Raw genomic sequence first — 72,089 nt, forward strand, 5'->3', positions numbered from 1 at the left:
CTCCATCACAGGGACCTTCTCTCTAACACGTGTAGAGCAACCTGCTATTCAATCAGGAAGGATGTTTCTGTGTTGCAGCTCAGGTTTCTCCTGCATAACCACATGGGAGTGTGGCAACTCACCTCACCTTGCCCTGGAGATCCAGAGTGGATCTGTCACTCACCCTGTGAGCAAACCTTATCAGTGCCCTTCATCACACCCAGGATCAGGCCTAACTCAGCCTTTCTTAGCTGCCACTCTTGTCTCATCCACACTTCGCATTTATGCAGCAGTAACAGCTGTCAGCCACTGATGGCAGGATCCCAAGTCTCAACCAGGTCTATGGTTTCAGAGTTACACGAGCACTTGCCATATGGACAATCCTGCAGTAACGTGTCTCATAGACTATCGTGGGCTGAAGCTGGAAGTTCATATGGAAATATTTTCTGTGTGCACACTGGTTTTGCCAAACGTCCTGTTTTAATTATTCATCTCTCCTCACGAATAAATGAAAAGGGGAAACATCAAAAGTGGCCAAATACTCTGTGCTGGTCACAAACACTGAAGGTTTCTTTTGAATGTACAATCAGAAAGTTGGATTAAGATTCACTCCTTTGATATGCAGCTGATTATTTTTTTTATATCTAAAAAACCAGAGAGAAATTCCTGTTTCCTGCAATTAAACTGTATATGTTTTTTGAAGCGCAACAGGCATAGAGAAATCACATCTCTGTGGCGACTCCTTTCAAAGAAAACAATTAGCATCCATATCAAAAAGCTAATTCAGAGAAATTAAAAGGACACATACATCAGTAAAATAGAATATTTCCTCTTTAGCACATCTCATTGTGTACAGTGTGTCACTGTAAAATTGTTGGGCTTGGAGATAATGAAGAGTGACAGTTGAAGGGTTCAGGGCTTCATATAAGACTTTTGGGTATGTAAAGATTTTAATTGCACATAATTATGAATGTGGAAGTGGAACGATTTAATTTTTTAGCTTTCATGCTATTAGAAGGCTAATAGAACCAATATCAAACTGAGTTAGTTACAGCGGAATTACTAGAAGAAGCTATTTTTTTTTCATTCAGCGATTTAAATTCAATCAAAACAAAAAATATTAAAATAGCTCATATGATTCTTCTTTTACATTTATATAGTGGTAGCAAGATAAGTGGTGTATGCTAGAAACAGAGATAAAGGAAATAGTTCTAATAAGAATAATGGTAATGCATAGTGGGGGGAGCACAGAAGAAAAGGGACAATTGTAAATGGTGTGGGTAAAAGTAATCAGAGTGGCCTGTTAAGTTTGTGAGAGTCTGTTGTCTAAGGCAATTCTCTGCTCTTGCTATCAATGTCCTCACCTTGGACATATATGCTACTGGTGGTGAGCATAGTGAGGAATGAGCTCCTTTCTGTAGGTCTGTGGGGCTTGTGACTGCTGAAAACACACAAATAGCAGGGAAAAAATGTGCCAGATAGCCAGAGAGGCTTCTGAACAGTGCCTTGACTATGGGAGTCAGCTGTAATTCTCACTTTAGCAGTAAACATAAGGACAACGGCAGGGATTGTTCTCTCCCAGTGTCCTGGATGACTGTAAGCACTAGGACAACTTCCAGGAACGACCAAGTGGGACAAAACAAGATTTCCAGCACAGCCCATTTTCCTCAGTGTTCAGACCTTCCCATTAATATCATTCCCTGTCTGTTGCCAGAGCTAAGCAACCAGACCCCTCCTGCATCTCTCCCCTCTTCTCTTCATAGCACCTCAGCTTTGGGTTCACCTTCTCACTCCTGTATCCCCAATTCTACCGGGCATTTCTCGTACCCTGCCTAAAAGTCAGCCTTTCCCTGAGGCCTCACATCCTTGTCTGCTAAAGTACACTCAGGCTGGGGAGTCTGGAGTTCCCCCCCACTGCTTTTCATGCGAGTGCCTGTTCTTCTCTGTACAGCTGTAACACAGCCTGCCCTGCACAGGGGATGGAGGGCAGGAAGAACAGTTATCAGCAGAGAGGAGTGAGAGGAAATAGTGTCCAGACACTCGGCATTTTCAGTTCTGGGATCGCTTTTGCATTCCTCTTATTGTTCCTTGCAACAGAGCTAGAAAATGAATTTCTATCTACTGCTAAACCCCATTTTAAGTCCATCTTTCAGCAGTAATTAGAAGTCTGTTGATGTTAGGATCTCTTTGCAGATCTTGGACCTTTTCAATTAATTTTAATCAGGTTCATTAGCACTTTTTTAATGTGTAAGAAATGGGCAAATACATAACTGAAGAGCCACTTACCTTTTAATGAAGGTAACAAATATGCAATTAAAAAAGCTCTGTCTTTCAGCAACTTTCCAGTAAATTAACTTGTTTTGTCATTATTGTGCATGCAGAATGTCACTTACTCTGGAGTTTTGACATAAAATTCTTTATCCTTGGCAGAATTAGCAAGTAACGTGAAGACCTAGGAAATGACAATTAGTTTGTGAATTAGGTGGGATATACAATGTGTTAATTATTGAGGGACCAAACTTCATGCAATTAAAATTTAAAATCAAGATAAGAATAATGCATTATGAGGCATCTGAGTATTTAATGAATTTGCAAATGATTGCCAAATTTTATAATTTAATTCTAAGCTTCCTTGACTATTCTTAGAATATTTTGTGCCATGGGACTCAGAACAGGCTGCAGTTGTTTGTGAATAGAATAATAATACGGATCTCTGACATGCTATAGGAAGCTTTGCCTTTTATCAATTATACACGTTCCTGTGAGGATGTTTCTCAACTGCCTTGCTGCTAAAAGATGTTATACCAATACCATATATTTCTTCACCAAAATCTTAATTTCAAAGCTGAGTTTCACATCCAGCTGCCATACACAGGAGTTTGTTGCTTGTGCATCAGCAAGCTGTTGGAAGTTTGTTCTTCATTGCAAGTCGTAAAATCAACAGGCACCTTCCCAAGTGGGCCACATTCTGCTCATGCTACATGCATGTAAATACAGAGGACATGCGAACAGCAGCTGGCTTTTGACTGCAATGGGACCTGGATCACATCCATAACATTACAAGATACTTGGTCCTATGGCTTCAAGTTCAGATTGGTTAAAGCATGAAGTTGGACATGAAGGTTTTGCCCTTGCTGTGAACAGCCAGCCCTGTATCATCCCAATAAAGCAAACAGTACAGCAGCAGGCTCTCAAGAGGGGCCATATCCACAGGGCATCACACTGAGTCTCGGGTTGGATTTTGTAAGACGAGGCAGTTCTATGCTGCTGTTTGAGGGAAGTAAGGCCAACTGGTGATGAAACCAGCCAGGAAAGGGCTGAGGACTCCCATGCTAATCTCTCTAGCAATGACAACCATCTAATTCCAACAACATCTACAAAATTGAGTGTTTCTCTTGTAAAATCTCCCTTTGATTGTACAGCACTCCCCTCATGAGTTCAGTTCACATCTGCTCCACTAGCTGGGTGATCCCACAGCAGAGAAACCTTGAAAAACCTATAGTGATAAGAGATTTTGCTTAAAAGCTGTGGCCTATATTATTTCTGTTATAATGAATGGGAGCTTGTGATGGAGAGCTGTGTATCAGCAGCACCAGCACCCCTTGGGAGCTAACACTGCTCTGTGTCCTGTGATTGGTCCTGGAGACTCCTTACTGCTACAAACAAGGGTAATTTGAGTTAAGCACATGGAGTACAGATCAGAAGACAGCTGAAGAACAACCAGTGCATACAGAAGTGTTTCTGATGCTTTTAGCCTGTGTTAGTGTAGGTGACAGGTACCCACCAGGCCAAACATATTCATCAGTCCCAAGACAGTGCCTATGGACCAGGAGGTTTCCACTGTCCCTTTCATCCTATGGGACAGGAGCATCTTATGTGCTCTTGTGCTGGCTGTGGGTGTCACTCACTGTACCTATGCAAGCGTGCAGTGCTGATGCTGCATGCAGCTCACAAACAAGGCTCTGTGTAAACTATCTTATATATTTCACCATCCTTCCCCCATTCACCAGGCAAATTATCACACGTGTATTCAGTTTCAATAAGATAAAAAATTGCCTAATAAAATATTTATTCAGCCTTTGTCCCTGCAAGTGTAAACTCATGTAATTACAGAGCACTCCAGAACCTGTGGCTCTAAATCTCTAGAAATAAAATCCTCAGCACATTGACAGAATAAGGCTCCCACTTACTGTGAAAGTAGGAAGCTAGTCCATGACAAGCTGTTAGATTAACTTAATGTGCTCCAATTCATGCTCCTTCTCTCTCTCCAGTCTTCAGGGAAGGATGTTTATCTCTTCCTATTGCCTAGCAATGGCTATCATTACATTTCCATAGGCTGGAGAGGTGATGATTCCACCTTTCCCTCTGAAATCATTGTCTCTCAATCCAATATTGGCTTCTGTTGTTGGCTACCAGAGTCTGCAGCCAGCAGTGCCTGGGACATGCTGTTAGCGGAAAGGCCAGAGGGTATAAAAGTACTTGGAATATTCAATACACAAGGAGGCTTTGATTATCTCAGCTACTAACAAGGAGCTGGTAGATATTAAGACTCCCTAACCTGGCTGTCCTTGCACAGGCAGTGTGGCAGCTTTCCATGGGACACACTGCCAGCAAAGACATGGTGCGACCAAGCTGCTATTTCCAGGAAAACATTCCAGCCATCATCTGTTTGTTAGATGGGCAGGGAAGACGAGAGGCCATTCTTCTTTACTCTCCATAAAGTTTAGATTGTGGAACTCCAGCACAGAGGGATCAGAGAAGAAGGGAGCACAAGGAATATAAGAACCCCCTTTGTACCTGTCACTTTAATATATGCCCGCTCCCCCTTTGGCACAGCACCAGAGTTTCTGAAACACAGGAGGTTGGAGCGGTAGGGAGTATATTTTAAAGGAACTTTTAATTAAGTCTGCCCTTGGACTACTGAGCAGAGAAAGGTGGGGGTGCCCCTGGTTGTTTTTAAAGGGTGCCTCTATAAAGGCATTTGTTTTTCCCAGGCTATCACAAGTCTACAACTGGGGAAAAGCTACCGCAGACAGATAACTCCTGCAGCCCAGCAGTAACCTAACCCACCCATCCCTCAAAAAGCACAGCAACGCAGGCTTTTTACTTCCCAAACTAATTACTTGGGAAAAAAACACTGCTTGGACGCAAACCAGGTATCACCATTGCCATTGAGCATTGTGACTCCAAACCACAGTGGCCAGCAACAGACAATGGGGGAAAGTAGGGAGCCAAGAGGAAAATATCCCCTCACTCCCTGTCTTGCAGAGAATCAAGTGATCTGCACTGGAAGCAACCCAGTTCTTGAGGTCATGGCTCCAGGGCCACCCTTGAGAACCAGAGGAATCTTCCTGATGGAAAGCCTGGTTCCTTTCTCTTCTTTGCTGGGCAGACACCACAAAACACAGGCTTTCTTTTGCCAGTGCATCTTCTGTTTGAAAACACTTTGTGGAAGAAATATCCCCACCAAGATCTGCTACCAGCTTCTGCAGGAGGTGACCTGAGATACAATACCTGGAAGAAATAGGAGGGAGGAATTTCCTCAGTAAAAACAAAATCAAACCCCTCCAAGTTTCATCATGGTTGTATTGATGAAAATTGGGCTTCCCTATCAGCCTGGCTGCTCACGTGAATCCTTGTGCCAGCCTCTGAGCTTCATATGGGAAACCAGTTTACCCCAGGACTCTCCAATGCCACTTTTGCAACGGTTCATGTTAGCAAGAAATGCACCCAGCAGTGAGATATGCCACAAAGTCCTGCCTGAAATGGAGGCAGGCTGAGCTGAACCTTTAGTGATGAAGCTTCTCCATTTCCAGCCCAGAAGAAGGATCGAGGATGGCATCATGGCAACTACGGTTCACAGTGGCAGCAGGCAGTGTCCTTCTGCCACAGGACCTACCCAGGTAAGATGGCTCTGCTAAAATAAGCTTTCTTCTTGTGTTTTGTAAGTGCTGGCCTGGGGGACAGCAGGGAGCAATCTGGAGGTGATGGATGGCCAGGGTGAACATGGACCCTATGCTATCACACACCTCCAGGGGACTATTACGAAGCTTCACCATGATGTCGAAAATAGGAACTGGACTTTCCTGCCTCTTCCAGCTTAGTCCAATGGAATTGATGGCACCAAGCGGTGCTTTCCTCTGGATCTCCAAGTTGCTTCAAATTCTGCTGTTTGAGCACAAGGTGTTTCAGTCTCAGACCTCCTTCACACCTCTTTCGTCCATTTGTCCTTCACTTTCTTTCCATGTTGGTGCCAGAAGAAAGCTTCCTGTTTCCCCCCAGCCAGCAGGGCAGGGTTGCATCCCAGAGAGTTCAGTCTTGAAAGGCAGAACAAATCTGCTGCTTTTTTATGGCCTGGCACTCCTATTCCCAGAGCTTCCAGCTGAAGATGATGTTTCTCTTGCAACCAGTGCTACTCCAGTACCTGAAAGGGGTAAGAGCTCTGCCCTGAGGACTGCTATGTGCATCCCTGCATCCATTGCACAGGTGTCTGCTCTACAAAAGGATCATAACAGCCTAAAATGAGTGGCTGGAAAACTGATTTTCTTCCTGTTTATGCCCAGGTAATAAAAACAATAAGGAATAAAAAGCAAACATTCCCTTTGAGGAGTTATATTTCAAAAGTGAAATGAATCTTTTAACTGGCCAGCTTTAAATATCCATCCATCGGATGCCACCCTGTGGCTGAAAAATACCTCTCCCATTTGGTGTCCAAAGGAAGTGCCCACTGGCACTGTAGTGTTCCTGCCCTGTGGGGCAGAACGGTGGGCACAAGAAGGGAATCCACATCATGGAAATGTGAGTGCCCCATCCCCACGGCTGCAGGGATGTGCGTGCGAGAGTGTGACGCCACTGCCATGACGTCTGGAGATGTTCTTGCCTTGGAAAGCAGCGCTGGCTGTCACCCAGCGATCCTTAACAGAGACCGAGCATCAATGTGGGGATGCTTGTGTGTAATTATACACAGCATATAGGGCCATTTACCATATGGGAGCAGTTGGAGCCCTTTGATCCTTCTCACCCATGAAGCTGGGCTGGGGGGGCCTGGTGTGGCAGAGCGGGGTCACGGGGGGCTCACTCTCATTCCAGTGAAGGTCGGGGCTGTGCCTGTATTTTCTCATTTCCCATGAATGTTCAGGAAAGAGATTTCCCAGCACAGCTGGAAGAGAGCGGGGGAGCACTGCTGGTGTCCTCTGGAGCCCAGCTCGGAGGCCTTTGTAGGCAAGCCAGAGGTGATCCAAGGAGGTTTGCTGGAGCCAGAAGCTCACCTCCCCCAGGATACACCCTCTCCCATGCATGCCTTGAAGCTGGGGAGAGCACCCCTCATTCCAAACAACAGCGCCAAGTGGGAAGTCTTGGCTGAGAAATCTCTGCAGCCCACATCGCTTTAGGAAGGTCTCAGCTTGCCCCCATGGTCCTCCCTAATCATCAGCGGCTTCATCTGCATCAGTGATATGGGTGAAGGAGTTTGCAGGGCAGGGCTTGGAAGTAGCTGCTCCCAGATTTGAATGGGGCTTTACCACAGTGATGCCTGGTTTCTTGTGGTTTCTACAGTTCCCTGAATGGGCAATGCTGAAACTGATCCATGGAAAGGAATTCTATACTACAAATGCTACATAGATTCGGTTATTCCTGTTATTTTATCCTTCAATTTTGAAAACCAAAACACCAGTAAACCAACCCCCCCAAAAAAAACCCCACAAATAGGCACTCTGCAAAGACAGCTGGGAATCTAGTTGTGTTTTCCATAGCCTGGTGGGCATTGGGTTGTGATTCCCCGGCCTGAGCTTATTTCTGATCTGCTGCTGAGGTGTGAATAACCCTGACCAGACCACTTGGCCCACTTTAACTCGGTTTCTTCTTTTCTCTTGCATTTTCCCACTGTATGAATTCCTTGCTATAAGAGCTGGTTGTCAGCTTGCACTGGCAGAGCTTGGTTGTGGAAGGAGGGAGCATGCAAGGCCAAAGCAAAGGCACTGAAGAAACCCTACTAACAGCAAGATAAAACCAATCAACTGGTTGCGTTTCCAAAGGCAGAGGAGTTTAATTGCACAACTTGTCTGACCTCCTTTTTGCTCACCAGCTAAACCCAAGACTCTGTGCCTCTGGATGGTGCAGATCTGAGCTTGACCCCAAAAGCTGCTGCAGACTTCATGGCAGACCTGCAGTGCCCATGCCTGATCCTGCTGCCCCTGCACCCTGGGGACCTGCATCACAAATCCTCATGTTGAGGGGTTTTCCTTCCTCTTTCAGGCCTGTTGACAAGCGTTTGTTTGCAGGGGACAATGCACTGAGGGAACGCTGGTGACTGATAGGTAATGTGCTTGGTGTTGCTGTACTCATAGATACAGTCCCATGAAGCTGAAGGAGATGCCTGGGTGCAGAACCACTTCCCTCAGCACCCAGGCATTTAAAGGTATTTTACACACATGGACCCATTCTTAGGAGCCATTTATTCTGCCCTCCCTACTGTTGAACTGTAAGAAAAGGCAGCACTCTGCTATCTGCTGATGTGCGTTAATCCACCACGTAACAGGTACTTGTGAACTCTTTCCTCCCATCCTATGCAGACAACACTGAGTTTGATTTAACTTTTCCCCTGTTTCTCAATCTTTATGTTTTTTCCAGGCTATTTGAGGCACAAAACTGGGCAACAGCCACAGCTGGGGAACACACTGCAGCACAAAGGAGAAGTAATAAGGGCTGGGAGGAGTTCTTTTCCCCTCTACAGAACTGTAATTGGGTCCTCTATTTATTTATTTCTTTTTTAAGCTCAGCCGGGGTATGAACTCCTTAATCTTGGTTTGACTTATGGGAAAGGGAGGGCATTAACGTATTCATAAACATTTACCTTGTTCTGAAACTGTAGAAACGCTTCACCTTTTAATTCCATGATTAGTGTCATTTCATCATAGGGGAAAGGCGCTCTTTCTGCTCCGCGGCGCAAACGGATACAAATCAAACACATGCTCTCTGGAATTATTCACACAATGTTTTCAAAAATCGACATAGTTCAATAGTTGAGCAATAAATTTTCTTACTAATGAGACACTAAAAAATGTTTTTGATGTTACGCCCAGGGAGAACTAGTTATTGCAGATTTATAGGCAATCTGTGCAAAGACTGTCCTTTGCTTCCAATGAGTTTCTAATTTTGATTTGATGATATCCAGCTGCAGAGATTTGGCCATGATATTATATAACTTGTGATATCGCATCTAGACAGTGTTTTCTTCACCCTCCATGACTGGCCTTTTCATACACGAGCTGGACTGCCACATCCCTTGTTCTCCCTGTGTGAACAGCCACGGCGTGTAGTGTTTATGGATCCCTCGAAGGAATATATGGAGTTATGGTACATGTATCTCATAACTCTCAAATAGAGGCAAGTTCTATTTTGCTGAAAACACAACTTTTCCTTTTGGTTCCCCTGCTCTCTCCATTGCTGGGAGCTGTGGCTCAGAGCAGGTCGTGCACTGAAGACCTTGCAGACAGTATTTTGCACTTCCCTTTGTTCCAAGTATCTCTTCCAGCATTAGACTGGAGCCAGTCAGGCTTGTGCCACCCAGGGCAGCCACCACACCAAAGACCAAAGTGTCTGCAAACCACCCCCATGTAGAGGAAGCTCCAGGGCAGTCAGTGAAGGGCAGTAACTTCTCCTGCCACTGTTTTAGCAACAAGAAGCCTTAGAGGAAGGGTTTCTCCATCCAAGCACAGAGTATTTTCTCCTCTTAGCAAAGGCAAAGCAGTGCATTCAGTGTAGGTGAGCACCAATGCATTCCATGGAGGTAACCATCAGTGGCCCAGTGCAAGAGTTTATTCCTATGACTGTGTTGAGACCCTGCTGAAGATGAAAACAGATCTTCCTGAAGGACATTTTTAATCTGAAACAAACCAAGTGGTGCCGGTACTGAATCTGCTGCAGGCCCCCTTCCATAGGAAATGAGGGAATGTGGTATCTCTCAAAGGGTAATAACAAGACTCCTTGCCTGGATACAAGAATGATGAGTGCTTCAGAAGTGCTGATGATTAAGGCCCGTGTTTAGGACGCTTGGAAAAAGTGGTCTCCAAAACGAAACAGCCATCAGCCAGTTTGCTCCACTGCTCTCCTGCCTTCCTCCCACATGGCTGCCTTGTAGGCAGGCTGCAGACAGCCCCGTCTGGCAGCCGGCTCTGCACCATGTGTGCCTCAACACGCAGGGGCTGCCTGCACCGGCACATGTGCCATGGGACCGGGAAGTGCCCTGTGCAGGCAGCACAGGCAGGTCTGCATCCCATTGGCCCTCTCACTGATGCAGGACAATAACATGCTGCATCCTCATCAGATGAGGAGCACTGTTATTTCTTATTTATATATATATTTTAGGATCTGCAGCCTGAGTGCTCTATGAGTAACTAAAAAGCTCAGCTTCTGGCAGAAGATATTAAGACAGTGGCTTAGAAGCAAAGCCTACAGAGCTCTTTTTGCTTAAATAAGCACTTCTAGCTTCCAAAACACAATGAGGAGTCTGTGGTCACCCTAAATGGTATTAAATTAACTGATAACTCACAAACACTTAGTAGCTATTCTTCTAAAAGACTGCTGGAAACACACCCAAGACAGCGACCACAAACACCTTCGGCAGGAAGTTCCCTGGGAATCAGGCAAAGCCATACTCTTGTTCCTCACAATTCCATATAAATCTTGTGTCTGAACAACATAAAAGCACAAAACAAAGTTAAAAGTTCACAGGAACACTTTCAAAATGACATCTTATTCTCAGCTTTCAGTAATCACATCATATCTTGAAGAGTTGCCATTGTTTTTTACTTCGCAACCCAAGCTTTGGGTCCTCTCCTCCTCATCTGGGCCTTCTCATCACATTTCTATCTCCAAAGGCACTTCTGATGCAAATTGTTTCAATGGCACTTCACAAACATATGCAGAAAATGCAGACAGATGTCTTCCTTGGATTTCAGAAGGCAGAGAAGTGTCAGAATTGAATCTGGGTTGCTAGGATGTTGCCAAAAATAGTTTCTGCACTCACTCTGTGTCTGTGAAGATGGATCTCAAGGCCAAACACAGAAATTAGCTTCCATATCAACATTTTACTGTCACTTTCATCACCACGCCAATAGATTAGTTAAACTAACATCGTTTACTGGCATGGAGCATTATTGCAAACAGATGTCATTGTTAGGATAAAGGCAAGTTCTACATCCAGGAACTTATTAATAGAATCCTAGAACGGTTTGGGTTGGAAGGGACCTTAAAGCTCATCCAGCTCCAACCCCTGCCACAGGCAGGGACACTTTCCACTGGAGCAGCTGCTCCAAGCCCCTGTGTCCAACCTGGCCTTGAACACTGCCAGGGATGGGGCAGCCACAGCTTCTCTGGGCACCCTGTGCCAGCGCCTCAGCACCCTCACAGGGAAGAGCTTCTGCCTAAGAGCTCATCTCAGTCTCCCCTGTTCTGGCAGGTTCAAGCCATTCCCCTTGGCCTGGCCCTACAGGCCCTTGTAACAAGTCTCTCCCCAGGTTTCTAGTAGGCCTCATTAGGTACTGGAAGGTTGCTCTAAAGTCTCCCCTTCAGGAGCTTTTTCTTGTCCAGGCTGAACAATCCCATCAGTCTCCGTCTGTCTTCACAGAGGTGCTCCAGCCCTCAGATCGTCTTCATGGCCTCCTCTGGTTTTGCTCAGACAGGTCCACATACTCCTGTTGGGGGCTTCAGAGCTGAATGCTGGTTTTACTTCTTCTGATGCAGCTCAATGTAAGGATGGTTTCTGGGCTGCAAGTGAACACTGCTTATAAATCAACACCCCCTTTTTCCAGTCAATGGGAACTTCCCCAGACTGCCATGACTTGTCCAATCTGATGGATACTTGCTTGGCAATTTCATCCACCAGGACCCACAGATGCATCTCGTCAGGTCTGATCTTCTCCTACAGCAGGCAGTTCTTCATTCTCCCAGTTCCTGTTTTGCCTTCTGGCACTTGGGCAGTGTGGCTGAACCACTTGTCAATGACGTATGAAGCACTAAAGTTGTTGAGTACCTCAGCCTTGTCCATATCCCACACAACCAGGTTTTCTGTTTCCTTCTTGAGAGAGCCCACATTTGAGTTTTCTCATTGAAACAAGTGTTTGAAACTTTCACCCTACAAAACCACTCTAGAATCATAGAATCGTAGAAGAGTTAGGGTTGGAAAAGACCTTAAGATCATCCAGTTCCAACCCCCTGGAGCAGGTTCTTTGTTTCCCCCTCTGATGAAGAAGAAATCAGCATTTTGCTTGACAAGACATAATTCTGGTTATTTCCAGTTAGAAGTTTTCCTCCAGTGAAAGACAAATGTTAATTGGAAAACTATCTATGAACAGCTCTAATTTCCTGTATATGTTCCATAATTGTATCTAATTGCATACTGCTTCCTTAAACTCTTCATCTGGAGTTGGATAATTCTAGTCTCAAATACATTCATGCTTTTGCATATGTCTAGTCATTGAGCCACCTTCTTTGCATTATTCAGATAAAAATGGACATTTCTTTTTAATGATGATCTTGTTGCCTTCCTTTATTATGAAGGGAGCATGTATGGATAATGGATACATACTTCATTCATTAGAAAGAAATATGTAACGAGATCAGCCACCAGAACACAGCAGCACAGGAGGGATAAAGTAATAGTGCACCACATAGCAATCTGAAATCTCAGTCCCACTGGAATGAGAGGCAGCGCTCCAGTTGACTTAAGTGAGGTTAGGATTTCATCCTAAGAAGTTAATAATGCTGCAGTTTCAAGTCAGTTCAAGCAGAAACGCATGCTCACTGGCATAGTTGGAGCCTCTCAGTCTTACACAAACAAAAGCCTGTGCATTTAAGTCAAAGAATTTTGAGTCCCTACGTTTTATTTATTTAATGTACTTACAACATATTAAATATTAAAAAATACATTGTAATAGAGTCTATGTACCTCTGAGAAATAACTAAAAATCACCCAACACACGAACAGTGCAATGGTGGCAGATTTGTATTCTTTCTCATTCTATTCCAGAGAAGACAGCAACAAATAAAGCCAGTTTGGCAACTGTTTTCATGTAATATGTTGACTCATTGCTGCTCCCTGGGTCTGTGTATTCCTTATTACTGTGCCTAATAGGTTGTACATAACTTATGTATGAAACTTATGGCGTGTCCCTGTCTCAGGAGCTCTAGTGCCAAGGTGGAAACTCCCAGCAGTTCAGCACATTCGGGGCCTCTGCTCCTACTCATATCAATACAAAAGTCATTTTAGACCTCAGTAATGGAGGGTCAGTCACTAAAATCAAAATCCTTTGTGGGGGGAACACAAAACAAACCAACAAAACTGTTAACAAAGTATTTTTAAGGTTCAGGAACTCAGTCTGTAGAATCTTCTTGATTTGGATCTAAATCAAATCTAGAATCTTGAGTCCTCTTTTTGTGTGGGATAATGGACACTGATAAGAAAAGACACCTTTGTAATATAAGATAAACATTTATCTACATTTATTATAGGTGCTGGCAACTGATGCAAGAAATTGATTGTTTGCAAACTGATGGTGCAAGCAATTTCACCAGGACAAAGGGGAAGAGCAACAACCTCAGAGTGCATACAAAGTCATCTTGGGTCCTGGAAGATCCTAAATGGAGCACACGAAGTGCCTGGAGTCAGAGCTGGAGGTGCAGAGATGTGATGGAGGAGCATCTGGGCTGCGGCAAGGTCCATGTCCCCCCAGACCACAGATGGGCACCCAGGTGAATACTGACCTAAATCAACCTAAATACAAAGGTGCAGAGATGCCCCTGAGACATCAGACGCCTCACTGGCACTAGCCTCTTTTTTCCAGCGCAGGACATTGTCATAGCACTGCAGCTTTTTAGGGTAGCCAGGACAGGCTGTAGAACAAGCACGTGCATTATATCCTCACTCACAGCCCTGCACTGAGTTGCCTAAATGTGTAAAATCTTGATCCTGCATCTCCTATAAGTGCCTACAGGGACCACCGCTGTGCCTCATTACACTGAGCTGAGGAAAGAGCAGGAGTTAGTTACTGATGGCAGAGGAGCCCCCAGAAACTGTGTCTGGAATTTCTATCTTCTTCCACATTTGCCTTTATTGTAATTATGTTTCGGAATAATTTCTCTGTCAGTCTTCCATTTCCAAATATAAATGTCACTTCTCTTGCCCAGGTTCAAAACAGACTGTCAGTTTGAAACAGCTTCTGACATGTTAATAATGAAATACCATTTTACCCCCACTGAGAATAGAATGCTAGCACTAATCATACCATTCTAAAGGGCTTATAAATCAATAAACCAAGAGGCAATGAATGAATGAAATGCTGACTGAAATCATAAGCACATCAAGTATCTGTAGATAATCGGAGTCACTTGTTTAAAGAAAAAGAAACTGTTTTCCCTAAACACATGGATACACACAGTGCTTTGCTAGATTTTATTCTCACGATGTGATTTGATTACTTCGGCAAAGCACATGGAAGCACAATTGAATGCTAGAAAATGAGAGCAGTAGATCAGTTTGTGATGGGACATTCATAACCCGAAGTGGCACAACCTCATAATACACTGTCTCCAGTAGCTGGGATTTTTCCAGTGTCTATTTTCCCTCTTCATTGCCAGGGTTCAGCTTGCAGCTTTTGTCTATGAGCAGTTCTGGTGCTGTTCCCCAGGTCAGGGCCAACACAGTGGCTATCACCTAACCCACAAAGGGTGAACTGCTGGACTGACCCTCGTCTCGCATCTCAGAGCCAGCTGCCCACTAACCCAGCCCACACCTCAGCATGGGGAGCTCTAGGGAATACCTCTTTCCCCTACAGTTACCCATTGCCTTCTCTCCCTGAAGCACATGCTCTTGGCTACATGAAAATGCCATTGAACAGCTCCATATGGGTGCTGGTATCTTTTATAACACACCTGTTCAGTGTTGGTTGCTATGCTGTCCTCCTTAGCTGGATGCACAACACACCTGCAAAGCTCCTCCCTGGGTGAGTCATGTTCTTCCCCATCCCATCAAGGCTAAGTGAGTATAGTGTTGGGAAAAGCTTTCTCAAACTCATGATATTGTCTTTAGGAAGTGACACAACTGCTGTTACAGAATTGTTTCCCTGCTTGGGGGTGTCTGCAAATGTTGTCAAGCTTTCGGCTTCTAAGGCTGTGGGAACTGGTGGCAGCAACAGAATTCATTAATGTCCTGCATGAGAGTAAGAATGGTTCTTATTTACAGCCAACTCCAAATGATTTCCTCATATACTTTATTGAATATTTCCTAAAGATAGATTTTGTAACCCTCATTGAATCTACTTCAAGAAAACAGTTTGCATAATACACCAAGAATCATCTATAACTTGTTCCTCTGAGTTCTGATGCAACATAATGAATACAATACAATAGAAATTAAGATGCTGGAAATTCATGACAGAGCTTTTAATTATAGATCTAGGCCCAAATGAACATGAGATTCTCTTGCTAGAGAATTGTAAATTAAGATAATGGATATTATGTCTCTTTTTTATTATTTTGCAATACTTGATGTTAATAGAAACTGATTTTGTGTATTAGTTCAAGTGTCTTTTAAAGACTTTCAGTGTCATTATTCAGTAATGCGTGCATGTTTTAATGAATTTGCTTTTCTGAATAGGTAAATGGATTAATTGATAGAGGATCATGAAAAGCTTTGCAAATGTGTGTTGATGAACTTGTTAATAAAACATCACACAAAACGTTTTATTCACACAAGATAGGTGGGTTCACCCCTTGTTAATATTCAACTAAGTTAAAATGTTCCTGTGAAGTGGCACTGAGGTATCATGGTCTTCAAGTGCTATGGGGTAGGAACTTGCTTTAATGAAACCTTCTGGGGAAATACACCACATTGGTTGTTCAAAACAGCCCCATGTTTATGCTGTAGGGTACCTGTTATTTGAATTGTCTCATGGAAATGCTATTGCTGCCATTTTAAGTGTTTCTTCCCAACTGAGGTTAGCTCTTCACAAGTGAGGTGTCTCTTAATAATTGCTTTAAAAGCACAGTGGAAGGTTCTCAGTGTGGAAATTGGGGGATATAAAGCTCTTTTGGTCCTTTGCAAGGTGACAATGGTATTTCCTCATCTCTTACTTCCTCAAATGAGCATTCAATTACTTATGTTTTTCAAATGGGTGATTAACCTATAACTCTCAGTCATGTAATGCTTTCTAGCAACCTGCACTTGTTGGATCCAATGAGACAGAGCATCAGAGCTGATTTAAGCTACTGATGGAACCTTATCTCTGCCCTTTTGCACATTTGTGCTGTACAAGAACTACTCCAGAGAGTAAAGTCAGAAACACTTGCCTCGCTGTAGAAATAGGGGCAAATTGGGTCAATAATTCAAACTTTCAAGTATGTGTAGTGTCCCTTCAATTAATGATTTAACTCCTTCACCACTGTTCCCTTCTGACAGCCACAACATTCCATTCTATCTCTATTTCAAGCAAGGAAAAATGTAATTAAGTAACCTGCTTACATTAACATTTCATTATAGAATGGAGCATTCACTCTTTCACTGGGCCTGGGAGCACCTTGTAGAAGTGAGAGGTGAATAGAGCCTGGCTTTGGTGGTGGTTCTCCATTCTGCAGCTTCCACTGACACCTGCTGGAGACTGGCCTTTCTTGATAGATCAGTTTAAATTCTGCATCCAAAATGCAAGAAGGATGGGAACAAAATACACTTCTCCCCCGCTGAATGGGTGAACCATGCCACATGTCTGTAACAGTAAAATATGGTCAGAATCAAGAACTGTTGCCTATTTCTACCTCTAAGTTCATGAAACCCAGACCATATTCACTGTCATGAGCACAAAGAGCTTTCCCAGTCAAAGGAAAAGCAATGTTTCATAATCAAGTAGGTGATCATCAGAGCTCAGCTCTTGTCCAAATAGAGCTGGGTTTGGAGAAAAGAAGGAGGAAAGCAGATTGTCTCTGTAATTCCTACCAAGCAGAAGGAAGAATGAGACCTGGCAATGGTTGTCATACTTTCTAGTATACGCTGGCTCCACAGAGGTGTGGGAATACCAGCTCAAAGGGCTCAGACCCAATCCCTTTTGTATGCTGCCTGGCAAGTGATGCTGGGGGAATAGCACTGCTGTTCTCACTGCTAGGCTCACTTACTCCAGCACAGGAATTTTACCCAGTGTTGTCTTCCAGAGACAGATGAATTGCTGACACTATGTCCCAGCAGATGCAAACCCAAAGCTCTGCAAAAGAACAAGAACATGGTTAAATCTGTGTGTGAATGAAGGTAGTTCATGTAAGTACACAAGGATGTACGATGTTCCAGCATGGCTGTGGTCAACTTCCTTAGGGCCCTGGCCAAAAAAAAAAAATCCACCTCTTCATGTTAGAAATGTCATCACTTCCCCAATAAGCACCTGAGGCAATACAGAGAATTACAGGAATACAAAAATTAAGAAAAGAAATACCCTAAAATACAGGCACAGGCATAAAGCTTTGAACATTAGAAAGTATATTACAATTGTTACAGCAGGTTTTTTATGCTGGTGTAAGTTGTTCGTGCTCTGCTTAGCTGGGACATAGCCAGTCACTGATAGACATAGACCTTTCCTTCATTTTCAGATTAACATCATGGTTTGTACTTTAGTAATAACTCAGACTTGAGCTGTGTATAACTGAAAATGTCTTTTCCACTGTTAGCTCACAGTGTCTATGTCATAGCATTGGATTTTAACTGAAAACTCAGATTGCTAAAAAGATTAAAAGTCTATACAAAATTACTGTATTTTGAGTTCTGACCAAAAGAGAGCATCTACGGTGAGGGGGCTTTTTGCTGGCAGAAAGTAAAGGACCCTTGACTCAATCTTTTGCTCATTATGTTTTAATGATTCTGTAATTCTTTCATTAGCATCTCGCTCAAGTCCTGCTGGCCATGGCCAGAAGGTGGCAGTGGAAGAGCACCCATTGCTCGACAAACGAGGTCATGGCTAACTTCTACAGCTGAAGCGAGGGCTGGTGTACATGGTAGGACAGCAAACAGCTGCAGTTTGGGGTCTTTTAAGATGTATCTTCTGTGAGGCCTGAAGTGCCAAAATGTGTGACCCCGTCGTTAATAACTTGGAAAGATGTAAAGAAACCCACTTTTTCACTAGGAGGAGAAGAGCCGTTCTCAAAGTGTTATTGCAAAACACTGGATTTCAAGACAGCTTTAATCATTTTAATTACTCAAATGAGTAATTAAACATCAACATCTAAACATCAGGTTCACTTCAATTGCTTGAAAAACATTAAAGATTCTCACGGTAAGCAAACTTAAGAGAATTTTCCCAACATCATGTTTTCAGTCTGTATTTGTTAATGAGCTTGTGGCCTCCTTTTTGTTGGGATAACTCAGAAACACCCTTCAGAGGGAAAGCAGGTGGTGGGTTTGGTCAATGGTATTTTAACTTTAATATTAAAAGTATTATCATGACTAATATTTAAGTCCTTGCTAGAATCTGTTTACAATCCCTTAACTTTAAGCTGGGCTCTTGCTCATTCATCTGTCTGTATTGTTTTGTGTTTTACAATCCCTTAACATTAAGCCAGGCTCTTGCTCATTCATCTGTCTGTATTGTTTTGTGTTTGTGTCTGTATTTCTGGTTTGTATTTTGAGGAAGAAGAGTTTTGAAAGGTCTCGTTTGGAAAAGTAAATCATCTCTGTGGGAAGCATTTACCGACATGCTGTAATTCGTGTTAGTGTTTCACTAATACTGACTCAGACTGAGGTCTTTGTACCCCTTGCAGGGTCCCATTCTTGCAGTATCACCTGGGTTGCCCAGGAGCCGTCAGTGGCCACCTCAGCATGTAAACCTATTGGGTAATAAAACAAGAATGGGCTAAAGACAATGAAGTAATTTAATGTCTAAACATAATCTGAATAGGTCAAGCGTGCTGTCCTACCCTGCCCCACAGTGTCCTTAGCTAAGAGGGTTGAGAAAGCATGGGTAGAGCTTTGTAGCTGCTAAAGCAGTGGCAGACTTCCTGACTTTCCACTGTTCCCCTCAGCAGGCACTGTCAAAGGACTTCTGTCTTTCATAACATCCTGAGCAGTAAATGGTGAGGAATGGGATCCTCCCCCTCTTTTCCTCTGTGCCCTTTCCACCCATGTACCTATTCCTTTTCCATTTCACCATCAGAGGAGTGTCTCTAACCGTGCTGCTGGGTGACTAAGGCACAAAAAGCAGCTACAAGCACCATGGGGATGTTTGTACCTATTTGCCATATCGTGGCATGATAGGTCAAAGCATGTGCTGTGCCTGGATTTCTCCCACAGCAAGGCTGCAAGTAAGAGCCAGCACCAGAGAGAGAAGTGCAAGTGAGATGCCTTTATGTTTCCCCTGCTGAGTGCTCATCTTACTTTCTACTAAGGAGAATAGGATCAAGCCACACACAAAAGAAACACTAAAAATCCCTCCCATTTCATATTTTTGAAGGACATTTGGGTTTGCTTTCCTTTTCTATACAGTAATGATAGAATAGAAGTTTCTTTCTAAAAAATTCCCTTCAAAAGAAATTAAAAACAGGGAATAATTCCTGTAAGGATTTTACAAGCCACTTTGATTCAAGTATATGAGCTTTTAAATTGTTTTATTAAGGATGCTGTAAAGAAGGAAAAGATTTTTAATGGGTGAGTGAGTAAAGTGGGGCAGAGCTCTGAATCACTCTTAAGCACTTTTTATTGAGCACTGACATTGACATTGACACCTTCTCAGCACATCACAATTAAAAGGTGGAAAGACTTTGAAATGTGGGGGAAAGATATGAGTTCTTCATTCACCTTAAACACAGAGAAGATGCACACAGAAAGTAGTGACTAAATGAGGCGACTGAGGCAAGTATCAAAGAACATGAGGGAAGATCTTAAAGAGCGAAAGTGCAAAACAGGGTTTTGCAAAAAGAGAACAGGATTAGCAAGAAGCAAATCTGAATATGCATTGAGAGACAGACCAGCAAACTACTGATCATTAGCAACAGAAGAAGGAAAGTCATCAGCACAGAAAGCCAAGAAAGCCAAAGTTCTCTGTGTCTTGTATTGCATTTCCCAGAGGAGAGATAGAGTGCAAAGACTGGCTAATGCAAGCTGCAGCAGCAGAGCAGTAGGATCTCTCCATGGAAATGCTCAAGGAGGCATCAGCACACTTAGAACATGGAAGTTTTCACGCTGCCTGCACCTGATGGATTTTATACCAGGATACTGCAAAAATATATGGCAGAATTAATATCAGAATGGGGTTATCTTAGGGAAGTCATGGAATGTAAATAAGCATCTGAAGGCTGGAAAAGGGCAAATACATTCAGTTTCTAAGAACAGAAGGCAAAGACTAATAAAGGATTTGTCTATCAGTCAGCTTATCTTCAAATGACAGAAAAACCTTGGAAAGCACAAAATCTTTGTGAGCACATGAAAGGAAACAAAGGAATGAGACAGAGTCAAAATGGATTTGTCAACTACAAATCCTCTCAGAGCAAACTCATCTCATTTTCTCAATAGGCTGCAGGTCTGCATGGAGAGAAAGCAATAAACACCACCTAAAATCACAGAATGCACTTTGTACCTTCTCTAAAGACCTTCTCATTCAAAAGGTAGGAAAATACACTCTACATGAAACCCTGATATGGCACAGGACAAACAGGCCAAATAAACATGGCAAACAAATGAAAATGTAGCACTTATCAGTGGCTCATGGTCAAGATAAAATAATGTAATTAATGTGCCCCTCAGATAACTGTCAGGAAGTTGGCTGTATTCAAAATGCTTTATTACTAGTTCTCTCAATAGAGAGTTATACTGTTAAAGGTCTAGGAAACAAAGGTAGGAGGACATACAAGTACGTTAAGGGCAGGACTAGAAACAAGTCAGCAAGGTAAGTTGGAGAAATAGTATGAAAACACTGCATGAAACCTTGCATTACAGGACCAAGCAGAAGGATGTGCATTTGCCAAGAGTGATTAATAGCACAAATAAGAGATGGAATACAGATAGAAACTCCATTGATCCAAGATTATAGAAAGCCATGGGCATAACATGAGCCAATGTTTTCCTGTGGTGTTGCAAAATGAAGGTAATCACCACTGCATCCCGGGATACTGTTTTCTGAGCAGAACTCATGATGCATGCTTATAATGAAGTGGCATTCATACAGCACAACACTCAAACATGCATTTGAGCCAGCGCACAATGATCCATTTCCTATCATCATGTACTCTCACAGAGCAATTAAACAAAATTGCTGATGTTTTGTGAGAACAAACCTTGCTGGAAGGGACTGCAATAAAGGAAGGGCCCTGCCTTTGCTAATGGCACTAACTCATTTCCCAGAAGCTGAAAGTGCTAAATGACCATCTGTAAATCTGCCTGACACATTTTAACAATCCCTTTTCTACAACTTGCCACTATTGAACCTTCCCTCTGGTGTTGCACATGAAGCCGGTGCAACACCAATTGATTCAGCACTTCCATGAAGCTTTTAGTGCAGGCACAAGAAAGCAGATATTCCTGCTATAGCTTGTGAGAGGCAACCTTCACTAGCCATCTTTTCTGACTTTTAACTTAATTTTCTCTTATTCTAGCTATATTCTAGCTCTGTCTGCTGGAGAGAAAGGCCAAATACCAGGAAAGCATCCTTCCTGCAGGAAATGGGTGGTCAATTGGGATACTCCACAAAATACTTGAGCTCTTGAATATATTTGTGTGCGTTTCAGTCCTTGGGAGCTGCTATAAATTAGCAAACAGACAGCTGAAATGAGTACTTTATCTTCTGCATCCATGGAATAAAAGCCACCAGCCCTTCTCTCAGGTCTGTAGGCTCCTTTTATCTCAACAGAAGCTATGATCTTTGTAAGCAATAGATTCTAGGTTCCAGGCTACACATATAAACCCTTATTTATATGACATGATAAATCAAAGGCAAAAATAGCCTACAGGATTCCTTGCTACAGTGCACGCTGTGAACAATCATTTACTTTCCAGGGGACCATTAATTAGTATTGATTTGTCTTCTTGCTCCAGCAGTTCAGCAGCATACAGATGGGAGGCTGCCTGCCAGGTTGTGCAGCATCAGGAGCCTGCTATCCTGCAGCTTCTTGTACAAGTTGAAGAGATTTGCAAGTGGAAGACAAACTACGTAATCTAAAGTTAAGGTGATCTTCAAATAGTCTGTTTTAAGTGGCTAGGGAAAGAGGAAATAGATGAGAAAATATCACTGGGAACAAGAGACCCATTTGAAACAAAAAGGAGGGATAATAAAACCATGAGGATGAAATCTGAAGTCAGTGAAAAGGTTTATGCCCAGCCCAGTATTCCCAAGTAAGACATCCCAATGATTTTATATGGTGCAGAGGTGCAAGGCTACACTGCTGCAGTCTGGGCCTGCGGGGACGGTCTGTAAATAAAGACCATCATTAAATCTGGATGCACAGTGAATGCGTGGTCACAACTCTGCCCATCCCCAAGGATAAAGAAACAAGGTCAAGACAGGAAAGTGTTGTATTTTTGTAAATAAATATAGTCTTAACAACCCTGAGACCATAATTTCTTCTTCTTCCTGGAGTTCTTCTCAAGTGCTATGCTAAGAGACCATGAAAGACCAAATATCTGTCTGGTGTGTGCCCATTCTGGGAGAAGAGATGGCACGTACAGTGGTAGCAGGCACCTCAGCAAGGGAGGCTCAGTCCTTGCTGACTGGCAATGAGGAGGTGAAGCAACTCATTAGTTCGGGGCAAAAAGGAACCACTCAGAATGCAGCTCAGACCAGGCCAGCAGGCTCCATCACAACAGAGTACTTGATGTTTGATTGAGCCAGCTGGATTTTCAGTTCCCCTAATAGTGAAAGTAGACAAACTCCAAAGCCCTCTGGCAGTACCCAAACCCCAATGTGGATGCTCAGTCAATGCACAGCAGAATGCAGAGACTGAGGGAACAGAGAACTGGTGCCCACTGCTCACTGGGATTTTGCTGCTCACCAGCTGTCTCCTAGTGTTGTTTGCCACCAAGAGAACATTGGTCTTGCATTCACTGTACCGATTAAAAAGGAAGCTAACACCTAGTGCTGGTGTTAACTTGAGCTCTTACTTATTGCTGGCACAGACCCTAGAGCAAAAGCCAGTTTTAAGTAGGAATGAGTTTAGCTTTGTACTGATTGCACTGATCCATCCTTCCTCCAAACAGCCCCAGGATCAGCAGGCACCAAAAAGATGGGCTATCAGTATCTCCTGTTGAGACAGCTGTTAAAATTAAAGGATAAAGTTTCTTAGACAGAATATAACAACATGGGACCAGCATTTTAGTTCTCCAGGGGAAATGGGAAGATTAAGAACCTTATTTGCTTCATGCCCCCCAAATCTTTATAATAAATCTTCATTCATTCACTTTAGTATTTATTTCCCTAACAGGTTAGGAGGGTTTGTTAGGGTTTTTTTTCTGTTTTAATAGTCTACTCTATTACTATCAGTCTAATCACCCTCTCACACATGTGGGTTCTACCTGACTTCAGGTAATAGCATCTACTAATAACACAACCTTGTGAAACTCGTTGCTTAGTGAGCTATCTGTGCAACACTCCCATCCAACCCAGCCTGCAGCAATACTGCAAGTGTTTTACATGGGGTCCCTGGGTGCCCTATTTAAAGGCTCTCCTTGTTGGGCAGGTGCTGGAGGGCTAGCTGATAGTAATGGGAGGATGCTGCCTTCATCAAGAGGGTAAGTCCTCTTAGGAAATAGGATGTAAGGTGTGCTGGGGTGTAAGGAAAACAGGATTTGTTTCTTTGATGTAGAAGGGATTAAGATGAAAACAGCTGATGAGTAGGTTCCAGGGAAACAAAGAATAACTTATGAAGATATTTTGGTGAGTAAGGATCTATCGATTTTATTAAATGTATTAATGCTGAATATTGAAAGGAAGCCGATATTAATTTCCTGTGAAGTAGATGGTGCTTAATATACTGATTAGCTCTGATTTAGAGTTTTGTTTGAGCTCTGGATTAAGATAGTAATTAGATATACTTATGCTCTGCTTCATGGTTTGTGTCTCATGGACTCCAAACTTTTACCTGCCATAGCTGTTAGGAGGAGAGATCTTGGGCTCCTCCATTTATTAGGAAGTGAACAATGTGCATGGATTTGGGTATTGCTGCACCCTGAGGGCTTCTGATTTTCTGTAGAAAAATATAAAATAAATTAAAAAAAACAACTCAGGAGTATGATGGAACAGGACACTAACAGGTTGGAAGTTCACTCATATTCTGTTTTCCTTCTACTGATATAGAGCAGGAGAAAGGAAAGGTAGAAACCCCTTGTAAAATTCCCATTCTCCTGGTCTGAAATCAAGACTACTGCTGATATGGATGGAGGTGGGACTAAGCTTGTCAGGTACCTGGGAACAGTTCAAAGTGTGACTGTAGCTGGTGGTGCTCCATGTAGTCATTGAAGTGTAACTTGTATTACTCGTCTTCTGCTCTGAAAGGTTGTCCAAATGTACCTCAGGAGAAGAAAGACATATATAAAACCAGGCACATTACAGTGTGTAAGTGCTCTGAGTCACAGTCATTTTAGGTCCCTTTTAGACTTCTCTCTGCCTTTCAGCTGTGACACAGCTTTCAGTGACAGCTTATCAACACTGTGGCTTATATAACTAAATGAAACTATTGTTCTCCCTTTGATTCTCAAAGGGTTAATTAACACTTTTTATATATAAATATGTGCAGGGTTGAGATTCAGTGGATAATAAATATCTGATGGATTCCTAGCCATTAATAAAAGAAGTTAGCTTAGCTAAACTCTGCTGTATTTTGTTGTAAGTAATGTCTTCCTTGTGCTTCAACAGTGAAGCATGTCATAGTGATTAAAAGTGAAGTATCAGCTCACAAGGATAGAGTATGGTCGTGGATGAAGTGACACTCTTCAGTCATAAGAGAGTATAGTAGCAATATGTTTATTGATATAAAACAGCCATGGAACAAAGTTTGATACTAAATGCAACAATGATTTAGCAAGATTTGATGGCAGGAGCATTCAATTATTTACTGCACAGAGGGCAGGATCAGAATAAACTGTCAGGGAGACCCTGTTGTGGAGTCATGAGGCTCAGAAAGGACTCTCAGAGAGGAGTCCAGATGTAGCTGGATCCAGACTTAGTCTTGGACTTAGTAAATAGTTTATGTCTAAAGGGTTATGTGTCTGCAATCAGTCCTTTATATCACTTAGCTAAGATTTTATTTGTAGCATGCTATTAATCACTTATGGAGACTCTCTTGTAGCAAGGAACATCTCTGCCTCGAGGAGTAACCTGAAGAGGTGTCGCTACTCAAGGAGAGATCCTCATGTACAGCCTGCTGACTGCAGGAGAGCTCATTGGACCTGGGCTCTATGGTCTTTATGGAGTATGACATTTGACTCATAGTTGTGTTTGCATGCCAACTACTGGAGTTAGGGTTTCTTTAATCTTGGCTTGAGAGGGACATTGATCAACGCTATGGTTGGAGTGGTGCACTTTGCTCAGATTAGCCTTTGGCTGTTGTGTTATCTGTCTCCCCTGAATCCACTTTGAGTCAGATGGAGCCATCATGACCCAGATACATCCATTACCACCACCACTGGTGGTTATCACTTGAGCAGAATTAGGGGAAATAATGGTCAGGCTGGGGAGGGGAACACAGCATCACAATTGTTTTCTAAAAGAGCATTGGTTGCTCTCCCTTGAATTATCAGTGCTCTGGGGCTGCCTAGCCCCAATGCAGGAGGCGTAAATTCCAGGTTACAAGAGCTGTAGTTCCATCGAAAACACCTCAGCTTGGCAAAGATTAAACAGAGTATTTCAAAGCTCCCAGCAGTCCTCTGTCATTCCTTTCGGGTTTAAAAAGGTTTAGCTACCATAAGTGAGGCATTAGCAAGAGTTTCTACTTATATGAGTCATTGCTTTCTATCCTCTGGTAATGCTTTGACTGTCAAATTAAAATCATGTGGGGAGACAACTAAGCTCATTTTGGAACTGTTATCTACAGGCAGAAAATCATAGTACCTTGGTTAAATCTCTTGACTCCATCTAAGAAGAGACAATAGGGACACAGTTGTCACTGCTCAAAACTGTGTCTCAAAGAAGTAAGACTTTCTGCAATAAAAAGTGAGATCAAACTGCAGATCCATGTGTCACATATCTCCAATTCAGAGCAATCTGTAGAGCTTGCTACTTTTGCAACTGCTTTTAAATAGGTGAATTACAAAACAATGTACCTCCATGTTACCTTTATCCATCTCCTCAAGTCTCAGTATTTGAATATGAATAGTTTCAGATTTAGAAAGCTGTTCTGACACTCTCCATTTAGTTTTTATTCATTTCCACCAGCAATTTTAAGACTATTCTTGTACCAGTCTGGCCTTCGCCAACCCACCTTCCACCCTGTTTTCAAATACCTCATGTTAGAACTGGAAATAAAAGTGCTTGGTTAATTATCGCTATTTTCAGCATAGCTAGCACTGTAAATTAGGCTGTTTGTTGAACACCACATTGCACATTGAGCTTGTCCAGCTAATTCATTTTAGCACTAAAAATCCTGTGCATTTTCCTCTTGCCCTCAAATCTTCTGTGATTTTCTGATCACTCAGCAAACCCATAATAGTTTAGAAAGCTAACAAATATTTCACTAGCATATACCTTCTTCAGTGCTGTGCAAGCACTAAAACAACTTCTACCCATCCTAAAAATGATCACCAGGAAACAAGGCATTTTAAGAACCACTTTTTTATTGTTGCTAATCCATTCCTTTAAAATGTTTTGGGGTTTGTTTTTTGCTTCATCATAAAATTCACGTGTACAGAAAAGAGATACAGCCTAAGGCCACTAGTTACTTTGCCACTTCACCACTTCAGCAAGTTTGCTGATGACACCAAACTGTATGCTTCAGTTGATATGCTGGAGGGAAGGAATGTCATCCAGAGGGACCTAGAGACTTGGGACAATGCAAACCTCATGAAGGGGGCCTATAAGGATGCTGGTGAGGGACTATTCACTATGGACTGTAGTGACAGGACAAGGGGTAACGGGTTAAAACTTAAATAGCAGAGGTTTAGATTGGGTATAAGGAAGAAATTCTTTACTATGAGGGTGGTGAGGCACTGGAATGGGTTGCCCAGGGAGGTTGTGAATGCTCCATCCCTGGCAGTGTTCAAGGCCAGGTTGGATGAAGCCTTGGGTGATATGGTTTAGTGTGAGGTGTCCCTGCCTGTGGCAGGGGGGTTGGAACTGGATGATCTTAAGGCCCTTTACAATCTTAACTGTTCTATGATTCTATGATTCTAAATTCAACAAGGCCAAGTGCAAGGTCTTATCCCTGGGTCAGGGCAATCCCAAGCACAAATACAGGCTGGGAGGAGACTATATAGAGAGCAACCCTGAGGAGAAGGACTTGGAATGTTGGTTGATGAGAAGCGCAACGTGACCTGGCACCTTTTCTTAAAATACTTGGGAGGAGGAAGTGAATCTCCTCCGTATATGATTGAAAGACAGCTCCTCAATGCACAGTTGCCTTAGCCAATAATTTAATGACTTCAGGGCCAAGAAAAGCAGTCTGGCTTTTATTCCCCACCTCTGAAGTTTGGCCTGTGTTTTATGTCCTCGCTCTCTCCCTAGTCAACAGCTTTTGCAGGTGGGTAGTGCCATTTTGACTGAAAACGTATTTCCTCATTTAGCATTAAAAGTAGAATGCTATGAACTATGAAAGCATGCAGAACTTGTGAGACCTGTAGGCAACTTTTGGGGGCGAGAAGTGTTTGGAACAGTGTTTTCCGCAATGCTTTAAAAATAAAGAAATCCATCTTTTTTGTCACTACAGTCAAACATAGGCCTTCAAATGCTTCCCTGCACTTTCTTGGTGATGGTGTTTGAACTCCCTGCATTTTCTGTCCTCAGTTTGTGGCAGTTTTCCAAGCAAAAGTACTATCAAACCAATTTACAATTGGCTGTGACAAGGGTATATCGCATGGGTGCTAGAAAGGCTTTTACAAATAAACCTTAATTTATACAACAGCCATGAATACGTGTGCTAATGAAGAAGTGATTCACAATGATAATATTATTGACTTGATAAGATTACACAGGACTGCCATATGCTATGTCTAGTGCTTCAGATGGCTTCAAATTTACTTTTAACATTTTTAAGTTGTGCATATTAACAACAGATGTTGAATGTTTAAAAGGATTCAATGATTGAGGGAGAAATCATTCCAAAGCTGGGTGTTCAAGCTTTGGTCGTCTTAAGGATTCAAAATACTTTGTACATAGGGACCCAAAAAGTGATTTCTCATCAGTGATGTAGCTCCTACCTAACTCTTGTACATGTAATCTGGATTACTTTTATCTTGCTTCCCCCAGAGTTGCATCCTCGGAGCTGCTGAGGGGTGGGTTGGTTGGACACTTGCCTCAGGACCCTATTCCCCAACTTTCACTTATTTTTGTTAAAAAAACCTATCAAAAATGTATCTGCCTTCAACTTATCTGTCTCTGGACCGTACACTACTGGCTCTGCACACATGGACCTCATACTAACAGCCACATATACTCTTGGCTTGCCCCTATTCAAACTCACTGCATGGGATGGGGATCCCTCAGTGAGAGATGGGAGGAAAGATGCAATAAAGCCAATACACTGAACTGGCACACTGCAAGTGAGGGACCACACTCACAAGAAGGCTTGAGTAACTCTTACATTTGTACAGAAACACAGCCTCTGGATTATAGGTTTCGCCTTTGGGTGGTTATAGTTGAAGTCTAAGTCTTCTACTTGCTTCTAGTTTTCTTTCTTGCCCTGATTCCACAGGTCCAAGCCAGTTTTGTTTTAAAATACAATCCATTGCTTCACCATCCCAGTCCCAAATGCAGCTGTGACTGATGGCAATCTATGTCAGTCCATCACAGCTACCATGTCATTTGGCTGTCATGTTTTCAGTAGAGCATTGACCTGTCTTGTCATAGGTGTGATGGGGTAACTGAACACAAGTCCTCATGGCTGAGAAACTGTAGGCAGAGTGCCATCTTGTACTGTCAGGCCTCACAGCATCACCAGCTGCCTCCAGCTGAGCACATCACTTTGTTGATGATGTTGCTGGTGTGATTTTGAGCTGCATAAAAGTGATCCTTGGCATCACACACATCACCAGGATCTCACAGACCACAGCACTAAAGCCCCTCCTGATGCCGTGAACTTCAGATGGCCTTTCCAACACGTTATCTGGAAACCCAGAACTGTGCTCAGCAGGAGAAGCAGATCTCTTTGCCACACTGGAAAGCAGAAAGCTTCTCTTTGCAGACCTGCTAGCTGCTGATGAAACATCTCCAGTGCCTAATGGAAATGTAGGAAATGTAGATGTAGGAATTAAAGCCATCATCTCCTTTTCTTCGTTCCCTGCAGAGGAAAAAAAGCCAAAACACAAGGAAATTACAACATAATGGTGACAATTAACATAAACAAGATCCGAAGAACAGAGAGACCAGTCAACTGCAGATAGATAGCAATGATCCCAAATTGATTTCCAACAGGCTGGAGAAACAAAGCAGGGAGCTCCTGAGTGTGTGTTTTATTATTTGTATCAATTACTAGCTTGATTAAGTTAGTTTGATGAAGCAGGCTGTAGAAAAGGGAAATAAGCAGCAACAAGCAAGAAAGTCAGTCCTGTCGGCTTCTTGCCAAAGAGAGTAGACTTTTAGCTCCCAAAGAGACATAACTCTCAAAGGATATATTTGAGTTTTGTGCCCTTAAGCCATCACTTTTTACCCTGCAGGGAGGCAGCCTGGCCATCTCATAACCAGTTCTGAACCATTTACACCATCCCCTGTGTAATCCCAGGTAGGTCCCTAAAAGAGAGAGCACTTTGCCTTGTCATTTCCTTCCTTGGGGAGCACCAAAAAAACCCACTAGTGTTCTTCCTGATTTCAGACAGCTGCCAAGATATCAACATCCTTTGGGGCTGCTGCTTCTACTGACTACTTCATCAATGTTTCCAAAAGTCTGGGGAGGGATGGGAGAGCAAGAAGCACAGAAACATGTACAATATTTGATTGAAATCAGCCTGCAAAAAAACAGTCCCATCTGTTTATATCTGTACAGGGTAAGAATGTACCTAAAACCTGCTCCTGAAACAGGAATCGGAAGGAAAGGTCCCATCAATGTGGGCAGGGTACCTTTGATGCATCTGCAGTGGCTCTCTGGGACTTTCAGTAGAGCAAACTCCTGTTGATGTGGAGGGAAATTGGGTACAAAGAACAGGAGTTAGCGATGGTTTTGAGCCAGAATGGGGTCACTGTGTACAGGGAGGGACATTTACTTCATGTAATCACAAAAGCCAGTGCTCCAAGTGGCAGACAGGCCAGGTTTCCTCCCACCTGCAGCAGCTTTGCACAGCAAACGGTTAGGTGCAGAGACTGTGTCAGGCACAATTGCCTATTTCTGCTTGTAGAAAGAAGTTTAAGGGAAAAAAGGGTGATTTCCATTTTAGAAAGCCTCCCTGATTTCTGTAAACTTCCTAAGAGGCAGAAATGTTTGCTTAGACCCTCGAGCAACCTTTTCTCCAGGGAAGGAGGAGGAATGCAACTGTTTTTCCTGAGAAAACAAGAAAGATGTGGGCAGTGAGAGAAAAGGGCTTAGAGGTAAAAGTCTGTATTCTATTTCTTCATGCAGTGACAAAGACAGCAGTTTCTTTACCAGCAGCACTTTGTTTCTATCTATCTCTGCTATCTCCTTATCTGGTGGGCAGACTGATGGATGCATTGTACAGTTCTGTCCAATTAGTTGGGCTGGGCTTTTTCCCAGCTGCAGGTGCACCATATTCAGCTTTTATCTGTAGGCTGCATAATCTTAGACATCTAATTATAACTCAGTGTTTGCACCTCAACACACAAGATTAGCTCAATTAAAACTGTACAGAGCATCTGTTGTTCATCTGGTAGGAAAAATACCTGCTTTTCCCAGTCTATCAGCTGGGAAGCACTAGCTGAGCTCCTGTGAGTGATGGCCTTACGGCAAGATCTGCTTTTGCCCATCCCAGATAAACTGCCATTCCCCCAAAATGATACAAATACAGCTCTCTCAATGGTCTTCATCCACGCATAAGGAAAAATTATTTAAAGCAATGCATTGCACAAACAAGTTAGTCTTTAGTGCCTGCTCTAAGCCATCATTTTCAAGGTAGGGGAGAAACCAACTCTACCTGACCCCAGTTGAGGTTTGATTATCTATTGTTGTTCTTTGGCTGCCTGATTTCAAATTTAGTGACCTTTATTCACTATCATCTAATTTGGTTTTTAATTCCTGATCAAATACTGATTTACTGTATGTATTTCCTGAGTGAATTGCCTTTTAATACCATTCCCATTTTTAACCATAGGGAGTAGCTTATGTTTGAGCAAGAATTTCTGCATCTATAAACATTGGAAATACAGTGTTTGCTAGAACAATGCTCTATGAATTCTTCTAACAGCTATGCAGAATAGTTTCCTGTAATTCTACGGAAGAAATTCTTTCCTGTTAGGGTGCTGAGGCACTGGAATGCATTGCCCAGGGAGGTAGTGAATGCTCCATCCCTGGCAGTGTTCAAGACCAGGTTGGATGAAGCCTTGGGTGATATGGTTTAGTGTGAGGTGTCCCTGCCCATGGCAGGGGGGTTGGAACTAGATGATCTTGAGGTCCTTTCCAATCCTAACTGTTCTATGATTCTATGATTCCTGTTCTCTAAATCTGTGTTCTTCACTTTAAGTGAGGTAATCTCATTCTCCTCCACCTCTCTGCATCAGCTCCTTCTCTATCTCTATTAATCTCCACATTTAAGATATTCAGAGGGTTCTGAGCTGTAGAAGTTTAGCCCCAGTGAAATCTGGATGACTTTTACAACAAATAAATGTGGTCCTAAGCAGGTTGTCATTTCCAAAGCCAAAACTCACCATGCTCTGATCACCCACTTACTCGCTAATGCATTTAATAGCAACCTAAAAACACCACCACAGAGCATGGGTACCAACTCCACAGTACATCCAGGAGTGTTTACCAGGGACTGTCCTTTAGGAACAGTCTGAGGAGCCATCAGAAACAGCTTGCACTTGATGCTGTAAAATGCATAATGCCTGAGTCTCTACCTACTAAAAGTCTCTGGGTAAATATAAACAACAGGAATGAAATCCCACTGGACAAGGAGCAGAGAGCGTTCTGCCATACCTCAGCTCAGACATGTCCTGTTCCATCCCTACAGAGCAGCTCCCTCGGGGTGTGTGAGTCCTTGGATTCAAATGTAAGCAAGAAACAGCTAAAAAGTTAACAGGTTCACCAAGGTTTGAACCAGGCTGCTTTATAAAATCAAAGCTTGCAATGATTTCTTACATTGTAATTTAAATAATACCCCACCAAAAATACTGCAGTGATGAGCCCTGTTCCCCCCGGAGAACCACAGCGGTTCCCCAGAGGGGGCTGGAGATGAGCAACCACATTTCGCATGATGGCTTTTAACATAATTATTTGCATAACTGGATAAAAGAAGCGCATCAATGTGCCTCTAAATCTTATTATTGTTTATTACTCTGGGTATCAGAGAAAACTGTAATTACATAGAGCAGGGATCCTTGGGGCTTGATTCGGAGGTGGGGCTGAGCAAATGTGACTGTGTCTCAGTCCCCACCAGCCTGTGGGACCCCCACTCCCTCTGCTTAAAGCTGGATCACCTTTGTGCACCATGCAGGGAATGGCTGGGAAAACGACCTTGAAGGACCACTGGGATGTGCTGGGGGGCTGCTGAGGAGAGGGAAGGAGCTTCAGGAGCCCCCAGCTGGGGAATGGAGGTCATTTCGGTGTGCATCTGCTAAACCTAGATCTGAGAACTAGGGGCAGGATTTGAGCTTTCTGCTGCAAATACAAGTCCTGTCAGATTCAAGACATGTACAGGTTAAACCAGCACTTAAATGGGGGTGCCTGCTGTTATGGGCACTCTGAAGACCTGCTTGAGATGGCAGACCTCAGCACTGCTGTAGCAGCAGCTCCGGGGGCTGCTGGTAGCAAGATGTTCCCAGTGGAACATCACTGTGGGAACAATATATGAACTGGACAGCCCTTCATTTCCCTCTTGAGGGGAAAAGGAAAGAAACAGAGTTAAATCCCTCTTGTTTGCTCTGTGCAGCTCTCTGCAGCAGCAATCTGCAGTCACTAACAGTCAAGAGAACATTAATAAGCCAAACTGCAGTGCTGGCAAATGTGGGTAGATGTGCAAGAAGGAAATCAACCCAGGCCTGCTGTGGTAACAGGAGTCTTCCCAGGTGTGCTGCTGGGGTTTGCCTCACTCTGTATTACAGTGCTGTCTGTATTTAGTGCGTGAGGTTGTAAACATTATGGGTCAGCTCAATGCTAATTAACCCTTACAAACTGACAAAACAACAGCTTGAAGTAACCAATTCCATAGAAGAAAAATCTCTGAATATCAGAAGTTTATTATTTAAAGCTGCTTTGTGCAGTGTTCTACTTGGTGTTCTACTCTGCTGCCTTCGAAAGGGCCCTGAAACAAAAGCCAAAAAGCTTATAAACTTTGCTTGGTTTGTTTGAAGGGGGGTTTTGCCTTTCCAAAATCTCCATTTATTGCAGTAACTTCCTGTATTGAGCTTGAAGGAAAAACAATTTCCTAAAATTCAGCAAAAGCGAAATGTGCTTTAATAGGTCATTCAAACCTTTAAATCAAGGTAAGCAGTGCAGATAGATGCACTTAATCACAGAGTGAACGTAAGTTATGCTCACTTTGAAAGGATCTACTTGACTCAGTGTCCCTGTAATCAGTTTCTACTATTTAGTTCCTCATTACTAGCAGCAGAACAGCTTGAAATCCCAAGGAATTTTGTGAATAGGGATTTCAGATGTTTTCCCAACACTTTTCCCAGTGTGTTCATATGCAATCTGTGTATTTTTTAACCCAATTAAGCTTACTGAATGCTGATGAGTAAACGGATATTCACAGTTTCACAGCAGGAGAAACCATCCTCCCTTTCCTCTCCCCTCTTTTCTATTTGTATTGCCTCACAGCACCTAAGTTTGGCTGTGTACAGCTGTGGTCAGAGACACCCTTGCAGACCATGGCCAAAACTGCCCCTGGGTTGTGCTGCTTCCTGTGCCGATCTCAGCTCAGTATCAGGCAGTTCCTCATGTCACCCCAGATTCTGGCTGAACAGGCTGGAAGAAACCTCTTCAGCAATAATGTCTGCTTTCTGTGTCAGAACTTTGTCCCATATACTTATTTTTATCTCGTATTTTCAGTTTTGAAAGGAAGAAATTAGAAACCATTAGGTTGATTATAGCTTTTAACTCCCTCATCTGACTGAAAGCCAAATGTCAAAGGAAATTGTTTCTTCCCAAAAGATTCCTTCAAAAGAGAGCACCTCCCACTCTGTTCCAGTTGACAAGTCTTTCTTTGACTAGTCACATAATGCCGGTACGTGGTTCAATGTCAACAGCCTGTTCTACCTCTAAACAGACACCTTCAGAAGGGCTCCTGAAGACAGTATCAAAGTCTCTGTCTCTGTAGATCAAAGTTGATGGCAGCATTGCCACACGTCAAAATCAGCCCCCTAAGGAAGGAGTGGAAAGCATAGAATCATAGAATATTTCAGTTGGAAAGAACCTTAAGATCATCCAGTTTCACCCCCCCTGCCATGGGCAGGGACACCTCACAGTAAACCATGTCGCCCAAAGCTCTGTCCAACCTGGCCTTGAACACTTCCAGGGATGGAGCATTCACAGCTCTCTTGGACAACCCATTCCAGTACCTCACCATTCTTATACTGAAGAATTTCTCCCTTATATCTAACCTAAATCTCCGCTATTTAATTTTGAAGGGGATATTTTACAAGAAGGATCCCTGTAGCTTACATAAGAGTATCTTATAGTGCTTAATGTCACCTTGACCTCTAAATCCAGTCAAAGTAAAGGCATTTTTTTTGGGATATAGCATCTGCCTCTCCTCCACTAGGAGTGGAGGTACTGGGGAAGCTACACATGGGACTTGCATTGTTATAACTGAGCCCTGAGGACAAGTGTGAGGAATGAGGACTAATCAGAAACAGAAAAGACTTACAGTTTTACCATATTAAGGAAGTGCACTCCCACCAGCTCTCTTTTACAGCACCACACTGGCCATAATGCAGTTTGCAGTGGGTCCAATTTTCTTCTTCTTCCAGGCAAACATTTTCTTCAGCTCCCCCCTAAAGCTGTCATGGAGCCAGGCATAGAGGAAGGCATTGGTACAAGCAGACATCATTGCAAACCAGTGGCACAGCAGCTGGATGAAGTTGAAATATTGCTTGTCAATCAAGCTGATGTCAATGTCCTTTATCATGTTGAAGATGTGCAGAGGCAGCCAACAGACTCCAAAGGCTGCCACCACTAAGACTAGCAAGCGAAAAGTCTTTCTCCTCCTTGCTCGATCCCATTCAGCTTGGCCCTGGGTGACATTGCCAGGGACTACACGGTTCTTCAGCTTGACAGAGATCCTCAGGTAGGACAGGGAAATGACAGCCAAAGGCAGTACGTAGGTGATGATGAGAGTGCTGTAGGCATAAGCTAAGCGATCTCTTTTCATGTGGAACCAAAACTCCTCACAGATAGAGAAGTCCAGTTCTGGGAACTCTGCGTGATAAGTGTGGACCAAGGCTGGGGCAGCCAAGGTACAGCTCAGCAGCCAAATAGCAGCCAGGATATAAGCACAAATAGGGATTGTGAGCCTCCTGCGGAATGGGTACACCATGGCGTAATACCTATCCACAGCTATGACAGTCAAGGTAAAGACAGACACAAACACAGTGACGGGTTGCATCAGGAAAACAAAGTAGCACATGAAACGCCCGTACACCCATCCTCTGGGCTCAAAGGCATAGGCGAGAGTCAGGGGCACGCAGGTTGCACACATGAGCATGTCGGAGAAAGCCAGATTGCCTACCAGGAAGTTGGTGACATTGTGCATCTTTTTTGTCTTGCAGATAACATAAATGAGAAGGTAGTTCCCAATGACACCAATAAAAACCACTAGCGAGTAGCAGGGGATGATGAGTGGCTTGAAGGACTGAACAAACTGGAGCCCTGAGAATAAATTGCTGGTGTTGCTGTGAATCGCAGAGAGGAAGCTCTGGGAGGTTAAATTGTCCGAATTCATCATTTCCCTCCTTTTGTCTTCTGCCGTCAGCTGAGCGAAGTGGTTACCACTGCACTACTCCTGCACTCAATCACTGTGGATAATGAATGGATTACTGGCTGTCCAGAGGTTACTGCATGGATAGTAAACAAGCATCTGTAAAAAGAAAAGGTGAAGTTATAATCCTCAAGAGGCAGCTTTCAGCAGTTCCTAAGGAAAATCAAATACAACCTATTTCTGTTAAAGTCCTCCTGTATTTACTATTAAATCTAGGTTTTGACAGCATGCCACTTAATAAACATGTAATTCAGTGAGTACTTACTGCTGTGGTTTTTTAATCCCATATGATTTTCCTGTGGATGTCAAGAATGTGCCCTAGACGTCTGTCTTCTGCAAATCCAGAAGCGTGTGTGTGTGTCAGGGAGAGAGAGAATATATGTGAGTGAGAAAGAGGGTGATGCGCATTTACAAGCTAAGTGGAGATCAGTGTTTTTAAACAGTCTTCACTTCTAGGTCATGACAGATTTGTGTATAAGCTTTTATCCCTATTGGCTGCCCTGGGTATTACGTTGCTCTTTGCGTGCTTCTCACTGGTAGTAATTAGTTCTAGAATATCCTTTCAAATATTTCCTTCTTCCAGTGCACCTATAACTGCCCCTCACAACTTAAAAATCAATTTACATTCATTAAGACGAGCTTGCATAGCATCTAATCCAAGATTTACTTTGCCACAGCTCTCAGAGTGCCCAGAAAAGCTACCTATGGATTCGTTGCTATAACAGACTGTAAAATAGAATTTTAATAACATGCGAAGCCAAATAAATGTTTATGCCACTAGAGGGACTCAGCTCCGTACCTGTGAATGAAGTTCGGCTTTGAAATGTGCATTTAGCATAGAGCACAAAGGATCTTATTTCAATTTATTTTCTAATGGTGGTTCAATGTTTGCTCACTCATTGTGACTGTTTTCAATGGGGTTTACACAGCTTTAAAAGTAAACCCATGCAATCATCTCAAAGGAAATAGTAGCACCCAAATAGCTGAGCTCTACGGGTTTACCTGCAGTGAACTACAGCAATCTGTGTCTAATATTGCAGCTGCCCACAGATATTTGGGGTGTTTCTTCATTCCTGCAGTAGGTTTGTTAACCTTTTCTGTACCAGACAACAAGTGATAAGCAGTACATAAAACACACTGTACTTGTTCTGTTTGGGCAAACATTGGAAAGATAAAATCAGGATAAGTACTTACAGAATATAAGCAGACATCCCCATCCAGCCTATTTCTCTAATTCTCCCTTAGTTCTCTTCCATTCCAACCAATTCTGAAACCATCACCTCAGCTGGTTAAAAATAATGAAGCTGCACGGGATCCATTTACATCAGTTAGGGAAACTAAAAAATAAATGGAACAGCCTAACCACTTCTGGATACTTCAGGTCAGACAACATTGCTGGGTTTCGCAAGGCACTCAAAGGATTTAGACACAGTTTCAATGGACAGTTCATGTCCAAGTCTTTTAGGCTACTCTAAGGAAATATTAACCCACTATTTTCTATGAAGCTATCAGCAGAACCATATCCTTCTTCTGTTTTTATGTAATTCGACATAAATCACAAGTTTAAATATATTTGTGTCGTAATCCTTTTCCTAATCCTAAATCAGAAGCTAATCTTGTGTAGCCCATGTTCAGACCAGAGCTATTCTCTTACAATGGCTCATGATGGATCAGCATTTCAAACATCCTCAGTGCTGACTCCATGTCATTGCATATATGGTTAGACTATGGTATAGGCTGGAATACAGCTATAATTCCAGCCTGAGGGGAGAACAACCATTCCTCAGAGTGCCATCCTCCACTTCATGGATGCAGTAACCTACCTATGACCTATACAAAAAATGGGATGTTATATTCCATGTCAAAATCCAATCTCATGTGCCTAAGCTGGATGGGACCCAGAGGAATATAATACCTATTTATCTCTGAGTACCCAAATCCAGAACAGGAGAGGGACCTGAAGGTATTGGTTGCAAAGAGGCAAGGAAAAGGGAGATTCCTACTGCTTTCAACACCCAGGGCACCCATACTATTTGGTGTTAAGCAGCATGCTACAAAAGTAATTCCTAGAACCCACAAATGCAATTGTTTAACTTAATGTGGGAGAAAAATACAGTCTTTATTTAAACCTGATTTGAATCCTACTGAAGTCAGATTTCAGCAGGCTTTGGATGTGGTCTCTACTGTAAGCCAAAAGACATCAAAAAATTAAAAGGGAGCATATGCAAATGGATTTCATACTGCCCACATCTCACTGGAAGAAGCCTCATGACAATGGCAGAGCACAGATAATAGTTGAAAATCACATTTTAACTGAGTGATTTTTCTGTTTCATTCCCAAAAGCTGCAGAGTAGATCTAATAAATATTGTTATTGTATTTCTATGAGAAAAAGGTTTATCCTTCACTATGTGAGAATAAAAATAAACCAAAACATCATCTAAAGCAGCCTTCAAGGTCACCTTAATGCTCGGTTCACAAAAACTGTAAGTAACCTTAAAGATTCTTTTATTTCAAGCAGTACTTGAATCTTCCTGTATTTTCTCTTACCTTCAGCTGTATTTTCTTCACCTCTGAAACCAGTAACCAGTACAGCTTCTGTTTGAAGGCTCTCACCCTATTTCTGTTAGTGGTTTTCTGTTTGTTTTGGCTTCAGGCGGTAAACTTCTTCAGTTCAACTGTACTCTACTGCCGAGACCTGGAAAGATAATATGTAATAAGGGCTTGAATAGAAAGAGTCTTTCAACATTTTACGCAAAAGAAACCCTCTTTCTGCCTTTTAAAACTGTGAATAGTAATCTTGTTTAGAATTTCCTAGGCTAGGTGACAAATTCCTTCCTGAACCAAGTATGTTTCACACACGGAATTTTTTCATTAAAAGAGAAAAGGTCACAGAAATTTCATTACTGTCATATTAGAACTGTTTTGACATCCCAGTGTTTAAGGGTGTCACAAATAGGAATGCTGATTAGTGTCTAATTGAAACCCTGGTGTTCCTTGACTCAATGAAGAATGTTATACTTAGAGCCAGACCAACACTTCTTCACAGAAACATTTCACAGCTGAGTTTTCATGATCTCTTATGCTAATCTGTCCAACTCCATATAGACACTGTGAGAACAAACACTGTAAGCTGCTATGTGACTTTGAGGAAGTGGTAAACCTCCTAACACCCTTCCTTACATGCATGTCTAATCATCCCTGTAGTTCCTAAATAAACCAGCGTGATCCAGGGATGAGATCTTATCCTAGCAGCTACCCTTGCAGGGCACAACAGTCCTTCTTAAGCTAGTGGGCCCTCCCTTCTATTATTTAGCCTTTATAGACCAAGTATATTCTTCTGTCATTGACATCTCACAGTCTCGGATGTTAGTTTTCTCTGTTCTTGTTTATTTGATACGTACCATCGGTAAAACACAACTTCTTTGGCATCACACAACTTTCAAGTGTCTTTCGCATTCCTCCAGGAAAGTCCTGAGCAGAGCACGTGAGGTAGTTCCTGCAGAGCCTACAATAAAAATAAACACTTTGCCTGTTTTGAATGAAGTAGAGCTGGGGGTTCCTTTAGCAAATTCTTCTTTTGACCAGTCAGGGAACAAGGTTGTCTATCACAATTCTAAGACAGAGCAGTCTGTCTCTCCTCTCATTTAGTCATATAAATGCATCCTCTCTGCCACTGCTGTGGACTGAAACATCAGTCTCCAGACTCTAAAAACCATGCTTACAACTAAGGGTTTTGTTTGTTTATCTCAGAGTTTTGGGTTGCTGTTGTTGTCTTTCTCAAATTCAAAGTACCAAATTTTGATAAGCTAAAGATTCAGCTGATTCCTTTGAGCTGAAGAGGAGCAAAACAACTTGAATGAAGAGGAGGTTTGAATTTAAGTCAAAACAACATTGAGGTTGCAGGTTAAATATAGAATAGGGGTTCAGCTCTTCCCTGTGTGTGCAAAATTGTTAGTCTGCTGAGCAAAGGTGAGACGAGAAGAGCGAGCTGGTTCCTTAGATGACAAAGGTCTTGAGCTAAACTAAAGATAACTGTAAAAAACTGAGGAAAAATACAAGTGGTTTCCTAGGAATGAAGGTGCTGGGTCACAATTACCACAACAAGGTAAAAGCCAAATGTAGATGTGAATAAAATTATACTGTTAGGAGCTAGCTAATCTCTACTGCCAGATTCTGCGAGAACTGGCACATGGAGCTGCTGGGTTTTCCTATTTTCATGGCATGGCAACACAACTCTTGTGACTGAAGGAAAGGAAATGGGCCACCTGTCCTTAAGAACAGGAAGGGAGGGGATGGGATGAAAAAGTGCTGGTCCTTTAGCCTAACAGCAGTTTTACAGTAGATTTTAGACCAGATTTCAGGGCAGAGGAAGGGAAGGGAGACAGGAGAGAGAATGGGATACAAAGGAAGCTTTTAAAAATTAACCTTCCATTTATGTGCTATTAAACTGATTTTTCTTAACATAAGGTACGTAGTAGTTCTTGTCAGTTTGGGTTTGTGTCACACATGATGTTGAGAAATATGAGAAACCATCATCTATACTAGAGCAAACATCCTGAGAACTATGGTGTAGGCAAAGAATAGCAACATTTATGAAGGAATTGGACCAGAAGACACCAACTGCTCATGATCTTCAAGAACTTTGCTTGGGATTGACTAGCCTTGGTAGCTTTTTTCATGGTATTATGTTAGCATGAAAAGCAGGACCATACCAACTGAATGTCATAGAACCACCAACTTTGGCACCAGAGACAATATGAAGGATAACTGCACAATTACACAGAGAAACTCTGAAAATCTAAAGGAGAATCTGAGGAAATTTGATACCATTATAGAGAAAAACTTTTCATAAAAGACAAGATCAAGGTCACCTGTTAATGAGCATTTTCAGTATTGTTTAGTAAATTCTGTTGCATGTCTATACAAAGGAGCAGGAGTGCATTTGAAAGTACGGGGAAAAGAAAATCATAGAATCATAGAATAGTTAGGGTTGGAAACGACCTTAAGATCATCAAGTTCCAACCCACCTGCCATATGGGCAGGGACACCTCACACTAAACCATACCACCCAAGGCTTTGTCCAACCTGGCCTTGAACACTGCCAGGGATGGAGCATTCACAACCTTCCTGGGCAACCCATTCCAGTGCCTCACCACCCTTACAATAAAGAATTTATTTCATATACCCAATCTAAACTTCCCCTGTTTAAGTTTTAACCCATTACCCCTTGTCCTATCACTACAGTCCCTAATGAATAGTCCCTCCCCAGCATCCCTGTAGGCCCCTTCAGATACTGGAAGGCTGCTATGAGGTCTCCACGCAGCCTTCTCTTCTCCAGGCTGAACAGCCCCAACTTTATCAGCCTGTCTTCATATGGGAGGTGCTCCAGTCCCCTGATCATCCTCGTGGCCTCCTCTGGACTTGTTCCAACAGCTCCATGCCCTTTTGATGTTGAGGTAGCTTTCTTTAGAGCTACTATAGGCATGGTGTGCAACACCAGGGAAAAAAGAGTGGGGAAAAACCTTTAGAAATACCAGTCCAAGAAGTTTCCCTCTTCATAATCATAAAGTGTGCTTTTATATATATATGCCTAAGTCATGACTAACCTGGGAAAAGGTATGTGAATGCCTTTGATCTAAAAGCTGAAAGGTTCCTCTTACAAGAAGGATTAAAATGAAAACATATGAAGGCAGATTTTCATATCCAGTAGATGCAACAATTCCTACCCCTCCAGAAAAGCTGGCATTTCTCCTCTGCTCACAAGCCCTGAAGGGATATAAAGTGCAAAACCAATCAATTCCCCAAGCTAGAAGAGACTGTGGGAATAAGCTCCCAGAAACATCTGCAGATTGAATGTTGTGAGCCCTGAAGACACTTAGTGTTAGAAATGTTGCCTGTAGATGTAAATAGCCAGAAGCCAGGGTCATTATATACCCTCAGGGTCCATCAAGACGTTTAGCACTCATATAGGAGAATGCTGCAAACAAAACCTGACGGCTGACACTTGAGTGCATGCAGCAGCAGGGCAAAATGCTACCTGGCCCATGACACTTCTCCACAGCACCGGGGAGAAGCAGCATCCCTCTGCACTTGATGCTGCTGGGCTCTGAACACCTCCAAAGAGGGATGCACCATTACAGGTCTGCCTCGCACCCGGGAGGTGACGGGAGCGGCGCCTGCAGCACCAAGGACAGCGCCCACCAGCTGCCCCGCTGCAGTCGGGTCACGGCTCTGCACTAGGGTGGGCTTCTGTCCCCACCGTGTGACAGGGCAGGTCAGCACAGAGCACCCTGAAAAGCAAGGCAGGACTCTTTGAAAAGCCTCCTGCATTGGGGAGCCCTCACAACACACACACAGAGTGCACTTTACCCACAGAAACACTTGGTGTTTGGCCACGGAAAACAGGCAGGCCAGTGGTTATACCAAACCCTAAACCCTATGGGATCTCTCCCCAAAAGCTAAAGAAGGGAAAAGCATTTCCTGCTTCCTGAATTATCTTAAAACTACTCTAGTGATAGGTACAGGGCAGAAGAGAGCAACAGCTACCTGATGTTTTGTAATGACCACCATAGTAAACTTGCCGTTTTCATGGAGCAGTAAGTTCAATTAATATTTATCAAACAGAAAGAAAAAAGACCCTCAGAGGACCAACATCATTCCAGCTGCTTATAAAGTAATAAAACCCAACTTCCATTTAATTAACTATCTCACTAACAACAATCTGCCCTGGAGCTTTGAAAGCTTTTAATACTAAAGTTTTGTCTGGAGAACTGTCATCTAGTTTGATTATAGTTTGCATAATAACATTATGTAGAGATAAGAACGCTATTTGGAAATGCATTGTTCCACTCTCTCATGCAAATTCGTGTTTGAAAATAAGAGGGGAAGAGAGATTGGATTTTAATGACCTGTATCATCAGTGAGGGTGGTGAAGCACTGGAATGGGTTGCCCAGGGAAGTTGTGAATGCTCCATCTCTGGCAGTGTGCTCAAGGTCAGATTGGATGGAGTCTTGGGTGACACAGTTTAGTGTGAGGTGTCCCTGTCCATAGCAGGCGGGTTGGAACTTGATGATCTTCATGTCTTTTCCAACCCCAACCATTCTATTAATCTATTCTATGTTTCTTTCAGGAGAAAAAAAGTACCCTAACAGAACATCTAATGAAGCCTTCTGTATTCCATTTAGACCAAAGAAATGGTATTAAAAAAAAAAAAAAAAGGAAATTAAAGTTTTCCCAGCATATTTACAGCCAGGCTGGCTTATGGTCACATGCCTCTTCAAAAGTACAAATCTGTATTTTCTATCAGGACTATTTTTTCACTCCCTGTGTGTGCATTGTAACCATTTTAGCTGTGCTTCAGTACCTGGGTTTATACTCTTTCTTTGTTTCTGTTTCTCTTCCAGAGTAGAATTTTGAATCATAGAATCATATAATAGTTAGGGTTGGAAAGGACCTTAAGATCATCAAGTTCCAACCCTCCTGCCATGGGCAGGGACACCTCCCACTAAACCATACCACCCAAGGCTTTGTCCAACCTGGCCTTGATCACTGCCAGGGATGGAGCATTCACAAATTCCCATGGGGCAACCCATTCTAGTGCCTCATCACCCTCACAGTAAAGAACTTCTTCCATATACCCAATCTAAACTTCCCTGTTTAGGTTTGAACCCGTTACCCCTTGTCCTTTCACTACAGTCCCTAATGAATAGTCCCTCACCAGCATCCCTGTAAGCCCCCTTCAGATACTGGAAGGCTGCTATGAGGTCTCCACGCAGCCTTCTCTTCTCCAGACTGAACAGCCCCAACTTTCTCAGCCTGTCTTCATACAGGAGGTGCTCCAGTCCCCTGATCATCCTTGTGGCCTCCTCTGGACTTGTTCCAACAGTTCCATGTCCTTTTCATGTTGAGGACACCAGAACTGCACACAATACTCCAAGTGAGGTATCGTGAGAGCAGAGTAGAGGGGCAGGATCACCTCCTTCTACCTGCTGGTCACTTTTTCATTGCTTCACAGTGTCATTCACAGCAGCCATTAAAGGCATCTGTTGCTAACTGGGAACAGAACAGAAAAGTCTTAATGTAAAAGAAATTAGAGGTGGATGATCATGGTGTGGTTAAACAAACACACCACTTCTGTTGTTTATTCTTTCATGTTATTCTAATATATGTAGCACTGGGTATAAATGGAAATACTCCTGACTTGAGATCCTCTTCTGAATACTGATGTGAATTTTGATGCAGATATCAGCACTGCCCAGTTTCTCCCCTGCCCTGTTAACATATTTGCCTTAGAATGCTTCTTTTTGTTTTCTTTTCCCCATCCTTTTAGCTTATACAAGAAATCTGAAACCATAAAGACCATCAGACTTCTTTTACTGCAACCCCTTCCAGCTCGGCTCTCTCAGCACTTCCTTTTGACAGTCTTCCACTGTTTAATAAATCCTACAAAGAAGGAATCCTCCCCCATCTGTAGAGTTTCTTGGCTCATGTTTGTCAGTCCTATTATTCCCCATGGATACCTAATTGATATTGGATTAAGAGTTTATTCTCTAAGTAGCTTTCTCCTAAAATTCTGCCTTAAGAAGTGTTTTGTTCATTCTGTGACTGCATTTGTGATGGGAGAATTGTTCTTATGTATAGGCTTTGTCAAGTACATGAGCAGCAGCCAAAGTCACAGTTTAGCTCTAATTTTACGAATACTTGTTTTCAGCTGACTGCACTGATTGAACTGTCATTGATTAGAAGACTTGAACATGCCATGTCTGCAATAAATATCTATCCCAAAACTATACCCTACTTAGAATAAAATTAAAAAGCTCCATAGAAGTTAACTGATATATGTTATATTTCCTATTTTTCCTGTATTTCCCATTTTAACCTGACTGCTCTAGTGATACTCCAGGTGTTCAGAGGGACTTGCAAAGAGCATTACCTACCAAACAGATAAGACCTGCCCAAATAGAAGGCAATCACTGCAAATGTAGCAAGCCAAGAAGCTCACAGCACTATATGCACGATAATGAACAATTCTTTCTGACACCAAACAAAGATCGCTGTCATCTCCACACCAGGGAGGATGAAGCTGAACCTGGATAATTTTTACCCTGGAGCAGAACAGATATTTCTTGTAGAATTGGCAAGGCAATCTAGATCTGCTGATATCCTACTTATGCAAGATATCCTACTTATGCAAACCACCTTTCCCTATTTCTATATAGGGTGTCATCACCAATAGGAAAGCAAGTCAAGAATTTCTAATTAACCATTCTCCCCTTCTCCTGTTTCTTTTCCAACACTGTAAAGCCTCAATTCAAGCAGACAAAACCAAAATACACATCCCTAGGCAACACACTCCTCCAAAGCCTTTTCTGAAGATGCCTACACTATTGTACTTTCAAAGAAGCCGAATTCTGTCCTACATCAGTGATAGTTCCTATTTTTGGTTCTAGTAGGAAAAAAAAGCTTTTAAGCCTGGTTACACTTTTACTTTGCAAAAACATTATACAACGTTCCGGTTAATAGAAAATGAAGGAGAAAAAACCCCACCACTGATTTCTGACCTTTCTGAGTACTGCAATAGTCTTTCTGCAGTTATGAACCCAAATCCCCTTATTCTAAATAGCTTAGAGATAAGTGGTGGACCTGAAAAAAAAAAGAACAGAAAACAATGTTGATAGGGAATGATTAAGTAAGGTGTAAATGGAGATGCTCAGAAGGAATTGAGTAGCTGTATTTATTTAAGCTATTCTTTTTTCTTTGTTATTGTTCCCACTGAGGGTTTTACTTGAAAAATACCCAAGAGAGCTTCTAGAATATTCAAGAAACACCATCAAATGATGATTTATAAAATTCTATTAAGTCCTGAAGTAACAGTTGCAGCTTGGTGCGATGTTGAATGAAGTTAAATACTTGGAGGAGCTGTGGAATGACACTGTCAGTAAAATATAGTTTTCTATGCAAAGTTATAGGTCACAACCTTCAAAATAGAGCTAAAGGGCTATTCTGGTTTCACTCAGATCACAAACCAGAAGAAATCAAGTCCAGTCCCTTTTGCTTCCCAGTCTCATTCCAGTTTAGACCAGCTTCCCATAGTCCACAAGGGACAGGGCTCCAATGTGAAAGAAGGCAACAGATATGAAACTCACCTTTGAGGTCTGAATAGAGAAATGATCTGATATGGGTCCCCATAGCCTCAGCCTCCTTTTCAACCACCTGTGTAAGCTTAGCCATGCTCCCAGGCAGAACGAAGACCTTATCTCTCAGCAGGAGGATTGTCCTTCATACATTTAACAGCTGGTATGGATCCACTTGGCTGGACACAGTCCCTGACAATGAAAAGAGATTTCTACAGAGAGGTTCTGCACAACCGTGATCCAGAGGGACAGAGAGGTAGTGGACCAACACATCAGCAGCTCCTGCAGTGTGCAGATCACATTTTTCAGTACAGAGTTGTAAAATCTGAACCTTTGTTCTGGTATATAGTAAAAATTAAAATCTTCTAAACTATTCCTAGACCATTTTTCCTTGAAGAACATGTTACCCCATGAAGCAGCAATGAAGTCAACAGCTGTAGAAATGTGTTTCAAACCTCTTCATTTGTATCCTTGGGAAAATGAAACTACCAAGAGTCTGGAGCCTGAATACCTGGGTCTATCCCCTGGTCAATGACCACCTTCATCTAAGTTTCAAGCTCCTTTTTTAACTCTGAAAACCCATCTTAACCATTGGTACAATAAGATGTGATGATGAAAATACTGCCCCATTCTGGTTTTAAATACTCAAGACTATAATTCCCCTTCACATGACCTGTGAATCAAATACACATAGCCCTGGGTTCACACCTCGCTTCATGTCAGAAAGTTTTAACAAATTGTGATGAAACCTCAATAGCTGAAAGCAAGACAAAGGCATCTTTTAACTATCAAATTAGCTGGAGGGAAGAGCTGGAACTGCTTTCAGTCTGGAAAGAAGGGGAAATCATTAAAGGAAATCATCCCCTTTTCTTTCTCCAAGCAATTAGAAGAACCATCTGTATGTTCATTCCACTACAGTTAAGGGTGCAGATTAGCATTTCAGAGAGATTTGAGTTCAACCAGCAATACTTTGATGTCTTAACATGAATGACGCTAAAATTTCTAAAGCTCCCAATGTTATACAAGCTAAGAAGGGTACACATGCCATTTTCCAGTCACTCTTTTTAAATGACTATTCAGCAGAGACAAATCTACATTCAGAGAATTTCCCTTTTATGTCCAAGAGCATATTAAAAATAATGTGTTCCATTAAAAACAATACAGTGGTTACATAATGCCCAGCTATAACCCTGTGGATCTGCACGGCCAGACTATGCAGTACACGCTGTCATAATGAAATCAAAATTGTACAAAAGGCTCATAAAAAACCTTGGGTATAGACAAGCTAAGTAAACGTTTTAGTTATGACTCATTTTACCCAACAGGAAAAATAACCCCTCAAACATTTCTTCTGTGATTTACCAGGGTATAGCAAAATTTCAGGCACAAAGTCATAAATAACTATAGCACATTTAAAAGAGACAATAAAAGAGAGAAATTTTACAGGCTTAGACTCACACACATAAAGCAGAACAGTCTCTAGTGTGGGACCACCACTGGTTAAGCTGGAAACAAATCTTTCCCACTATTAGTTCTCTGAGTACTATAGAAATCTGCATTTGACCTGAGGCAGAATGGAAATTATAAGATAATATAATAGACCCTACAGACCTCATAAATAAAAGACCATGGGATGTCTAAATCATTCAATACAGCCCTCTCCATGATTAAAATTAACTCATAGGGATAAGTGAAGCTGAATTCAGTTTTCCCAAGATCCCTTGTGACTGTCCAATTCTCTTAATATACTTTTCAAGTCATTAGACAAAGTTCTGCCCATTTATTTACCAATAAATGTTAAACTCTAGCTCCAGCAAGGCTAGAATTAGCCTCTGTGAACCCAAGTCTGCCCTCATCGTCCATCATTATAACTAATCAATTACCTTAAAATAAAAATGCATGTCTCAGGAAAGAGAGCTTTGAGCAATGGCCACAACTTTATATTTCCAGGACACATGTTGAAAGGAGCATCTTTTCCCCTGAAACAAAATGAAATTGCCAAAGAAAATCACAGTGCTCTAGAGCTATGCATTGCAAACCGCTAACAGCTCTCACCATTTCTTAAAGAGCTCTCTGTTCAGGGAAGCCCAAACCGGTGTACTCTGGGGTGTTATTCTTTCTGGACCAATTTCCAGGGCACTTCAATGGCAACTAGCTGTATTGGTTTGCTCAGAGAATCAGAAAAGCAAAACAAAATATACAGAGAAGGTACACAAACAGAGGCCAAAAAAAGAAATCTCATCTGATTTATACACACAGGAATTTGGCCTTTTATCCCCAACAGTTAGCAGATGGCTGGTTGAGAACCTGAATTCCTCCAATTTAGAATTTTAATCTTCAGAACCCACTCTAAGGAGGAAAATGATGGCCCTTAATCTGCAAAGAAGGAACTAAACCATGAAGTACCTAAGCAAATTTAGCAACAGGAGAAAGGAATAACAAAAGGGAGAGAGGTTTTAAACCCCTGTTACTAACCTCTAGAATAACTTTGCTCCATAAATGAAAGTAGAACATGGAGGATGCTTGTTCAAAGAGCAATGGTTAAAAATACGAAGAATGACAGGGGAGGAAAGCAATTTATTTTGCTGCATTAATTTTGCCAAAGAGCTAATGTCGTAGTGTCATCTCACCACTGTGGACACTTTTGTTCTCAACTTCTATAGCCCAGGGATTTTACCAAGACAATATTAAAATTGTGTAGCTAGTGTACTCCATTGATTAATTCAATTTAAATTAACTGGCATCATGTAGCAATACCAACCTGACTGAATCTGAAGGCAAACATCTGAAAACAAATGGCAATCTGTAATTCCCTCCCTGCATTCGTGTTTTATAATGAGAATTTCCTGTTGAAATAGATTCTCAATTAATACAGTGTGATAATCTGTGACAGAGGTAAGCATTCACAAGGACTGAATTTAGCCTAGTGAGATATATCTCCCTGGGCTTCCTGAGGGGTCAGTCGAGCACCAGACTGAGAGGGTAGTTTAAAAGCAATGAAGTTCATCTACTGAATAGCTGGGTACCCAAATTTACCAGTCCCTTTTAAAACAATATAAACAATACCTAAGGAATCTATCTTTGGCTTCACACTTTAGAAAGCCTTCATCCCCATTTGTGAAAATCTGAGGTTTTCTGCTACTTCTGGTTTTGTGTTGTTCTGTTAAACTTAATTGATTTAAAGAGCATGCATCGGGATTATATTCTCCAATGAACACCTGTTACTCCTTGCTTTGATTACTCAGATGCTCTTTAAATCACTTTTTACTATATACTGTGTAATTTCAACATCAAAAAGGCCTAGAAGGACAGATCTGAATAAGCAGATTAAAACAGTTTAGCGCTTGTCCATACAAAATACCCCATTACCAAGGGAGCAGATTCCCTTTTGTCCCATTTCTCTCTAATGTTAATGATGGTTGACTACAGTGAATCACAGTAGATGGTGTTTCCCATTATCAGGACAGCAAAAGTAGTCTATAATTCATAATAAAGCAATTTTTAAGCCACTTGAAATGTTTTTTGCACTTAGAGTTACTCTGTTCTCTGCTTTGTACAGCAAGAGTTGCCTCCATCCAGTCTAGCTGGTTGGTTGCTATATACAGACTTATTTCATGTGACTGAAATTACATTCTGTTTGAAGGCAACCAAATGCTACAGGAGCAGCAAGGAAGAAATAAGATAGCAAAGAGATCACAGAAACTGTGACTGGATATAAAACCTACTTCATGTAGGTGGGGCATAGAGGAGACAACCAAAAGCATTTGTTCATTTGTTAAAGGTGAAACAGAAACAAGGGTCTGAGAGCCTAAAATGCAAAGACTGGGATATCTGCACAGTCTTGTCATGGGAAAAGACATAGCTGTATGCATGAGGTTATCAAAGATAAAACATCATGCCCATAAACCTAAGAAAGAGGTGTAGATGGCTTAGTGGAAGTATACATTTGGTGCAAAGGGGCAGGCAAAAGAAGCCACACAGATTTCCCTAGAGTTCACCACACCAACCTGACAGAGTCTTCCAAGCTGTGCAACAAGGCCACTGCCTTGCTGCTTTACAACCACCGACAGCATAGCTGAAGTGACATAAGTCAGCCACCATAAATGGCTGCAGCTTTTTGGCTCCCAAAGTGTTAATTTTCCAGTTGGAGTGTCTACAATTACTGGAGTAGAAGCACAAAATGATAACCCCAACCAAAGAAGGAATTACCCTGCTGTAAGATTCCTAAGGGGAGACTCATGCTGCTCATAGAGTATTATTGACACCAGGCAGGGACAGTACAATCTGCACTGTTCCAGCACATGATGGGCATTTGGAGTCTTCCTCTTGAGTCAACAGACTTCCGACACTGACCAGCACATGAACAACTTACAGTCCTCATTACCCCAAACATCTAATGAGCTGTTCCATAAAAAGCAGAATTACAAAATCCTGGTGTCAGACAGATATACATCTTACATTTCTCATCCTACAGTACCTGTCACATCATCACACCCATTATGACCATCCCATTTCATTGTTCTCTGCTCCCCATTATAACAATCAGTTAGTGAGTATTTGCCAGCACTGGAAATAAGTAAAGTTAACATTGGTATTAGGGATAAAAATAAGCTGGAGAACTAACTCTGTTGCAGGACTCATTTGTTAACCAGATGTTCCTCAGGTTTTCTAATCCAAAAAACAATATGATCTGTCACAGGAACCCTCTCCCACACACACACATGTACTGTGCTATCACAGCTATTAAATTTTACAAGTCAATAAAAGTTTGGTATTGAAAGCTTGGTCTTTCTGCCTAAAATTTTCATCCCTCATTAATTTATACAGCTGTTATCTACATATGTACAGTTATCTACAAAATATCTACATCTTTTGAAAGGGGAAAAAAATACAAGTAGATCAAAAAATAAGTTACATGGATCATTTTGGGTGTCAATGAGGCACATGTGTGAAAAAAAGGTGTTTGAGAAGGAATGTGAAGTTAATGGATTATAAATTGTATAAATTACTATACATACACTAAATATAAAACATGAATCATACATGCTTTTGATACATTCATAGTTTGAGCTCATGCCTCATTAAGCATATGATTCAGGTATGTGAATGTGACTTGAAAGGTTCTAATATGGAAGGAGAGAAATATTCCCATAACTACAGGTGAAAAGGGGAAATTATGGCTATTGAATGAGGTGTGGCAAAGTGTAACCAAAACTTCCTGTTCTTTGTCCTTGTAGTAGTGACTTTTTGAGTCACAAGCTCAGTTTGTAATGAATATAAATTGCCTAACAGAAGAATAGAAGCTCCATGATAACATATGTAATTAGGCAACCTGTCTCTGGTAGTATCTCTTGAGAGAAGGAATGGAGGAGAAGAAACAGAATATAGTGATGCTTTCTACGTAATGGCCTTCCAGCAATCAACATTTTAGGTTCTTTTAAGCCAATGGTTTAATCCAGAGAGACCTGTTCCATGGGGTTTTCTCTCCCAGATTTGTGCAACTGTTTTCTGATCTCCATCCACATCCAAAATAATCTCTGCCAACAAAGTGCCACATTTTAATTATCCAGCTTTGTTTTTTAAGCCTTTTGCCTGATTGATAGCTGTATGGGTTGCTTCTTAGTTGCTGTTTCCTCAAGTTCTACCACATCATTTGCTTGTTACACTGAACCTATGAAACTATCTATCAGGCACTAGGCTTAAAAAGCCAAAGCTGAGCAATTAAAATGTGGCACTTTTTTGGCAGAGATTGTGTCTGAATGACTTCTTTAACCTACAGAGCAAGAAAAACAAATAATTCTATACTAGTGCTAAAGGCACAGATTGAACTTTAAGACAGGATAATATCTAGCCTATGGTACCTGTCATTTCTGCATAAGTAAGAAGAAAATACTGTTGGGATGTTGTCCCTGAAAGTGATCACCATAGCAGATATTACATGAAACAGAGATATCTTATTGCTAAATTTTAATAGGTTTTTGTTCTCCATCCCTGCCTCAGCAATTCTCTCCTGTCTTCATTAGCTAGTTAGTTCTGCCTGGAGCAGTAAGCTTGTGATGATTAAGAAAAAAACACAGTAAATCAGTAACTCAAGAGACCGTCGGAAGCTTTGATCATTTGTTCACTCATTTTAACCTACAAATCTTTCCTTCTTTCCCTTTGAAAACACTTGCTATAAATTCCCATAGGACTGTCTCAAATGCTGTTGCTGAGGTCTTTTCAGGTGAACTTCTGGTAAACACCTTCAATCTCACGCTTGCTATAGTGCTCTCCACAGGAGCTGGATGCCATGGAATAAACACATTGACCAGCTAGTCAGAGCTTCTCCAAGTTATTATCTCTAGAGAGATACCAAAGATGTGAATAAGTTCATCAGTTTTGACTCATAAGTTCACTCCCTCAACAGGAACCAGTAGAAGGCAGCCATGAAGCCATGTTGAGCCGGACAGCTATAGTACAGCATTGCAGTAAGTTGCCACAAGCTTCAGCAAAATCAACAACAGCGCTTACTTCTCCATAAAATGATCACGTCTCATTTGTCCTACAGTAACTTCATTAACACACAATTTAATAATTAAGAACATCTTGCATCTATTATTCATCTGAACAAGATCAGCAGTTTAATCTCAGCTGAAAAGAAACTTGAGTATTTTTGAAAACTGATCTGGAAACAACAGTGATTCAGTTTGCAGAGTCAGTGCTAATAGACATCAATACTGCTAGAAGGAAACACAAAATAGGTTTTAAAAGAGCTATTCCTTCTCCAAGAAGAAAACCACATCATTGACCTTTTTGCTCAAGTTCTGTCTACACAAGATTCACAGATTTCCCAGCAGAGCCTCTGATTTCAGCTTAGGCAATTTATTGGAATTTAAAGGCATTTGTAATTTAAAACTACTCAAAACAGCACTTAGGTTATTTTATTTCCTGGATGTTTGGAAAGTTAATATTGCAGTAACTCATTTCCCAAGCAAAACTGTTTCCAGCATGACCATCACACCATAAGAGCCTGAATATAACTGTCTTAAAATACATGTTAGTGAAGTTCACAAGGACAGAGGTGTAGTCCTAAACTTCTCTGTTAAGGAGAATTAGTTTGTGATATTAGCTTATTAAAACATTAGATTGGGGCAAAATGAGGAGAGCAGTATTAGGAGTTAGGAATTCCCGAGTTGTTCTTATTCTACCTTTGCTTGAGCCTCAAGCGTGCAAGTTGTATCTTAAACATACAGAGTGCTTCATGCGCTTACCCCTGCAGCTATTGATCACAGAATATTCTATTTTGAAGCATTAGAAGAACAAAGATTTATTAGGAATCTATTCTGAAGATGTACAGGAGTGAAGTCTTTGCTTGAGAAGCCAGCATTCCAGATCCTCTGATAAACCTGATAAAACAGTGATGTTCTATCACAAATGTGCCCCTTGGAAAAGATTGTAAATTCTTGACTTCTGACTCTTTTAAGCTTCTTTTTCAGTTTATGTCCCCTGTCAGCTCATGGCAAGGACAGCCATAGAGCACTGGTGGCTGCATAACAAGTGTATGACTGACTTCCTTCAAAGTCTCCCAGCTCTGGGCATGTATTCAACTCTGCAGAAGCTGAAGAGACTTTTCTTCTTTTGCCTTTATGAACCTCCCCAGGTCCCAGTTTCCATATACCTGTGCTTAGATAAACAGCCAACAAGATGTTATATTAAGGCTGCTATTAGAGTTCAGGGGCTGATTTGCTTCAAAATGCAGAAGTCCTTTGAACGGCAGAGCCAACTGATGTAGTTCCCAGTTCCTCTCCCTCCATCCTGCTGCTGACTGGTTTCTGCCCCTCAGGTTTGCACTGCAGGTGTTTGGGCAGCAGCCTGGTGAACTGGATGGGGGAGCTGAACTAGCTTAAAAATAACACCGCAAAAAGCAAAATGATAAAGCAGAACTGGTTCACAGGCTGTTCCCAGACCACCCTATCTCTGACACACTAAAGCAGACCCAAGAGCTGGATGTGGACAGACCACGACTCTAATACCATCCTTTGCACCTTCCTGATAATGGCATAAAACACACGAGCATCTTTAAAGCATCACAAAGGGATACCCACAGTTCTGATAAAAATCTCCAGACTCGAGCCCAGCAGATTGCACTAACAGCTCCCTGATTCACAAGAAAAGCTTATTTGACTAGCTCATTTGCCCTGGTTGCCCTGCAATGTCCTCATTTCAGGGTGTCAGTAAAGAAAGCCATTCACGTATTTTTAACCTTTTCCCTGGACATATTCTACCGCTACCTAATAGAGGCAGCTGATTTTCACTACATCCCACATACACATGTATCTTTCAATAAGTGGCAGCCAAATCCACATGAGTCATCCTCAGAAATTATCCTTTCCTACAAAGCTCCAATGGGGACAAATTTCCAGCCATCTCATAACAACCAACAGCACTGATTGAGTGCACCCTGTAAGTGGCATTGCTGGTTGCTTCAGTCTTACATGTGGCAATTAGTAATGATGGAGAAAGAGCCTTTTATGCCCAATTCCCAGCTGTGAAGTGAGTGACTCTGGCTCTTGGCTGAGGTTATGGACACACTGCTTATTTTCCACTTCACACATGGGAACAGAGAAGGAGCTAAAAACCAGCTAAGTCTCAATGTGACCTCCAAGTTTTTCAGCAGAGATTCAGTGAAGCCATGGCAATTATTCACTGCCTTGAAATCTGGTTCCATGTGGCTATTCACAGTATAGGTGAACAAATAAAGTCCTGTAAGCTTCCTAAAGGAAGCAATCTGCATAATATAGGCGATACAAAACTGTCACATATACAAGGGAACACAGTACTGCCTGTCCATGAGACAGCTAAGAAAGATAAAATCCTTTTGTGTGTGTAACACACAATAGTTTCTAATGCTCCTTTCTCCCCCTCTCCTCCATCTCACCTGCATCCAGAAATAAGTAGACCTTTTAGGAAGGTTTTTCAGACCTTTTGTTAGATAACAAACCTTTCTTGGTTCGTCAGGGCATTAACTACATTAAGGCTGTACAGAACAGCAAGTGCTAGTTGCAATTGCAATGTGAATAACCAGCCACGCAGAATTACTTGCCTCCCACTGGTATCGTGCTGTGCTCAACACTGACCAGACCCTGCACCCATCTTTATTCATGCAACAGGAGCCTTCACAAAGCTTGATGAGCCAGTTCTACAGCTTGCAGAGACAGTACAGAGCAAATGTCAAGGGTCACATAGCAGTGTTCCATAGAAAAAGCCCTGTCTGTCAAGGTGGGAATCAGATTCACTAATACACTGCCCTGGACAACCAATAGGAATCCTTTAAAAGGTTGGATATGAAAATTCAATGATTACACTAGAAAATTTGCTTTGATACTTCCCACAATAGCCTATCACCACTTTTTCTTTTAAACCTGGCTGCTTTGTATAACAATCTGGTATAATGAATATAACCAGGTATAAAAGGGATGTTCATTTTTGCAAGAGGATGAGTATTTAAAGTGTCCTTGAATAAAACTAATACAAATAAATATAGAAATAAATAAAAAGAGAAAGTTGCAGTGGAAAAAATTTGCACTTATAAAATGTAATTCTATTGACTTGCATGCAAATTAAGGAACATGGAGAACACTGAAGTGAAAATTACCCTTTCGTTTGCACAAATTATTGCAAAGTAGCTAGACAATGTTATTGTTATGCAAATGTATGTCCAGTGCAGTCATAAGGCCTGGGAGTATTTTCTAAGCCTGTTCATTTTAACACATTATATCTGTGCTGTTCCAACAGCCTTTGAGTCAGCCTTTTCTAATCCACCCCATATACTTTGTCTTGAACAAAAATATTTGTAGTTACGAACATTCACACACAAATACATCCTATATTTTTCATTACTTACAAATTTGGCTGATGAAAGAATCTGCTGCTGTTTATAAGCCTTTTTAAAGCATTTAATGTACTGGCACATGGCATTTGGGTTAAAAACCAAAGTATACACAAAGCCAATGTACTGCAGACATCAAACTTAAATGTAGATGATATATCTGAGACAGTAAAAGGGGAAAGGCTTATTTGGTTGGTTTATAAACATTGCAGACACCACAATGTTAACCTCATGTTAGCCCCAAGAGCAGCTACAGAGGTGCAACCAGAGAATGGAACACCATATATTGCAGAGGGACAGAAAAAGTTATCAGTGCTCACATGCCAACCAGCCTTCCTGCAGCCTTGGCTAGGAGTGCAGGGGCCCAAAAGGCCACAGGACCTCAATTACCACTTGTCAAATGTACAACTGCCTTGTGCACCAGGTTTAATCCTGTGGTATAAAGAAGTAGTGCTTGGAGGAAGCTGAGAAAGAGAGAGCTGTCACACAGTCACCATTAAGTAAGGCTATATGTATGCATGATTACTGCAGAGCAGCTACAGAGGGTTATGGTGGTTTCTACCTGCTAGAGTTCAAACATCAGTCTTGGCTATAAAAGCAGAGGGCTATCATCCTGAGAGAAAGCAATCTTTGATGGCAAATGATCCAGCCTCATTAGCAGCAGAGCAGAAGCCCAGTTTAGGGACTGCTGTCATGAGTCTTGTTGATAGATCAGGAGCAGTCCTTAATGACAACATTTTTCCAGCCCTTTCCTCACCTTCTGCATGGCCCCACTGCTTAGGCCTAAAATGCCCCATTTTTTAAGGTGCAAAATCAGAACCCTAAGTAGCCCATCCTTCTTGGAATGCCTGTCCCCCTCTATAGCCACCAAAACCCTGTTGCGACAGGCTGTTGGCTGTGCCTGCATCACTCTTGCCACTCATAGCACCATGCCAGGGTCTGGGCATTTGCTTTGCTATTTGCTCTTCCTCAGTTTCTCAATACCCTCTTGAAAGTGCCAGAAAAAAAACAGGAACTCTGGGGCTGCTCTTCCTACGCTCCACTGTTTGCATGGAAGACCAAGGGAGTTCAGTAGGAGTTTATCCAAGAGGCGATTAAAAGGTGAAGGTGTTCCAATCCATACAGACACAAAGAGAGCATCTGATAATGGAGGGATTATTAATCTACCAAAGGCATAATGAAAGCTGGACCTGGATAAATTCATGCTAAAATAAGGCACAAAACATTAGCTATGAAGTTAATTGGACTTTAGTTATTTTCTGAGAAAATGGATTCTCTGTTGCTTAAAATCTTTCTAAAGGTTTTAAGATTGAAAGGTTGATTGCCTTTCTAGAAGGTATTCTATTGCTCATATAGCATTTACAAGCCTGAAGTAGTGATTGAGGTTGCTTATGTTGTATATGCTGTTTAAAGCCATCGACAAAGATGTACATGAACCACATGCTACATCCCTGGGTCACAGCGCAACTTCAGATCAAACCTGGAATAAATGGCTCTGCGATGACAAAGGCTCAGGAGTGAAATTAAATTAGAGACAGCAGCTGAGTATTTCCTAAACAAAAGACTGGTACTAGAATGAGTATTGACACATTTAAAAGCTAGACAGAAACAATTCAAGAATATTGTGTGTATTCATTGTACTTGTTAAAAGCGTGCTTCAGTCCTCATGCTATTTTAATCAGGCAGCAATGCATAGAATTAAGACACTCTCATCAGATTGTCTCTTCTCTGTGTGCCTTCGCTTCTGATCCATCTGTAATTCTTCTCAGCAAAAAGAGAGGTTGCCACACAGGAGAGGGACTATTCAGCTTTCATTTTAGGGTGAGGGGGGCAAGAATTCTAACTCCTTATGAGCTAAGCAAGGGACCCGCTCTCATATCCATAAATAATTATGGAAATGCTCTTGCTGGTGACAGCAGATTGTGTATCTTGTCCATATTTATGTATAATTTTCTGCTAACAATGCAACAAAGAATCACAAAAGAGTTAGGGTTGGAATGAACCTTAAGATCATCTAGTTCAACTTGAAGAAACAATGAAACCTGTGTAGGTTGGGGTTAGAGTTTGAGGGTTTTATTTGTTTTGGCACTAGTTGTTAAAAAAGCATGGGTTTTCCTATCTGCTAGATTCATGTATTGAATGCCATTCAATAGAAAGAGGAGAGTTGGAACTGCATGAAGCCTTCAAATGGATCCATAGTTATTCAAAAGCTCCAATTTTTTATTATTATTACAAAAGTGGGCTCTTGTAATATCAGTTTATCACATACCTTCACCAACCCCAGCGTTTGAATCTTTCGAAATGGGTCCATTGCATAAGGAATACGTACTTCCAATGCATTCCTCTGGTAGGTGTCAAAAACAGCTCCAGAGCACTAAAACCCTTTGAGCCCATAAAGCTGATTCTCTCAACTGCCTGCTCACATCCTTTCCCCTCTCCATAAACCTTAAAGAACAACTTGTCCCAGGGTTGCACCCTTCTCATTAACAAAGTTTTCTAACATCCAGCCTGCAACTTCCTAGCAGCAATTTGCAGCTGTGATCACACCGAGCTAAATCCAGAGTGGATTTAATTGTAGGAGGCTCATGTAGCTGCAATTTTCAGTATTCCAGCTTGGACAGAATTAAAATGCATAGAAGTTATCACTGTTAAAAGATGAAAGGGCATCAACAGGTAGGATTAGGATCTCTTCATTAATGACGTAGTCCAGCTTATAACCCTAGTACTCTCCTTTTGGGATTTGAACCCTTCTCAAGAAAAGGTTTGCAACAGTGCTTTGTTAGATGGTCCCATGGAACAAAGGATTATGGTGGAGCATCCTCTCTTTTTGCAATTTTCTTTGTCCCTACAGTTTTTGAGTGTTTTGCAAGAAAAAACATCTATAACATCAGAAAAGGGTACATGGATGAAAGTGGATCCTGAACCCAGAACCTGGATATGTTTAATTGGGCATCCTTGCTACATCACCTTTGAGTGCACCAAGCTGTTTGCCATCACAGGTACACCTGCCCACCCTGTGCCTGGCAACCTCTACTCTTACAGCGATGGCCATCATTTGTAAGATATATTGTGTCCATCCATTTACATAGATCTGCTGTATGTAAGGAGTAAATCATGCTTATACAGGACTTAGGACACTGAGTTTAGTGCTCTGAGTTCATGTTCCTTGATAAACTCTAAATTTCCCTAGTGCTGTCCTTCCTACAGAGCCAAAGCATCATTCAGATATTGACCCTGCTCCTCCAAGCAGCACTTCCTCCATCCTGATTATAACCAAAGCTCTAGGCCAGCCATACATTATGCAACCTGACAAAACCTCACCGACATCAGCAGAGCTGGGATGAAAACCTCCTCTCTTGGATGCAGCTTCTGTACCCACAGTTTAAGGGCTGTGCCCTCAGCTACCACATGCTTCAGTGGTGAGCACATTCCTCCTGACATGAACCCTCAGCTCAAACAGGTCATTACAAGTCTTTGAAGGGAACAAGCAAACGACACAAGCAATGCCAAGTAAAAGCAAGAAATGCCATGTAACAACCTGCATGGACATTGGTCTTTTCATGCAACAGTCACAGTATGTCCTGAAATTAAACAGATTCACTATTGAGGCTGTGTCAAGGCAGATGCTGCTGCTATAGTCAGAAGCATAGTGGCCATGCTGCCCAGACCTCTACACACTACACAATTACAGCAGCAGCTAGGCTATGTTGGGACTTCCCATGTGCAATGCAAAGTGGCACACACATATTTCCTGTCCTCTAATTGCTGACTGATAGGTTTATCACATAAAAAGGACTAAACCAAATTCTCATCCATGTCCACCTGACTTTGAAATGGTAAGAAACTATGGGATCTTAGCAAAGGGTTTAGACTTGATAAAGCAATAGAAAGAGTTTGTTGATATATTTCATCTAAAGTTTTGCCAAAAATCTCTTCTCTCACCCAAAGAGAAACCACAGCACAGAAGTGTCTGTAGCCCACATAAATTTCTATTCTGACCAAAGGAGGAAAGCCACACAAATCTGAAATATTCTACCAGGGTATCCCCTCATGTTACTCTCTGGCAGTTTAAATTTAGGAAGCAGGACTTGAAGGGAAATCCTAAGGCACTGCCTCCAGCTAACAGAGCCTGTATTCTCTCATAAAGAGACTCAGCTAAACATTAAATACATCTGTTTTCTGTCCACATACCTCCTTCTGAGGGCCTGGTCCAAATCCACCTGCTGCAACAAAAGCCTCTTCAACTTGCAATTGAATAAAGCTTGATGATGGCTTAGTGGTAACATGGTCTTGTCCTCCAGCAGCAGGAAGGGCTCAGTGATGAGACCTGAAATAATGGGTATAATTTGGTAGCTTCTGTGTGTCCTGGCCTTACAGGACTCAAACAACGGAAGCCACAGTGGCATTAGGTGAACATGGTGCATAAGGGCAGACTGGTTTATTGGTTGTGTTCCTGTTCCTCTTCCAATCATCAAACCCATTCATTTTCTATTCTGACCACAGGGTTACAGTCAAACAGTCCAAACTGAGTCTGTCTTGTGCAGAATCCCCTTCACAATGGCAAGTAGTCAAAGTTCAAAGGATGGTTCTAATGATTTTATAACAAAGCAGACAAAGAATATATTGAATGTGGGAAGAGAGTGATATTGTCAGTATTTGGCTATCATGACAAGATTCAAAGGAAAAGTGAAAATCTTTCACGGTTTCAATTGTAATTCAGTTTCACAACACATTTGCAAAGAGGCACCTGGGACCATGGGTCCATCCCATCACCTGGGTTTCTAATCTGTCTGACAAGTACAAAATAAACCCCCCAGGCAATTTAAAAGCTGGCTAGAATACCCTGATGTTTTCCAAGACTGTGACAGAAAGAAGTGTAATGGAGAAGCTGTTCATCAGCAGAATGTTAACAGCTGGACACATTTTGCTTTTGAATGTATATCAGTTCTACTGTCCTTTGTCTGATACACTGCAAAGAGTAAGCAAAGGCTCTTTTCAAATGTGCTTGTTTCCACTGGCAACCAATGGAACAAAAGGACAATCAGATTTAATCAATTGATTTCAATGTGCTATTTTCAAATAGATTTCCTTTAAGTGATTCAGGAGACAAAAACAGGGAGAGAAAAGTCAAGCAATAAAATGTAATGATTCTCATTAACTGCTATGAATTGGCTGTTTCACCGTTTGATTTTGGCCAGAACTGTGATTTTTTCACATTTTCATCAGATGAGGTCTTATTTACAAGCAAAGCTACCAAAAAAATCTAGACTTCAATCCTTTTGTTTGGATGCTGATTTCAGATTAGGTCCATTTTAACTTAATTTGCCCTGTGACTGTAAATAGCCAAAATAACTTTTTCTGTCTAAAATGCCATCTGCATTTATTTTTAATAAATCTTGATACATGAATCATCTGCATTTTTATACTATTGCCAAAAAGACATAAAAACCTTATACCCAAATTGGAAATGCTACGAGGCTAGATGACATTTGCAAAGAGCTCCTTCTCAAAATAGTTTTTCACCTAACCTTTAATAAGTTTATTTTCCATGTATTTATTACTGTCAATATAAGGACATTGTGTCCTGGAATAAAACATTCAGAGAATTTCTATGTCTTTGTTGCCTAGGTTGCCTGGTTCAAAGAACCATTTGGAGGCTTTTAAACTGTTCACCATGTCATTCCTGCCAAGTGGCCCTTTTTCTGGGTGCTCTGTCCTTTTTCTGGTGTATTAGTACACACTGGGAAGGGTTTGCCTTGAAATCTAAACAGTTTCCTCAAATGCATTTAGGAATGTGTTTATTAATATATGTATTTCTGCATATTGATAAAAATAGTGTGATTGCAAGTGGCTTGAAGCAGCACCACAGAACACATCCAGCTCACAGACCTTACATTCCTCATAGAATCATAGAATAGTTAAGGTTGGAAAGAACCTTATGAACATGTTTGATTTCATTTTTAATAGCTCTAAATGTGTATCCTGTTCAGACTCTTCAACCTCTCCTTCAGCAAGTCTGGGGCAGCTCCTGATTCATACAGCCAGCATGTTATCAAGCCTTTTATTCTCTCCTCCATGTTGTTTTCCTCTTTATGTTTTCCCATATATTTTCCCAACAAGTATAAACCCTCATGTTCTTTGTTAATTTTGGTTATTCATTACCAAATGGGGACGTGTGCAGTGGTGTTTCTCTTTGGAGGTGCTGGAACATGCTCTTATGCCCTGATGTTGCAGTACAGCAAAACTGCGCTTCTAAAACTCTGTCTTCTTCTGTGAGTGGTTATTGTCCTAGGGTTATTATACACCATTCCTGGTCAGTGCCAAATACATTTGTTGCCAGGAATATGGGTAGAAAGAAAGATTCTTGCACTTATTCCCTATGTTTTCCTCACTCCTGCTTTTTTCCTCACTCTTTTTTGTTTGCTTTCTTCCATGTTTCTTTTTAAGCTGGTTCAAAGATGTGCATTTCTTGTTTAGTCTAACAGCATATTCTTTTATATATCTCAAGAGAAAGAACATGAAGCAAACAAAAGTAGAAAACATCTGCTTTTTGATGAGAAAAAACCTTGTATGATGTTTTCCAAGCCACCACCTTGTGATGAGTTATCACTACCTAGGAATCTGACATGATAGCCCAAAGTGAGAATAGGATGTACATAACCAACTGACTGTACCCTCAGAGCCTCTAAACCAGTTCCAGTTGAAGCAGGTCTGTTGTTTCAAGTGTTTGCCACTATTCACATACCTTTTTCTCAGGAGTTACATGACTCTTCACATTTAATGAGGAGGTTGAAAAGTTGGTAAACAAGTTGAGGAAGGTATGAGATAACAGGGAGAAGGTCAGACTGCATAAAGATTGTACTGCATTAAGGACAGACGTAAAGACAACCTTTGTGATTTACTCAGAAAAACAGCAAACTCCTCCATATTCCTGAATCCTTAAGACAGGCAGTAACTCTCTCCTGGGTGAAGGTGAGAGGTGATACTGGTACACATGAAAAACAGGACAGGAAAACATTAATTATACTGCAAAGTACTGGTAAAAACGTCCTTGAAAACCTTCACTGCTGGTAAGAAAGCAAGAACAGGAGATCAGAGTTCAAACAGGATTTTAATTAGATGCTTTACTTACTGTGCTCTGTCAGACACATGCTATGAAGATGGTTCATCTGCATCCATTACCCGTACAGCACTTAACTTCCTCTAGCATGTTAAAGAGCTGACCTGACAATGTGTAACAGCGCAGAGGTGTTCAGGATGCTGTCATTGCCTTTCCCATACTGGGCACAGACAGACTGTTCCCAGGTAGAGGTCACCTATCATTTGGAGACAGTATGTGTTTTTGTCTTTGTTTTGGATCATGTCAAAGAGTATCTCTCAAGGTCAGTGCAGTTTGCCACAGAGCAAACAAGCCCCAAGATGAAAATATAAGTGTTAAACCTGGATCTCAAGAGACAGGATTGAGAAGTGCAAGTCCACAGGACTGGCAGTATGCTGCTGCAGGAATAAGGTTTCAGGCTATTCCTGCTTTCTTCTCTCATATTAGTAATATTTCATTCTGAGAAGGAAGAACAAAATTGAAAGATAAAAGTAGATGTCTAGGGCCATATAAGATCACAATAGTTTTCCTACTTTTACTCTTTTTCAGTCTCATTAAAACAGAAATCACAAATGTTTTTGTTATCCTGTCTTCAGCAGACAAACACTGTGACGGTGAACAGTAAAGTCCTTTGTTAAATGAAATTCATACATCTGTTAAGAATACAAATGTAAAGGGGAAGCAAAGATTACTTTTGGGAGAAGATTGATTGTTTTATACAATTTAAGACTTGTTAGAATAAGTCCAGAGGAGGCCACAAGCACGAATGGGGTCTGGAGCACCTCCCATACTGAGACAGGCTGAGAAAGTTGGGGCTGCTCAGCCTGAAGAAGAGAAGGCTGCGTGGAGACCTCATAGCAGCCTTCCAGTATCTGAAGGGGGCCTACAGGGATGCTGGTGAGGGACTATTCATTAGGGACTGTAGTGACAGGACAAGGGTTGATGTCTTCAAACTTAAACAAGGGAAGTTCAGGTTAGATACAAGGAGGAAGTTCTTTACTGTGAGGGTGCTGAGGCACTGGCACAGGTTGCCCGAAGAAGTGGTAAATGCTCCATCCCTGGTGGTGTTCAACGCCAGGTTGGACAGAGCCTTGGGTGATATGGTTTAGTGTGAGGTGTCCCTGCCCATGGCAGGGGATTGGAACTAAATGATCTTAAGGCCCTTTCCAACCCAAACCATTCTATGATTCTATGATACGTCCCAAAACATTCTCAGAATCAGTAAACTGAGATTTAGCAGATCAGGACAGCAATTTCCAAAATATTTTCTGACTTGGATTTTGAAGAAATTTAAAACTATACACCAGGTTTGCTGTTCTCCTCTTGTGTTGTCCTTCAACCATCCCTTTTGCTGAATCCATTGGGCAAGAGTTTGTCAAGGACATGAAGTTAATGTGGCTTTTGAATGTATGATTACTAAATATCCTATCAATCTAATGACTGCTTAGATTTATGGTGTAACATTGAATGGGGTATTTTTTTATGCAAGTATTTATGACTTGATGAATCCAAATACCATACTGAATAGGGGACCACCTACTGGTTTGGAGATGAACTGTGTGAGCAGAGGGGGTTAGGGATTTTCTATCTCAAACTTCAGGACCATTGCTATACAACTGCTGTTGATCATCTCAACGCTGTACAACTCATTTCCACTAGACAGAGCATACTGAGAGAGAAATATGCCAGTGCATATTTTTGAGTTATAATAATTTAACTCCAGCTGTTTTCATTATCCCCTGATGGGGATAAAAAACCCAAACACAGTCAATTCTGAACATAATAAAAGACATTCTTCTGGTTCATGTCAATGACTTTTAAAATGTCTTGCAATCGTGTATAAGAACATTAAAAAAACTCTGTTTTTTATGTGAAGAATCAAATATTGTGCAACATTATATTGAATTTCCGTAATTAATTACACGCTGCCAAATTCAGCTGCATAACGTGTGGTTTTCCTGAAATGCTAACAGTTGTTTCAGCTATTCTCTTCTTCTCTGCTTCAAAGACCATTAAAATGGATCACAATCTCTCTGTTGTCTTCAAGTGGTATTAATCCAGATCCTCAATGGTGGGGACATTACAGCAAAAACACTGAAGACCAAGATTCTATTCTTATTCAGAATGGTGATTTGCAAACATTCATAAAAGTTAAGGGCAGGAAAATCATGTCCATTGGACTTTAAGGTCTGATTACTGAATACAAATAGCACAAAATAAATTTTAGAATTCCAGATAATATATAGAATATTCAATTGTCCTTAGGTACATCAGTCCATCCTGCCACAATGGGCATGGACATGGACATCTTCAACTAGATCAGGTTGCTCAAAACCCCATCCAACCTGATCCTGAATGTTTCCAGGGATGAGGCACTTAAAGCCTCTCTGGGCAACTTGTGCCAGTGTTTCACTACCCTCAAGTAAAAAGCTTTTTTCCTATATCTAGTCTGAATATACCCTCCTTTAGCTTAAAACCATTACACCTTGTCTTGTTGCTACAAGCCTTACTGAAAAGTATGTCCCTATCTTTCTTACAAACCCCCTTTAATGAACATCATAATGAATATCTCATTAATTTTGTAACCAAGATTTACACAGCACTTGACAGATACAGCTCTTCCACAGAAACTTCTGCATGTAGTTTCAACAGAACTGTCTATAAAGCTGTATTAATCTGAGCCAGACATGAAGTGCTCCATGACCTCTTAGTAAATATCTTCCTCAAGAAGGAAATGTTGAAAAGCTGTGACGGGGCCAGGACCCAAAGGAATTAATTCAGGACTTCTATTAGTTTGACTTGAGATGCTCCTAGACTTGGAGATAAGTGATTGATCTAATCTATATAGCAGGGTTTTTCAATGGTCATTAGAGTTTACATGGAAATATCAGTTTGGCTCTGACAATTATTTTGGTTGGGTATTCCCTCTTCTGCTTCAGATCCACTACACACTCGCAATCACTCCCAAGAAATGCCAAGATACACCAACTGAATTTTATGCCATCTTCACCAGCACTGACCAGAAACATCCAACCAGCCAGACTGAAAGAACTAAAAACCTTCTTGACTGATATTTACCTTCATGTCAGAAAATACAAATGAGTACATGGCAGAGGAGGTGGAACTAGATGATCTTTGAGGTCTATTCCGACCCAACCATTCTAGGACTCTGTCAGGCATACAAATACCAAGAACGATAAACACACTTTTTCCAAATCACATGGGGATGTAGCTAAAGCAATAAGCATTCTCTGCATTGCCATTTCCTAAAAGGAATGGGGGTTTAACCATAAATCATGGCTTGGTCTGCACAGGTGCACCAGGCCATGCGACAGGAGGAGACCCTGAGCCTTCACTGCTCCAGCTACCCAACACACTGTGCACCTGGGGGTGCTGCAAGCAAACAATGTACATTGCATTTGCTCCTCTGAGAAAGTGAACACCAAACAGCCAAGATCTGGATCCTTTTCTCCTCTATCCTCCTAAGCTCTGAGTAAGCCAGTGTGGGAATGCAGAGCAGGTGGTCCCAGCTGGCCATAGGGAAGGAAATTGATGCAGAGCATACTTTTCTCCCTCTTGTAGGTAGGGGTCTGCTGCATCTGTGAGCCAAAGTCCTTCCTGCCTCCATCTGCATAATGGTTTTTATGTGTTATTTTTTCCTCTAGGCCATGTGGAAGAGCCAGGAGAGCCATAGTGGGGTGCTATAACAGCCCACTGAACAACACTGAAGAACAGGAAGTGTTACCCCTTCAGCACGTTTCCCAGGTATGTGCAAAATGAAATTACCCCTCTGGTAAAAGAGAATTTCCTACTTTTACACGATGACTATTGGGTACTAGAAGAAAATAATTTGTTTCTAAAGACTGCAGATAACTTCTTAACAGAAGACCAGAATGAGCTGATTTAAGCTAATCTCCTTTCCTTTGCACATAATCATTTCCTGCCTCACCGGATGACAGATGGTAACATCTTTGAATGGGCAAATGCAATCACCATGCTTGTGTGTTAGGGCTGTGTGATATAACTGTTAAAAGCTAGTGCTACATGATAGTAAGGGATGAATTCAACACCCTAAACATAGGCAAGTAGCATTTTTTAGACACTTTACAGTGTTAAATCATTCACATTGGGCTATCAGTTAGGTAGCAGGACCCAGGGAAGACCAAAACCTTCTTGGAGCCACAGCTGGTGACCAATAAAGTGACACAAAAAGGGATTAGATCTTTGTATTTAGTCAACTGAATCAAGACCTAACTGACATAACAACTAGAAGAATACACCACTTGAGAGACCAAAAAACCATGTTATCTGAAGGTAAATGGAAGCACTTAGAGTCAGCATCTCCATGTATAAGTGGAAGTATAAAACAGCAGAAATGAGTATCAGCCATTGATCAGGTAAGGCCAGTAACACACAGCAATCAGAACCACATTGTAAACAGAGCTAACTGAAATTTAAAACAGACAAACAAATAAGCAACAAATTCTTCCATGGACATGCAATTTATGCTGACAGGGTATGTTTCAAGCAGTGAAAGGGCCTACAGCAGTAAGCTGTTGCCAGACAAACGAAAGGAAAACAAGAGTTAATTCATGCAAAATGCTCAATATCTTTTCTACTCTTTCCAAAATGTTCATCGGCCTCCATTCCTTCCAACCACCTTAGCAAGCCTGGATGTGCCTTCCTCAAACACACAGCCCAAACCACAAACTACTTCAGCTGAGATCAGGATATTGGGTCCAGAATGACAAATGCTCCAGAAATTTAACAGCTCCACAGCATAGCACATGATCTAATGGTCTCTTCTGGCTTTATATTCCACATCGCTGGACACCAAGGGGGAGCAGTGTATCATCACTTTTCATTTATAGTTCATATAAATTCTAGGATGGCTGAGTCAAATACACCTCAACAGAGAGAAAATGGGATTCATCCTCTTCAGCTCTAGCTATCCAATCTCAGTAAGCTATCCAGGTGTTCTGTAATAAATGGAGGAGGGCTGATGATTCATTTCCAGCTGCAGTAGGTGTAGACACCCTTTACAGTGGTGTTTTCTCTCTCCATCTCTTTTTCCATAATGGGATGTTGGGCCACCACCTAAGATAAGACACCTACCTTCTAGGCTGCCAAGCTAGCTGTGATTAATAAATTACTGCTGACCCAAATGCTTCTCAGCTGTTTCATATTCAGCAGCTCCAGAAACACATAGGCTGTTCACTTTCTTGTCATTCTGATAACTGTTCATTTACCAGCAACAAATCCAGTGTGAACACTTGCCAAGTCTTACCCAACAGAACTTACTAATTCACTGCAGGAGAGATGTATTTTCATATTATCACAGTTGGAAACAGAAAAACTAACCTTTTAAGTTAAAATAATAATAGGAAAAGGAATAAGGGGAAGCATAAATATAAGCCCCATTAAAAACCTGAAAGATTAAACAGGAAAATTACAAGAATGAAGTGGAAAAGTCCAAAGTACTTTTAAAGAAAACCAGTATTACCTTCATCTACCCGAATTCAGAGCTGAAAATAAATGGCTCCTGCAAATTTCTATCACTCTGTACATTACATTGTTGATTTACATTCTAGCCGACTGTTCTTAAATCTGCAGCTATTGTGGCTCAGTTCTGTAATAACTTATTTATAACCATATAAAAAATGAACAATGATGTGGCATAAATGCAAGATGGCAAACTGCAAGTCATAGAGGATAGAATGTGACATATTTAACAAATTCTGAAGTTTAGGGACAAGGGACACCCAAATGAGCTTGCTCCTATTATCCTAACATCAATCAGTGCACTTTATTTCTCTTGTCTTCATCTATTCATGCAATATTTCTGTAAATAGCCGCTCATAAGTATCTAGGTATCTAAAACTAAGTTTTAGTTTAAACTTATTACTACAAAGAGAGAAAATACAGGCAAAAATGATCTCTGGACCTCTTAACAGCTGGAGGACTTTGTGTTAGCTTTGCTGTTCCATTTCTGCTTGCATTTCAAAGCCAACTGGAGTTGTAGAACTAGAAATTTCGTCTCTTTTCCCTGAAACTTGAAGTAAAATGTCTCATCAAAATGTTCTGCAGAGAACTGAAAGAGTTTCATTAAATAAAGTTACTTCAGTGCTTTATGGGAATTGAATCTTTTTTTCTTTATGCTTCCAGTCTCCTATCAGAAAAAGCAGCAGTAAGATCTGGAACAACCCTCAGTCAAAGGAAGATAGTGACTGTGCTGTAACCAGATATGGAGAACCAGGAAAACCTATGAAAGTAAAGGAATCTCAGCAAAATTAGCTCACATATAATATCACTAATCATTTAAAAATTTGAAGTTGAAAAGCACCAAAGACATTCCTCTGAAGGTGAAGCAACCAAAACCAACCATCCTAGTAACTGAAGGAAACTGGGGTCTCTGGAGATAAGACTACTGTGAGCTACAGCAGAACACACACACCAGGAGCTGCCTCTTCTGCTGTATTCTCCCTTCCACCATTTATCATGTAAGTGAGGCAAAAGCTTTAGGGCTTTCTCTCGTCTCACTTTAGATATACTGCAAGATACCCTGGTCTGCAAGACAACACCTGCATGCCTTAAAGAAAGCCAAACCCTTATTCAGATGAGCAACCTTGTATAAAATACATGCTAATTCACTTTTAATTGAACTGTTGATATTAAATATGGAATTTGGATTACATTAACTTGGATTACATCTAGATATCTATCTGAGCAAAGTAGTGCAAACTGGTGGTTCCATTTATTATAATGAGCATGTGTTGCTGTGTGTCTCAGAAACCTGCACACAACTCATGAATCTGTCTAGATCAGCATGAAGGAATGTTAACTCAATGGATCCTGCCTGGGAGAACAGCTATGTGCAGCTCATGTTAAATTCCTGTTTTCTCTAATGTCTCTTCTATGGGGGGTAAACTACCCCCTACACACACACACCCCAGTAGAGTAAAAATAGCTGTTAAAAGTACAGAAGCATTGCCACCTGGGAGGGATTCCTAGAATAAAAAAAGAACAACAGAAATTCAGAGAAGGAAGAAGCTCTTTTTGCTATATCTGCTGACAGCAGAAAGGACTCCTGGAGTCTAAGAAGTCATGCAGAGAATGGGTGATCTTGGAACACTGGGACTTGCAGCCAAAACTCCTTCAGAACAGGAAAAACACTTGAGCAAGAAAAGAATCAATGTTATTGTTTTGATTAAGCCAGGAATGGCTGGATTTGGAACACTTCACATAAAGCTTGGGGGCCTGTTGCTCCTACTGACACAAACCCATGATGAGCACACAGGGTTCAAGCTTGAGACTGGGTGCCTACATTAGAAGGGTCTCTCTACAGAGCAGAGTCAATCTTTGTTTGGAGGGTGAAGGATTGCTGGACCAGAAAATCCCACTTCCTTGAAGAGCTGAGAAAAGTTACACCTGCAAGGAGAGGCCAAAGAGGTGCTGCTGAGATTCTTTAGACTTTAAAACTGTAACAGACTGGACACAGCTGAACAGGGAGAACTGAACCGTTATGTTGTTATAGCAAGGCTCTTGATGAGAACTTTCCTCAGTACTAATCCTACTTGTGGCTTTATCACAAAATACACCAAAGTCAAACTCAGCAATGTAACAGAGCTGTCCATGAGCATGACCGTAACTTTGAGAACAGCAATCACAATCTATTGTGCCACTTGGATTGATTAAGTACCCAGGCACCTTAACAAGCAGCAAACCAAGAAGTTTTACAGTTTCACATTATATACAAGAAATATCTCATCTGTTTCAATTGTCTCACCAGCCCACCTTGAAACAGATATGACACACTGAGACTGTTAACCTCTGTGTCTGCTGCTAGAGATCTTAAAACAATACTTGTGTTTCAGGTAGCTCAGTCAATCTGAGCAGTAAAAGCTGCCAATGGAATGCCATAAATCTGTACAATATTCCTCTTTAAAGTTAGAGTTTATGAGCTTTGGCTTTGCCAGAACAAGGTGTTCTCAATACACACTGTGTAGCCTCAGAACACCGAGACCGTAAATAACTCTTTCCAAAACTAATTGAAATCTACATATTTGAGCCAACCATGTGCCCTGCAGTTGGGAAGGGATTAGCCTTTCCCTATGCCAGGAGCTTGCCTTGCATTGAAGAAGATAACACAAGTCCAATAAACTACATACTTGATGCAGCACTAGCCATGTGGAAGTTTAGAGTCAACTCTATTGTTATTCACTCAAGGAAGTAACTCATATCAGAGCCCAATGACCTGCAATCCAAATGCAACAAGAAAGTTTGCCCTTCAGTTTATGTATAGATTCATAACTCATACAGGCTGAATTCACCTTCTGCATATTGGGAACTCATTTCTAAGTTAACACATGCAGCAGTTTGCGGTGATGTTTCATGGCTAGCTTATTACAGCCTTTGGAAAGGAAATAATGGATAGTCATTAACAAAACCAGTGCAAGCAAAGCCATTACAAAGGAGCATTAGAAATTATCCAAGGTGGTAGAAATACCTTGATATAAAAAGCAACTCTTGCCAAAATATCATTCCAGATTCTGGGGGAAAGGGAGTGAACTTACCCAACAAAACCCATTTCTAATACCAGCTTCAGGAATTTGACTTTAGAGTTGTGTAATGGATTCCCAAATCCTTTACTCAACATCCTTTCACTGAAAGTGCTTCATATTACATTTTCCCTCCTCAGGGTTTCCACCCTGTAGTCAAACAATTAGGCAAACCTCTGCATCCCTCATTCAAGTTTGAGTCACATGA

General features: G+C 41.6%; 1 protein-coding gene across 1 annotated transcript; it reads right to left on the reverse strand.

The window, feature by feature from the left end:
* Positions 1 to 29,308: 29,308 nt before the first annotated feature.
* On the reverse strand, positions 29,309 to 38,827 carry PRLHR (prolactin releasing hormone receptor). Its single transcript, XM_005154504.3, has 3 exons — positions 38,770 to 38,827; positions 35,111 to 36,319; positions 29,309 to 29,418 (listed from the first exon to the last, which is right to left on the reverse strand). Exon 2 carries the CDS (start codon positions 36,185 to 36,187, stop codon positions 35,153 to 35,155), a length of 1,035 nt encoding a protein of 344 aa, XP_005154561.1. The 5' UTR covers positions 36,188 to 36,319; positions 38,770 to 38,827; the 3' UTR covers positions 29,309 to 29,418; positions 35,111 to 35,152.
* Positions 38,828 to 72,089: the final 33,262 nt, after the last annotated feature.

This window comes from Melopsittacus undulatus, chromosome 4, assembly GCF_012275295.1.
Source record: "Melopsittacus undulatus isolate bMelUnd1 chromosome 4, bMelUnd1.mat.Z, whole genome shotgun sequence".
Lineage (NCBI taxonomy): Eukaryota > Metazoa > Chordata > Aves > Psittaciformes > Psittaculidae > Melopsittacus > Melopsittacus undulatus.

What these genes read in the sequence shown, in the direction of transcription:
- PRLHR (XM_005154504.3), bottom strand. Translation starts at nt 36,187, where the DNA reads ATGATGAATTCGGACAATTTAACCTCCCAGAGCTTCCTCTCTGCGATT.